This window comes from Schistocerca americana, chromosome 8 (genome assembly GCF_021461395.2).
Source record: "Schistocerca americana isolate TAMUIC-IGC-003095 chromosome 8, iqSchAmer2.1, whole genome shotgun sequence".
Taxonomy (NCBI): domain Eukaryota; kingdom Metazoa; phylum Arthropoda; class Insecta; order Orthoptera; family Acrididae; genus Schistocerca; species Schistocerca americana.
The window spans coordinates 482023790-482095878 of NC_060126.1; positions in this window are offsets into that span (position 1 = coordinate 482023790).

The window sequence follows — 72089 nt, forward strand, 5'->3', positions numbered from 1 at the left end:
TACGACCTAGCAAGATATTAATTTAACATTCACTCCAAGTGCAGCCGAACGCGGTAAACCACGTGGGTCAACTGGAAAGATGCCCAGGCGCCGAACAAAGACCGGGGAAACCGGGGGTGAGTGGGCGGGACTTCTTCCGGGTGAAATCCTAGCGCTAACGATTCCTCGACTCTCGTCACCTCACTGTACTGCGAGAAGACTGGCGCCGGTAGATACGGTCCGCATTCCCCGTGGGAACAACTTGACGGTGAATGGCCAGTCCAGTGGCCGCCTCTCGGCCTGCGCCACAGCGCACCCAGCTCTGACCCTCGGCGGTGGGGGGCGTGCCTGGGATGAAGACAATTGAGCGCGCGGGTGACTGCCAGTGCGGGGTGCGCGGCTGGAGGGATGGACGCGGGGGCAGGCGCCCGGCCGGCTGGCTGGATGGATGGCTAATTTGCGTGCAGGTGCGGCGTGGGCGGGCTCCCACGGACCATCCCACCTGACGCCAGCTGGGCCGTCCCGGTCACCCCGGGCGCTCGCGCCCCTTTTGTTCCCGCGACGTGCGTGCTCCGCTCGCTGACATGTGAGCCCAGAGGCCGATGTCCGCCGTGCTTAATCGCATCCGGTCGCTCGTTTACGTTCTGTACTCCCGCGGCGGCCGTGCGCTCGCCGGATAATTTCCTGCACCCCGGGCTCTCAACACTTGTACACACTCAGCGCGTAAGCCCGACAGGCGAAACATTAGTCACCTTCGACCTGACGGCGTGCGACACCCCGACAGCGACGGACTGGACAAAATTCACCCACAGCAGGCACCGGTGTCCAAACTAGTGGGGCGCCTTGAAGGTGCGAGAGTCATTCCGAACTTAATATCTCCAGTTTCTTTCTACTGGTTTGAGTCTGCATGGGAGATTACGGGGTGTGATAAAAAAGAAACGGGAATGTTTGTTTTTCTTAAAGGGCGTAGGACGTCAAACGGGCCGGCTTGGAGCAGGAGAGGCATCACAGGACATTTTATTTTCTACTGTCTATACTTTTACAAATGAACTCATAAAACTTTGTCAGCATGAGCAGGAAGGATTCAGGATTCACACTCATAGCAGTGGAAGTGCAAAAACATAACAAAATAATTTTTTTCTAGATATGAAATTGCATCATTTTTTCACTTATTGTTGGCTGCATTTGTTGCTGTAGGTACATTTTTCTTCACAATTAAGAGAGATTCTTTGATGAATTTTGCACAGCATACAAACCATACCTACAGATGTATGAAACTCTACAATTTTCCATATCTATTAAAAACTGTGGTAAAAATTGAGATAATTAACTACAAAATTAGATTTTTTCTAAACATAAAATTTAAAACGTAACAGCTCATTCATTTTTTCATAAATTAAATAGATTATAGAGTTTCATACACCTGTAAGTATTGTTTGTATGCTGTGCAAAATTCATCGAACAGTCTTTCTTACTTATGAAGAAAAGTGTACCTATAGCAACAAATGCAGCCAATAGTAAGTGAAAAAATGATGAAATTTCACATTAAAAAAAAATTATTTTATGTTTTTGAATTTCCGCTGCTACGAGAGTGCATCCTGAATCCTTCCTGGTCATGCTGACAAAGTTTTATGAATTTACTTGTAAAAGTATAGACAGTGGAAATTAAAATGTTCTGTGGTGCCTCTCCTGCTCCAGGTCGGCCCGTTTGACGTCCTACCCCCCTTAAAGTATCTTTATTTATTGATCAACGTCAACTTCAGAGTAGCCCCATCAGCTATAATACACTTGTGCCAGCGTTTTCTCCAATACTGGAAGCACTTCTGGAACTCAGTTTTAGTTATGATGTTCAGCTCCTTCAGCGAATCTGTTTTTAACTGATCAGTGCTGGCTAAACGATGTCCTTCCATGGTTCTATTCAGCACCGGGAATAGAAAGTAGTCTCAGGGGACCATGACCGACGAATACGGTGGCTGAAGCAATGTAACGGATTTGTTTCTTGCCAAAAAATCACGAACAAGCATTGAGGCGTGAGCGGTTGCATTGTCGTGATGTAGTTTCCACGAGTGTTTTTGCCATAATTCTGGTCGTTTTCTTCGGATTGCTTCGCAGAAATGGCGCATAACTTTCTGTTTATGTTCCTTATTGACCGTACGACCATAAGTCAGGAGCTCATGATGCACTATACCATTGTAATCGAAAGGAAACAGTGAGACGAAGCTTCACATGTGATCGAACTTGCCGAATTTTTTTCGGTCTTGGTTCTTCAGGCAGTTTTTATTGGGGCGCTTGGGCCTTGGGTTCGACGTCATGCACATATACCCATGTTTCGTCAACTGATATAACCTTCTTTACAAGTTCTGGATCATTGTCGGCTTCATTCAGCAATTCAAAAAATGGTTCAAATGGCTCTGAGCACTATGGGACTTAACATCTGAGATCACCAGTCCCCTAGAACTTATAACTACTTAAACCTAAGGACATCACACACATCCATGCCCGAGCCAGGATTCGAACCTGCGACCGTAGCGGTCGCGCGGTTCCAGACTGAAGCGCCTGGAACCGCTCGGCCACAACGGCCGGCTCATTCAGTAATTCCTGAGTGATGTCTATGTGATGTCGTTTTTGGTCGAAATTCTATAATTCCGGAACAAACTTTGCTGTTACACGTTTGATGCCCAAAATATCCGGAAAAATTATTTGAGCTAAAGGATATGCTGACATCATCAGCAACCTCTCGGCGATTTGTCACAACCATTTTTTTACTTCTCCCACATTGCCGTCAGTAACTGATGTGCTACGGCCTCCAGATCGGTCGTCGTCTTCAACTATCCCTCCATCCTCTTTCAAACGTTTATACTACTCGTAAACTCTCCTATTACTCCTAGTACATTCACCAAAAGCCAAAGTCGACTTTTCGAATGCGATGCTGGACTTTATTTCATTTTTCAAGTAAAATTTAGTGCAAATTCTTTGATCCACCTTTTTCGTTAGTAAAAATTCGCCGAGAAGTCGAAAACACGTATAACGTTCTCGACTATCAACACTAAACTACCATAAATATTCAAACCAGCTGAAATTGCAAACATACGTCAGGAACATGTATACCAACAAAACAAAAAAAAAAGATTTTTGAAATCGGATGAATAAAGCCCGAGAAATTAAAACATTCCCTTTACTTTTTCATGACACCTCGTATGTTGGTGCGATGCTATTCTTTTAATCTTTCTCCTAATTTCCTGTTGGTTTTGTTCCCCTGCGACAGACAGCAGCAACGGGGGAACGTTTCGAAACAGTGTCTCATCTCGAGCTGCATATAGAATTCCTCACTGCTGAACACATGACGCCGACTGAAACCCGCCGACGCTTTCTACAGGTGTACAGACACCATACATTAAACGTGAGTAATGTGAACCGGCCGCTGTGACCGAGCGGTCCTAGGCGCTTCAGTGCGGAACCGCGCTGCTGCTACGGTCGCAGGTTCGAATCCCACCTCGGGCATGGATGTGTGTGATGTTCTTAGGTTGGTTAGTTTTAAGTAGTTGTAAGTCTAGGGGACTGATGACCTCAGATGTTAAGTCACATAGAGCTTGGAGGCATTTGAATTTGAGTAATGTGAGACGGTGGGTACTGCTGTGGCTCAGGAAACGATGGAAGTTGAAAGTGGATGGCGTTTTCTGGGTGTAAATTCATAATAAGCTTTACATATATTTATTAACAATAGTACCGACCCGAAAGTCGCCACTGTTGCGATGCATCCGAACTCTAGTGCGCGCGCCGGCGGTCTGGGCTGTGCGACTATGGCGCCTCTGAAACGAAGCTGCCTGCTGTCTGTTGAGCGAAAACACGAATTCTCTTCTACCACCAACTGGGAACCTGTAAATACCATCGACGGAGCCCAGCCAGCCGGAGGATTCTGTCTCCACGACCTGGACGTGCTTGTTTTCCGAGCTCTGTTTCGTCAACAGCGCCGGATACTGTCAAGTGATACAACGTGTTGAGTTTGTCTGCTCGGGGTTGTGAACCATGCTGTACCTCGTTGCAAGTGACGGAAGTGGTGGGTGGCTTGATTATTATCCAGGAAAGCTTTGGTCATGATGCAAGAAAACCGTTAGTTGATTGTCTCAAAAGTTTATAAGTGTGGTGGCTCCAGTCTTGCCGGTGCATTATTTAATCAAAGCTCAGTCATGGAGGACGACCGGAGTAATATTGTATGGAAACCATTCAATAGCCAAGATCGCATAAAATATTTTTTTTATTTGAGACGACCGGTTTCAACAGATTTCAAGTCTTAAAATCTTCTGTTGTAAAACATGTTCATTTTACGCTGACCTCAAGCAAAAGATATCAAGTGGATTAAAATTGCACATTATAAAAGGTTTGTCATCGCTAAAATATTTAAAAACATAAAGTACCTTCTGCAACAGTCTACCTCCGTACATATTGCTCACAGTTGCGTGTACCATCATACAAACATGGTACACAATAGCACTGGACATATTCTAAGCTTTTATGCAGCCGAGGTGGCTATGCATACATTCTGTAATTAAATATTCTAAACAGTGCGAATCCGGTTGTGTTCGTAAATGTGGATGGTTGTTTGTCTAAAAAGTATTTTTTGCTATATTGACAATTAACGCTATTCGTGTCACAGCAGTATCTTCCGTGCTTGAATAATGGGAGTCTTATAAATTACTGGTTTAACGCGTATTGTTTTGTTATTGTACGTTTTCATAAACTGATATAATCGCATTTTGTAACTACTGAGGAATTTGTGGAGTACGAAAACAATAAATAAACTAAAACTTAAAGAGAAATAACGAATAAGAGTCACGTTATTAAAATTAGAGGTTGAAGTGGTGGAAACGTGTAGAGACTGTCGCAGAACAACTACAGAAACATGTGTGCCATTCGCTAACAGAGTGGGCAGGTGGGGGCAGGGGAGACAAAATTTAAATAATGAATACCCGTTAAGCATTTCGCGTCGTCTATCTTCTGTGCGTCTCAGTCGAACAATAAATGAAGCAATGCAGTTAAAAAAGGAAAAAAAAAAAGGTTGGAGAGAATCCCAGTGCGCCACAAGTCTTTCACGCACGTCAACACATACCCTGCACGCATGATTCCCAATTTATAGCGTATGTGTTATGTTCTTGATTTTCACTTCGGATAAGACGACATTTAACACACATTTATTATGCTTGAGATCACTACAAATCATCTGCAACACTTCATTTATAAGAACAACTCAAAATATTAATCTTTGAGAAGACCTCGTACGTATGTTAATGCCGTTGTACAGTATAAATAAGCCGTTCATTCCAGAGGCGACTGATTTCGTTACATCTAACAAAGAGAAACTTAAGAGTTGAAATTAATGGCGAGTACTTACAATTAGCCGTGCTGCGATATTTATCAGCCTTAACGCGATGTCCCGGGCTCCTCCACTGCTTGACGAACGCGCTGGCTCAGTTGTGCAGAATGCAATTAGGATGACCTAATTGACGTCGTGATGCGCGGCGCCAGATACAGTCGGCTTGTTCGCTAGCCTCGAGATCTCAGACTGGCCGCAGAAAGCGTTTTCCACAGGTAAGGCTAGTTACATGCTGGATTAGATGGGGAGCACCGAAATTAGTTCCTCATTCCCGCCAGAAATAAGTTGTTACGTAATGCCAAGGCGATGACCGTTTTAAGTACGTCCCGACTAGAAACGTGAATATCTGTAGATCTGCTGGCATTTCAGGGAGGGCGATGTAATTCTCCCCTACAGCACTGCAGGAGAATGGAAAGACGGACTTTCACTCGAAGCCATTTGAGTAAGCATCGACTGACTTTCATCAGCCAATTTAGAGCAACATGCTGGTGACAGAAATGTTTAAGTGAACACAATTATACCGAGTTGTATCCAGATACTTTATTCAATGAGTCAGGTCTTCGCTTTGACTCATTTCAGAAAACAGATGCTGCAGATAGCTTTCCTAAGAGCTGCATTAAATTCCTGCACTGCTTTGACTTTCAGATGAAAAGCCAGACAAGTTCTCATTAAGAAAAGGGCTTCTCTGTACATTAACTTTAGTTTCTTCATGAATGGGTCCATGACCTGTATAAAATGTTTAAAGGACGTCATGTTACGCTCATGGTTGTCTACGTATTATTATGTTTATTGACCTTCTAATAATCTAAAAATGCACAAATTTATAGGAAGAATGACATCTTTACCACCAGGCTGTTGGTTTAAATGCGTACTTTATTCAGCCTTCTATACAGCTTCGAGTACGTACTGATTATCAAGTGCACAAAGAATATGGACATCTCATCATCGCAAAGATTCTGACGGAAATGGGAACTGCCGAACCCTGAGAATGGTGTGAATACATAAAAAATATTGGATATGGAACATTTCGGACATGTGGAGAAACTTTTAAATTATACACTGAAGCAAAGGCACAAGTGGAGCAGCCTTCAGCTGCTATATAATATCGACTGAAGATAACCCCAATTCTTCAGCATTAGTGTGGGAAACTTCACCTACTATCCAAGGACTATGGTCGATTAATGGTAGTCACAGGAATTTTACTCAGTAACGTCACTTCGCCAGCATAAGCGAGGGAAAACTGCCTTATATAAGAGAACGCGACACTGGTTTTGGACAGTATACAGTTAACCGTGGACACCACAAGATCCTGAAGAAAATCCAAACAGAGGGGTCGACATGTCGATTGCATGGAAGAAATATGATGGGCCTAACAACCCAGAAGATTAAAACTTCAGTGGCAAAGGCCGTGAACGCCTGTAAACTTACATATATAATATTACATGTTACGGAGTTGTCCACTTAGCTTGTTTTCTAAACAAATAAGGAGGTTCTTACAAACCTATCTCCCCTGTTGCATTCTGGTCGTGGTAGCGGATGGATGTTCTGTCTCTTACTACTGCTAGGCGACGTATTATTGTTGTGAGGAAGCATATTTAGCCCTTAAAATAAACAAGGTGATTGCATAAAATTGAATTCTTTATTACTAACATGGCGAATCACTAACTATATGAAATTCTGTAGTCCTATCACGATCGCCAAATTGTCATTTCACTTGTTGTTGGGAGCTCAGGAACTACAGTGGAAACTAATGTTTTGTCTCTTCTATCGTTGTCGGTTTCATCTTGGCAGGAAACATTCGATAACATTCTGCCCTTTGTTGGTGCAAAAACTTTGGGACTACATAATTTCGTGTAGTTCGTGATTTGTCATCTTACTGAGTAATAAATAAAACAGTTTTATGTAATCACCTGGTTCATTTGAAGTTCTTAGGCGCTTCTTAACAACAATAACACGTCGGCTATTGCTAGTAAACACATATACGTCTGTCTGCTACCAAAACCAGAACGCAGTAAAAAGATAAGTTTGTAAGGCTTTCCATTTGTAAACGTAGGCTTCCACGGCCGTTGTCACAGTCAATAAAATTTTTCTGGGTTTGAGGCCGCACTTTTTTTCCGCACTATGGGACTTAACATCTGAGGTCATCAGTCCCCTAGACTTAGAATTACTTAAACCTAACTAACCTAAGGACGTCACACACATCCATGCCCGAGGCAGGATTCGAATCTGCGACTGTAGCAGCGCCTAGAACCGCTCGGTCACAGCGGCTGGCTGAGGCCGCATTGTCAACTATAAAATTCCGCCGTTTCGGCGACTGTTACAAGGCGCCTCCTCAGGGTGTATTTCAGTTTGTTAGTAAAACAACCTAAGTGGGAAATTCTGTAACATACAGGATGGTCAGAAACAGTTTGAAAAGCTTGGAAGGGTGCTGCATGGTAGATTGTGCTGAGAAATAACTATTATGAGAGAACTTCAATATACTGCGCCGTTTACGAGTTAGTTGGCACTGAAGGTAGCCAATCAGACTGTTGCTCGCCCAGATTCAAAGGGCTCGCTAGAGACGGTGTCGCCAAATGTGTTCTTCCTTTTGTTTCTTGAAACCGAACAAGAGAGCGACAAAAAAATTGGACATGGAACGGTGGTAAGTATCCAACCCGAGCCAAAGACTGAGAAATCTCGTGTACTGTCAGAAAAACTGAAACTAATTGTATCTGGCGGTCCACTTGAATTTGCGCAACGGCCTGACTGGTTAACTTCAGTGCTAATTAACTGCTTCTGGTACATGGTACCAAATTATTTCTTAAAAATTATTTCTCAGCACGACCTACCCTGCAACACCCTTACAAGCTTTTCAGACAGAGAAATTGCAGCTGAAGTATTGGCATCACTGTACAGTTAAAAAGCTTAGAGATCGCAACACAGCATGCAAAAAGAACGTTCACGTACAGATTTTAGCCATCTTTCTGAAATGTAAAATCATTGACATAAGGGCATGAGAGCCTCATAGCAACAGATCGTGAGACAGTTGGCTATAGTGCATTGACGGCAGAACAAGTGTTGGCGAGATGGATTCACGACGACAGTATGGCAAAAATATTAGCCGACAGTCCTCCCAAAATGACTGCAATGCAAGGTGATCGTAGCACTGTTCGACTGGCTCTCACGAACAGACAGATAACAACAACTGAAGTTCAAAAATGTGTGTGAAATCTTATGGAACTTAACTGCTAAGGTCATCCGTCCCTAAGCTTACACATTACTTAACCTAAATCATCCTAAGGACACACACGCACATCAATGCCCGAGGGAGGACTCGAACCTCCGCCGGGACCAGCCGCACAGTCCATGACTGCAGCGCCCTAGACCTCTCGGTTAATTCCGCGCGGTACAACTGAAGTGCAGGTAGAGTATTATCACGAACCATCGGGAATTTATTATCGGAAAATGGACTGAGATTTTCGACTTTCCAGGCGTCGTTTACCACTGGTACCATACCACGGACGAGACTTGCATGCTGTAGAGCTTGAGCCAGCTGAGACAGTGACTGGTATTCTGTGGTGTACAGCAATGAGTGTCGCTTCTATTTTTGGTGGTCAGATCGACGCTCAAGTGTCCGTAGACAACGTGCTGATGGTTCAAATGTCTCTGAGGACTATGGGACAACATCTGAGGTCATCAGTCCCCTAGACTGAGAACTACTTAAACCTGACTAACCTAAGGACAGCACACACATCCATGCCCGAGGCAGGATTCGAACCTGAGACCGTGCAAGCAGCGCGGTTCCGGAGTGAAGCACCTAGAACCGCTCGGCCACAACGGCCGGCTTTCAATGTGCTGAAATATGATATTGCAGCGACTGTGTTATTCCGACTTACGATGCAAATTTCGTTAGGACATGCGATTGCAGCCGTCATGAAATAAATGAAATGTATTCGCATTTGCAAATATGGACAACGTCGGCTGTACAATGGAATGACGACAATGAGAATTTGTGCTGGACTGGGACACGAACCTGGATTTCTCACTTATCGCGAGTGGTCGCCTTACTGTTAGGCTACCCGAGCATGACTCACGACCGGACACATGGTTGACGACATATGGAAATTTGGGTCTGACCTTGAGTCGTACTGGGATAGCCGAAAGGTAAGCCGACCGCTCGGGAAATCCCAGTCCGGTTCAAATTTTCATTGTCGTTGAGCCGTGCGCACTCGTGTTCGTGCCGTTTATTACTTGACACCTTGTCATCGTGGTAATGCCGTCCCGTTCCTTACTCGATTTACTTGGGTCACTAAGTTGCTGGCCTGCCTGCCCGTGAGTGGCAGCAGCAGCGAAATCGATAAGAGTGACCGCTAGTATTTCTGGTCGTGGTGTGCATGGAGTTCAGTCGGGATGGAGCTTGAGTGAGGTCTGAAAAGCCAGTACTCGCCCGATCGCTGGCGACACACATGCACTGCCCGACGGAGGAAGAACTGAGCGGGGACGACTGCTGGTTGGTCGTTTGGTCGGTCGTCTCATCGGGTGACGTGTATTTGGTCTTTTGACCGTTTCTGCGCCTCGTCAGTTGGTCATCTTGCCGGACGTGGGTCGGTACCTTCCCTGTGCAGAGATGTCGGGTGGCCAATGGGCAAGAGTTACCTCTGCATGGTTGGGTCCGAGCCAGTGTGCCCGGTCGCCGTGTCTCCGAGTTCCGAACGGACATGGAGTTGAGTCGGGATGGAGCTGGAGTGAGGTCCGGTCAGCCAAGACTCGCCCGACTGTTGCTGACACACGCGACTTGAGTGGGGACGACCTTGGTTGGTCGTTCGGTCGGTTGTCTCATCGGACGACGTGTATTTGGTCGCCGGCCGACCGCTTCGGGTTCTCTGTGTGTGTCGACTTGTCATTCGTCCTGGTTGTTCCACACTGATTGCTTTTACGGTTGTTCGAGTTCTTGTGGAAGTGTTTTCGTGGAACTGTGTCTAGCTTGTGTAATTTCGCCTGAGCACTCATGTTAATACTACCCGCGTACTGGAGTAGACAGTCGGTCGGTTGGGACAGTGCAGCGAGGAAGTCTCCGTGGCGAGGGCATTAGCGCAGTGTTCCGCAGTGTGTTTTTCCTCGCCGTGTTGATGCTGTCCGTACCGCGTGTAGTTTGACAGCCTTTGGTGTTGTTCATATTTTTGAGTGGTTATTGTGCCTTGGCTGTTTTCAGACGCCAATTTTAAGACGTAGTGTGCTGCTGGTATCTTCGTCCTCGGCTGATATTTTCCGTTGTCGTGCCGTTCGTCGACGCAGCAGGAACTGATTAGGTTGTTGGTCGGTCCTTCAGCCGTCCCTGGGTGGGGTTGCCATCTGATTACTTAATCTTATTCTTGGCTGAAAATCTCGCCTAACCTTACGTTAGAGTTACCTCCTCCGGCCGACCCTTGGAACACTTCTGAGAACCATTGTTCTGTTGTTTTTAGATTGTGATTTTTGTCTCAAGTACGGTGCGAGGCCTTCAGCCGCCTATTAATTTAGTTTATTTTAATTTTAAAATAAGGTCTTCCGCCCTCTTAAGTAAAAACTTTGAAAATTCTTGCTTGAACTAAATTTTCTTTTTTAAAAAAGGGGATTTTGCCCATTGCAAACCCTTATTACTATCCAGGCCTTAAGACTTGCGTTATTCTATGTTCAGTATGTAGCCTTCAGCCGAACTTTACGTGAAATATTTTAAGATAAGGCCTTCAGCCGTTTTAAATTAAAATTTGAAAAATCAGTTGTTTAAAACTTTGAAAATATTTGTCTCCATCTGAAATTCTTGTTATCCAGGCTAAGGCCCTCAGTTCTTCTATCTCCAGTGTCTGGCCTTCAGCCGAGTTTTTATGTAAAATTTTGTAACTAAGGCCTTCAGCCGCGTGTATTCCTCAAGGCAATTTTAATAACTTGTATTCGGGTCTAAAGCCGTATTGTTTTTGAATGATTTTAACGGCATGTGTGATTGTTTTAGGAAAATAAAGTTGTATGTCTTGTGCAACTGACAGAAACTGATTTTGGCCCGTTTTCCCAACTATAACCTGCTTTGTCCTGCGAACCAAGATTTCAGTCGTCATTCCATTATACAGCTGGTATTTGTCCATATTCGCAACTAGGAATACAATTCCTGTATGACATCCTGAGAGGTCACTCAAGCAGCGATTGTCGAGATCGATATCTGTCCAACTCCTGAAATCCCTGTGTGTTGTTGGATACGACAACACGTCTGATTTGGTAATTGTTGAAAGGAAGCTGAATGTTCGCCAGTATGTGACAAGAGTGGTAAAACCTTAGGCAGTGCCCTTCATGGCCACGGTAGCAATTGGCAAATTCCAGCACGACAATGCAAGGCTCCATTCTAGAGTGACCCCTCAGACGAGGAGCATGTCTGTGATATGATGGAAAGACACACAGTCTCAAACAAGCCTCCAGCTATAATTCTTCACGAACCAACACAACATGTGTTTGAGAAATGACAAGGAATTCCTCAAGGTGAGATTCGGAGGCTGTGTACTGCCATACCACAAGGAACAGAAGGGTGTATTCGAGCCAGTTGGGATCACATCTCGTACTGTTGTTTATGGCGAACACAGGATCGAGAGGGAATGAAAGCTTAATGCGATATCCGTTATATGATGAAGGTCGAAGAAGTTTAATGAATGTAGAACTCCATGGTTTAACACTTTCCATTTCTGCCAGTGAACTGTGGGCCAGAATCTTAAAAATCTGGCCAAAATTTCAATATTGCTGCAATATGGGGGTAATGGGTATTGTGATTATTCTGATAACGATTTTATACCAAAACCTAAAAACCCAAAATGGCCAATCCAATAGCGCCAAAATAATCTGGAAAAAATGAATGAAGTGGACAAAAAATGTTTTCTGTGAGCATTTATAGATTTTACGGCAAATATTGTTACAAAACTGCCTGTATTACTGTCTTTATTACAGAAAATATATATTAGTAACAAAAATTGAAAGTTTCAAAAATGTTCTTAATCTTCTTCCTCTTGTGATTCTTGTTCTTCAGCTTATATTCCTTCTTCAACTTCTTCCTCACCAGAATTTGTATCCTCATCATAACTCGTAGCAACTGATTCCTCGTAATCCCCTGCAACAGGTACCAAGAGGGCAACAGCTTCCGAAGACAAAGTTTTCACTTCCCTCGTAGATGGTTTCTGCTAAGAAGAAATATAAGGATCGTTTGTTGCCAGAAGTCTCCAGCACACATCTTCCATAGTTTTGACGCGAGAAGACTTTCAGTCAAGTCTTAAGCGACATTTCCGTATTAACTTGTTTGTTGATACCTGCGCCTCTTCCTACGGATGACCCACTAGTAAAATCAAATGAAAATATATTGTTGCATACCTCAATCAGCGACGAATACAAATTAAATTTATTAGCATTTATTCGAGGGTAAAAATCGTAGAGGGAGACCAAGAGATGAATACACTAAGCAGATTCAGAAGGATGTAGGTTGCAGTAGGTACTGGGAGATGAAGAAGCTTGCACATGATAGAGTAGGATGTAGAGCTGCATCAAACCAGTCTCAGGACTGAAGTCCACAACAACAACAGCAACAACAACAGCAACAACAACAACAGGCCAGCGGCGATGGAGCGGCGCCAGGCGACGAATAACGTTACGTGACCAGCTGGACGCTGTAGCCGAATGCGTAACAGGGATCAAAGTAGCTTTCTCAAATCACATGATGATAGAAATATACCAAGTACGTGGTCAGCCTCCAGGGAGAAGGTATAGAACATTCTAGAAGCTTTCTGTGACGCATGAAGGTAGTATAAATTGGGGGTCAGGAGGACCCTATAGGCAGTAGAGATTTGCTGAGAATAGCGACTCAAGCTCCGTGTCGTTCTACGGCAGAAGTGTGAACTTTGTACTATTCGCTAGCCTCGGCTCCGCAACAACGAAGGAGATAGATTCCAGAGTAAGTGATTGAATTGGCAGAAAGTAGTGCAAGATAGTGCCAGTAGGGATTCTCATTTATCAAACTATAAGGGCTCTTATGAATTCTACCCTGCAGCAGTAATCACTCCTCGCCGGGTTCCGTGTTCTGCACCTTAGCATTAGCTTGCTCCTTCTAGCTGCCGGAGCTGCAGAAGCTGCCCGCGCCTACTTCTACTCTTCGAGAAGATCGATTGAGTTAAGTCCCCTGAATCCAATTCGTGTCAATCTCACTCCCTCTCGGGACCCGACAGTATGGTTCCAGAGACCTTTTCAAGGCTCAGATGTCTATGATGCATACAGGTAGACCGAAGCGACGAATGGATGGCTGGTAAAAGTGTAGAAGCAATTACGTCCGGCCCGTGGATCAACAGTCTATGGACTGCTGGTGGCATATTGTAGGATGAGTACTCTTCGACATAACGCTTCGCAGTTGCAATGGCGTAGCTTCGAAGCTTTTCGACCTCAGTTTCTGAATGTAAATAACGGCATTTTGCAACTATTGCTTAAAAAAATGGCTCGAAGCCGGACTTGCGGCTAGAAGCTGTATTTTAAGGCTAATTGGCAAAGATAACAGTACACACTTAAGATCACCATGAAAAAGAATGCGGACTGTCGTGAATCTAAAACTTATCCATTTTTATCGCTAGTGTTTTACAATTTTCTTGCTTGCCTGTATTGCGGTAACAAGTTAAATAATTAAAACCAGTTGTTAATTAATAATGAAATAATGAAATAAGTGTTTGTGTTTAAATACAAGCCTCCTGAAACAAACAAACTTCCGTCTGATTTCGCTGAACAACAATATTTCACCAGAAAGACGCAGTACTTTTCCAGTCTGCCTAGCTCGGCACACACAAATGAATGCAACGATGGACCTGGAATTGAACCTTCTGGCCACTTCTAGGACCGAGATTCAATAGTCCCAACGTTAGTGTAGCCAACTTTTTAAACGAAACTTCTTAACCCCGAGCCAGCCGCCTGATGACCTCATGTGTTAAGTCTATAGTGCTCAGAACCATTTGAACCATATTAACCGGACTTCATTATCCGCGACTATAGATCGCTGATCTCCCCGCGAGGAAGCAAGTGTGTGAGCACAACCTCACACAAAAGATGTAACCGTAGCGTAACAAGACAATCGAGTGCGAACGACATGAACGCCATCGATTCTACTGGTCGAGTGTCTAAGCTAGTAGGGAAGGAATATTTATTTCGTCGAGCAGAGGCTGCACTCTACGACGTCATTCATATTGACTGAATCGGTCCTGCTCTTCTCGAGTTGTCAGCGGTCTTCAGTTCCAATGTATTTACTTAACGAATGCAATGTCTTTACTGACTGGTCAAACTCCTGCTAGGCGATGTTCTGACCTACCTAGTTTCCCTTACATTACGTTACGACAGTAACGAAGGTATGTAAAACATTCTCGGTTTTCTTGCCGCGTCAGCTCTGGATAAAACCTCAAGCTTTCGACGATTACCTCTATCGTCATCGTCAGGAGATGACTGTCTTCACTGCTGCTGTGGTAGCCTTTTCTATAGCCCGTGGACGGCTTCTGATTGGTCGGCTAATGACTGGTCGGCGATTACGTACAGCTGTCGCAGACGGTGTCAATGTGTGCGCCGGTGGCGCCACCGCTTCCGTTGGAACGTAAACCTTGGAAGGAACGTCTCTGCTGCTTCTCTGCATCAAGCGCTCGTTTCCATGCACAGCTCAGATGGTATCCGCTATCGCGGTTAAAGTTATTTTGGCTCATTCTTACTTCAAAAGTCTCCTTAATAACAGAATCCCAGTACGTGGAGGCATGGGACAGAATTTTTGTTTCATCGAACAATATTTTATGTTTGTTCATGAGGCTGTGCTCTGCAATTGCCGATTTCTCCAGTTCTCTATTTCTAATGTGGCGTTGGTGTTCTGCAAAGCGGTCGGAAACGTTACGAATCGTCTGACCTGTATAATTGCTTCCACACTCACAGGGTGATATTATAAATCAATTATTCAAAAACAGTCTTGATCGCATTTATTATTATTACACGCCAACCGGTTTCAACCCGACGTAGGGGTCATCTTCTGGGCGTTTACACCATTGGTCGACTGCTGGTGGTGTCACTCCTGTCTAGATGACGGCAGGAAACTGCCATGAATTGTTCTAGAGCTTCTGCGCCGTGTGGCCAGATCATTAACATGAACAGCATACATTCGAAGACCCAGTTCACTGTCGAGATGGAGAAGGAAGGGAGACTGCCTTTCTTAGACCTTTTAGTACAACGACAGGCGGACGGGCGTCTTGGCCGCTCTGTATAACGTAAGCCGACGCATACCGATTTATACCTGAATGCACAGAGTTTCCATCATCCTGCTCAGAAGAGAGCCGTTTTGAACACGTTGGTATATAGAGCCAAAACTATTTCTGACGAGGACCACTTAAGGTCCGAGATTAATCATCTGAAGTACGTGTTCCGAAAGAATGGCTATGGCGCACACGATATAAAGGCAGCGTTCTCCAAAAAAAAGGAAACGTGAAAATGCTGCACACTCACAGGAAGAAACACCGATGGTGGTTCTTCGTTTCTGTGGCGCGATTTCCAGCAAAATAGGAAGAGCCCTGCGTAGACGAGGTATAAGACCGATTTTTCGTCCTCCTAAGAAAATTAAGGAGATGATGCGCCCTGATAAGGACAAACTCGGTCTCAGGATCCCTGGAGTTTATAATATCCCCTGTCAGTGTGGAAGCAATTATATAGGTCAGACGATTCGTAACGTTTCCGAATGCTGTGCAGAACACCAAAGCCATATCAAAAATAGAGAACTCGAGAAATCGGCAATTGCGGAGCACAGCCTCATGAACAAACACAAAATATTGTTCGATGAAACAAAAATTCTGTCCCATGCCTCCACGTACTGGGATTCTGTTATTAAGGAGGCTGTTGAAATAAGAATGAACCAAAAGAAATTTAACCGCGATAGCGGATACCATCTGAGCTGTGTGTGGAAACGAGCGCTTGATGCAGAGAAGGAACAGAGACATTCCTTCCGAGGTTTACGTTCCAACGGAAGCGGTGGCGCCACCGGCGCACACATTGACACCACCTGCGACATCAGTACGTAATCGCCGACCAATCATAAGCCGACCAATCAGAAGCCGTCTACGGGCTATAAAAAGGCTACCACAGCAGCAGTGAAGACAGTCAGTTGCTCCTGACGATGACGATTTGGCTCCTCCGTCTCAACCCCTCCAAAACCCAGGCAATCACCATAGGCCGCACCACTCGCTCCTTTCGCCTCCATGATTTCTATCTCACCCTTTATGGTCGTCCTATCCAACTCACCCCCACCCTGAAATACCTTGGCCTCACCCTTGACCGACACCTCACCTGGACCCCTCATCTCCTGACCATCCAGCAGAAAGCCCGTTCCCACCTCCGCCTGCTGAAACTCCTGTCCAGCCGGACATGGGGATTGCATCCTTCTACCATCCTCCACACCTACAAATCCCTCATCCGTCCTATGCTCTGTTATGCCAGCGTCGCCTGGATCTCTGCCCCCACCCGCTTTTACAAGGCCCTCCAAATCCTTGAACGCCATGCGCTCCGCCTTGCCTTCCATATCCGCCTTCCTTCCCCCACACGGCTCCTGTATGAACTGATCCCCTTCCCCCACCTCCTCTTGTTCCTCCAACATCTCCACATCCTTTACATTGTTCGCAGGGTTGATCCCCCCCACCCACTGGTTTCCTCCTTCCTCTCCACCCCCCGCCCGTTGCCGCGCCTCTATCGCTGTATCCCTCCCTCTCTCCACCTCCACACCCTCCATCTCCTTCATCAGGGCAATTTCCAACGCCTCCCCCTCCCGGATGACGAACTTCGCCGTGACATATACCCTTCCTTCCAACTATAACCCGGCCTTGTTCCCCCCCCCCCTCCCCAGGGCCCCCTTCTCCTCTTTCCTCCTTCTCCCAGAGCGGATTTTCCTCCATCCTCCCCTCCCCTGAGACCCTGCACCCCATACTTGCCTCTCTCCTTCCCACATCCCTCCCTACCTGGCCCTCTTCCGCGCGCCCCCCCGTTCCCCTCCCCCATCTCTTCCCCTCCCTCCCTTCTTCAGGTCTCCCTCATCTCCTTGAACCTGGCAGATCCTCTGTATTGATCATCATCAGTGTGCCACATCAGTGTTGTGTTTAGTGCTGTTTCTCGTGTGCGTCAAGAGGTGTGATTTTAATTGTGTACTGCCTTGAGGTTCGCCGTCAGTGTTACGTTATGTGCTATGCCATCCGTCAACACCTTTATGCTCCAGTCATACTGTGCCTTGTGTTCTTTTAATCGTCGCAGTGTGTGGCTTTTTGTGTGTGCTACTTTTAAACAGTTTTTTATCTCCATTTTACAGTCACCCCGTTTTTTTCTTTGTCTATTGCCTTCCATGATGTTCTCCCTTTTTATATCTATGTTCGCCTTCTTCTCTCCTTTGCTGTTTTTAAATGTCTTCTATTGTTTTGTTCTATGTCTTTCGGCTGAAGAGCAGCGCATATGCTGCTGCCAGCCCAACCCGATGGGGAATTGAAATACAATAAAGAAAAAAAAAAAAAAAAACGATGACGATGGAGGGAATCGTCGAAAGCTTGCGGTTTTATCCAGAACTGACGCAGCAAGGAAACCGAGAATGTTTTATGTTTTACATATAAGTGCCGTCGGGAAAAACTTCGTTCCCAGTAACTAAAGTAACTTGGATCTGTGATCTTCTAATAATTTTCTGTGTCGAGTTTGCTATCTTCCTGACCGAATAACGGTGTTGAAATGTATACGCCTCCCGTCTGGCAGCTGTTGATACTTCCGCGTGCCTGACAAGAAATCACATGAGAGCAAGGTCGCAAAAGGCCAGTGATGTTCACGGCATTCGACCGTATTATCTACCACGTAATCACAATATTGGGTTCTAATGGTAACAGGGGCGGGACCGGATGTATCCAATAGTGAGCACAGCATGAGGCTATGGAGCGTAGTCGAAGTGCTTAGTCGACGAGCAACTCACAAGAGTGGTACAGCACTAGTGGTGTTGATACAAAGCAGAGCAATGGCAACGATAAACAAAGCAAAAGTCGCATTATATCTACAACCACATTTGTCGAAGTTGATATTTTTTCAGGAATTTCGCAAGGTGAGAAAGAAGTGGCAGATGAAACATTAGTGTTTCTGAAAGACGGGTCAGTGGAGTGTGTGGTGTCGTATACGCTCGACTGTGCGGATAACATACATTAGCAATACAATCATGACGATTCGTGGTTGTGAAACTGATGCTGAAACAGGTGTCGAGTCATACACTTCACCGTGCTAGTCGGACAGGAAGCCACATACCCCGCCCCCAGTATACCGTAGTGTAGGACAATCGTTGAGCAAGGAGCAGGTGCTGAACATAATTACGTACATGGAAGATCATCCGCAGCATAGTAAAAAAACAATTAAGAACAGATTTCGAATAAGTCTGCAGCAATATGACCGTGTATTGGATAAGAAAAACATCGGATATTCAAGGGAGAGCAAGTCATAGTTGTTACAAAAAGTGGTGTTTCTACGTTTCAAGGATGCTCGACACAATTTACAGGATGTGCATAATGGTGAACTAGTACGTTACGAACATCAAATTGCACGTAACATAGATTACAGTGATTTCAAGACAAGTGGGGGACGGTTGCAAAACTTCAAACTGCCGGCCTATCTGACCGTTCGGTTCTAGACGCTTCAGTCCGGAACCGCGCTGCTGCTACGGTCGCAGGTTCGAATTCTGCCTCGGGCATCGATGTGTGTGATGTCCTTAGGCTAGTTAGGTTTAAGTAGTTCTAAGTCTAGGGAACTCATGACCTCAGATGTTAAGTCCCATAGTGCTTAGAGCCATTATGAACTTCAAACTGTGCTACAGAATTGGAAGGCGTAAGGTAACGAAATTTCATACAAAGCGTCAACTTGACGATACACAGTAAACTGCGGTATCGGCGCCAAAAATTTGTAGATGAGGTAATCAAACTTGTCCCCTCGTTAAGTAAGGAATTTGTTTTCAACTCCGACCAATTGGGATTTGAAGAGGAAATGCATACGAAGAGACCCTGTAAGTTAGAGGCACCGAGAGATTTGTATTAAGATCAACTAACATCAGTGCCTAAACGCATTCGTATACTGTTAGCCTGCATGGTAAAATGGCTGGAAAGTTACTTATCATACTGCGAGAAGTTGGAGCCGCTTTGTCCCCTGCTATTCTTTTTCCTCTTGAAAGGGCAGTAGGGGAAATTTACGTCACAGCAAGCAAGAAAATGGGCGTAAGAGAACTGCACCTATGGTATGAGTACTGCGTTTGGCCAATAGCTGGTCAAAATAACTTGGTTTTGCTTGATTCCTGGTCTGCGTATAAAAATCATACTCCTTTAGAGCAAACTGTCCCTCCTGAAAAGTGTGTGACGAATTATACCACCTGGAATCACCGGAGAAATTCATCCTCTGGATGTCTGTTTTCTCCATGCCTATAAAACATATCATTGCACTATCTGCAGGTACGCCTTAAAGGATAGCCAGTTCCACGGCAAACTTCACAATAGACTGTTTCGCATTCGGCCGCATGCCTTCGCATTCCATCAGTTTTCATCACCCCATTACACCAGTATGACTCCATATGCATTCGTTAAGAGTGAATACCTAGTTGAACGTCGTGCACGGTTTGTGACTCCCTGGGAGTTCGCCTTCGATGTCGATGGTGAGAACCTTTGTGATCACTGCGGTGCGATGCGGTGCGGTGTTTTTCATTCTGTGTTCATGATGTTAATGGTTTGTCTTGAACATTTCTTGAATATCGACGATGTCCGTTTTGAGAAGTATAGTACATACATACCATAAAAGATTAATATCTTCATCTCCCGGACATTCATTTCTGTCGCCCTCCTGATGCACATGGAGAGGCATTAGCACCTAATATTTTTCCTTTCATAATTGTTAACACAACACTTCCAAATGAGCCATACTAAAGACTGAACTTCGGACGTCGCAGTCGAAGGGTTTCTTGTGAATAACGCCGGCTGTCGGACTGAGATTTTACTAACGTGTCGCGTAACAGCGCCTAAGGTCCCTTCCATCAACTGCTAGTTGGGTTGGGTTGATTTTGGGGGAAGAAACCAGACAGAGACGACATCGGTCTCGCCGGATAAGGGAGGATGTGGAAGGGAGTCGGCCGTGCCCTGTCAAAGGAGCCATCCCGGCATTTGCCTGAAGCGATACAGGGAAATCACGGAAAGCCTAAATCAGGATGGCCGGACGCGGGGTTGAACCGTCGTCCTCCCGAATGCGAGTCCAGTGTGCTAGCCACTGCGCCACCTCGCTAGGTCAAGTGTTAGTGAAGTGCAATACGTGAAGTGTAGTTTTTTAGCTTTCTCATTATCACTGATTTTAAATATCAGACAACGTTTCCCTACGTTCTATTTCAAATATCACCAATGAAAATCGTCTTTTAATATACTTTAAAAACTACAGTACACAGTTCGTTCTATTGAAATTATGATCACGTCTGTATATGTTTTAAGCTCTTTTGGCTGAAGACTGGAGCACTGTTCCTTTCCCAGCCCAGCCCCGCTCCTTTGGGACAAGAGAATGAAACGAGGAAACAGGAAAAAAACCTGAAGATGTAGCAAGATTCGTAGATGAAAATTCTTCCAAAACCAACGATTCAGGCCAAAAGAAGAACCGAAAGAATTTATCTTACGTTTTGTTTTGGAAAATCTCCGATTACACATAAAATGGTGCCCAAAATTAAAGCAACAAACAGAAATTTTGCAAGGTAGCGTTTATTTTGTCACGAAACAGTACAAACAGGTGATAGTAAAGTAGAAACAATGTAAAGAATACAAAACGTAAACAACTGCAACATGCATAACGGTAGACAAAAATATCCTTTGTTTTTTTTTCTAGCTTAACGGATTTTCACACACTTTCCGACAACAGGTTAATGTGGTCAGCATGGTGTGTGGCCACCTCTGGCAGCAATACATGCCTGACAACGACGGGGCGTGCTGTGAGTGATGTCATCAGTCTCACGTTGAGGCAATAATGTCCATTCTGTCTGCAGTGTTGCTCGCAGTCTGGGAGAGTGTTTGGTGGGTGCTGACGAGATGCAAGCCGTCTCCCCAGGGCATCCCGGACGTGCTCTATGGGATTCAAATCGGGAGAGCGAGCAGCCCACGCCACGCGTGCAGTATCTTCCGTCAAATAACTTCCGGGAATTCAGCCAGGTAACACTTTCAGCGACCGCCGATATTTCGGCGGGAGAACACCCCGCCATTTTCAAGGTAAACTGCAACGGACAGGCGGCGTACATGCAAATTTAAAATCTCGGTTCTCGAACGGATGCAGGAAAGATAACACACACACTGAACACTATTGTCACCAAAGATGACCAAAGTCGGAGATATCGATAGTGAGACTACGAACTCGCTGGTGAGGTAGCATTGACTCTGTCCCTCTGTTTTTTGACAAGGGAGAGAGCCGGATTCCAAACAGAGTTTAAACAAAAACCTCCATCCCTGTTAACGAAGTTGCTCGCCAATTTAATCTCAATTGCCTCCTTAATAACACTGTCCCAATAGCTGGACGTGCAGCCAATGTCTCGGTGTTATTATATAACATGGGGTGACCAGTATCCAAGCAATGTTCGGCAATAGCAGATCTACTTGGCTGCTGTAATCGTGTGTGCCGTTTATGTTCAGTACATCGGTCCTCCACGGTCCTGATAGTTTGACCAATATATGGCATGCCGCAGCTACAAGGAATGCGATATACACCCGTCTTAAGCAGACCAAGATTATCCGTAACAGAACTCAAACGCACTCTAATTTTAGATGGAGGTCGGAAAACACATTTCACATCGTATTTCCGTAAAATACGACCGATCTTGTTGGAAGTGTTTCCTACGTAAGGCAAAAAGGCAGTGGACTTAGGTGTCGACTCAGAATTATCACCACTGACCCGATGTACAGTTGGTCGATAGTGCAACGCACGTTCAATCTGTTTATCACTACAACCATTTTGATGAAACGTAAGTTCAAGATGGGAGAGCTCAGCTGGCAAAGTCTCAGCATCAGAAACGACATGTGCCCTGTGTACCAAGGTACGAAGTACCCCTTCACGCTGAACCGGATAGTGACAACTATTAGCCTGTAAGTAGAAGTGGGTGTGAGTACGTTTCCTGTAGACTGCAGTGCCATGATGTGTTTGTCCGTTGACCGGAATGCCACCTTCCGTGCACAACACGATCGTACGGACAGTTTGTTTATCATTACATCGTGAATTAGACACAGGACGGGGAAACAGCGGTTTTCTGCTTTAATTTTCGACACCAGTGTATATTCTCAAAATTAGTAGAAACTATTGCAGTTGGAAAGTACACAGAACACCATTTTTGCCTTTGCCACTTTCATTAGCTGCACGAACTAGAAATGTGGTACGAGAGTTGTGATGAAGACAACAGACAGCTGAAAAACTGGAAGCTATAAATCCTTCCACGTTCTGAAAAGGTCAAAAACATTTAGCGTAGTCATATCTAAACGTGCCTGTTTAGCATGACTACCACTCATCCACCGGCCTGGGGGATACATCTGAGCGCAAACATGCAACAGACCACGTTTCGACCGCACCCGCCCATCCTCGAGCACAACTATACAGCCCGAGCGCGAAGCAAATCAGGGGAGTCTCAACTGCCTTCAATTCTGTGACGTTATCCGCGTCCCGATACATGCGAGACTCCAGTTGCCATCACGAAACATGGCCGGCGGAAATAAACGGATAAGGCACGCTTATCGGGAAATTGGTTTCGAAGGCTGCACGCCGCATTATTACGACGCTGGCTCGGCGACCGCGGGTGTCCTCGCCGCGCACGCCACGATCGATCTCTCGAAACGGAGCGACGCGCTTATCGTGTCGACCATCGGTCCGTCTGCGACAGAGGACCGGCGCGGGCGACAGCGAGCGCGATAAGGCGTAACCACTAAAAACGAAAATAAACGCGGGCACGTACGGCCGGAATGGGCGATAAAGAGTGAGTAGAGTTTTGTGGTGGTGAGGGGGGGGGGGGGCAGAATATGCTGGAGGGGGACGCGGGAGGGGGGGGGGCGGAAGGCAAGCTGAGGATCACGCACACCCAGGGGGGGGGGGGGGGGGCGTCGCGTGATGCCATCTGACGGCCGGTGGATGGAAACAATTTTCCGCGGGATGACAACGGGTTGAAGGATGTGTCGTTCCGCGCGCGCCGTCCGAATAAGATTCAGTGCCGAGCGGACTCGGCCAGCGGCCTGCATTCCCACTCGCGCTCGCCCACGCTGCATTTAGCTCCTGGCGGAACGCTAAGACAGATAACGCGAGCGCGGAAACAAAACACCATTACTCATCCCTCTGCGTTCGCCTCGCACATCTTGTCTTATCTGGTGAGAATAGGACGGGATGTATGTCAATATGACATACAGGGATACAAGCATCTCAAATGGCACCATAAAAATATACGTGTCACCGGCTGTCAGAATATTTGAAGGTCACAAAATTTATTTTGTGCAAGCTTTCTGGGAGACAATAAGTATACTCATACATCACCCCTAGTTGTAGTGTGTGATGACGCTTCCTCAAGGGCTGGTAATAAGAAAGTTATATCCTACAATTACGTGGTTCAAAATGGTTCAAATGGCTCTGAGCACTATAGGATTTAACATCGGAGGTCATCAGTCCCCTAGAACTTAGAACTACCTAAACCTAACTAACCTAAGGACATCACACACACCCATGCCCGAGGCAGGACTCGAACCTGTGACCGTAGCAGTCGCGCGGTTCCGGATTGAAGCCCCTAGAAGCGCTCGGCCACCCCGGGGGGCTACAATTACGTAGATGTAAGTTATAAATACCATTAAGGTAAAATTAATGAGAAAATTTTACTAATTAATGGATGTAAAAATCTGAAAATTAATTTTGTGCGTTTCGAGGGCGACAGGAAAGTAATAATAATAATAATCATCATCATCATCATATTGATAACAATAATAACAACAATAATAATAATGTTAATACAGGGTAGGCAAAATGAAACTGAAGCGGAAAATATACCAACCACCTTAAGATCGCAATCCAACTAACATTTTCCGCACCAGGTGCAAATGATGTAAGTTTGGTTGTCTATAGCCGGCCGAAGTGGCCGCGCGGTTCTGGCGCTGCAGTCTGGAACCGCGAGACCGCTACGGTCGCAGGTTCGAATCCTGCCTCGGGCATGGATGTGTGTGCTGTCCTTAGGTTAGTTAGGTTTAACTAGTTCTAAGTTCTAGGGGACTAATGACCTCAGCAGTTGAGTCCCATAGTGCTCAGAGCCATTTGAACCATTTTTTTGGTTGTCTATATTGAGGTGCATGAAAAGAACCCCGACGCATCACGAAGGAATTAACCCAATGGGGCAGAAATCAGCAGATGTGATGTATATGTACTGACAAACAAATGATTAGAATTTCAGAAAAATCTGATGTTTTATTCAAGAGAAAGAGCTTCACAAATTGAGAAAGTCAATAATGCGTTGGACCAACTCTGGACTTCATGCAAGCAGTTATTCAGCTTGGCACCGATCGACAGGGTTCTCCAGTGCCCTCTTGAGGAATATCGTGCCAAATACTGTCCAACCGGCACGTTAGATAGTCAAAGTCCCTAGGTAGCTGGAGGCCCCGCCCATAATGTTCCGAGCGTTATCATTTGGGGAGAGATCCACAGACGTTTCAGGCCAAGGTAGGGTTTGGCAAGTACGAGACAAGCAGCAGAAACTTGTGTGCGGGCGGGCATTATCAAATATAAACGAAGGACAGCTTGCCTTTAAGGGTAACAAAAGGAGGCACAGAATATCGTCTACGTACCACTGTGTTATAAAGGTGCCGTGTGTGACAACCAAAGGGGTTTTAACACCATAGCTTACACACTACATACCTTTTTTTAAAAATTTATTTAGCTTTCTCTTTTGTTCAACGTCCCATCGTTGAACTTCTGTAATTAGTGTATGATTAACTCGATACTGTAATGGAGTGTAATCTCTGTAATATGAGCAAATGATATGTTTTGTCTTTCTCATATAATCTCTTTGGTTATCAATAAAATTGAATTATTTTATTTAAATAAATTTTTTGTAGGAATGTCAATACGTGCAAATGTTCTGTTTTATTTAATATGTTTGGTTGCTGTTATGTAAACTGCTGACCTCCACGTAGGGTTCTTTGTTATTTTGTATGTGAAACGTGTTACGGTTCCCCTCGGGAACAGAAGCATCCAGCGCGCGCAAAATATGGTTGGCATGGATAGAAAGGTGGAACAAAGAGCCAGTCGCGGATGAGCTACTGAACCACCAACAGCTCACGAAAGGATTGTGAATTGTGCTGGTCCCGAGAGAGGCTTTTCGTGCCGCTTTCCAATGCCTCGGGTGGATGGATAAAGAGCTGGAACTATTTTGGAATTGGTGTCTCTCATCACCACCAAGAAACGACAGAGCCCAGCAGTTCAACTTGCAAATCCACCTACCAACATGCACTCGCCACCACATTGCGCAGTCACTATAATGGAACAGAAGAACTATAGTAATGTACAGTGAAGGATCAGCTCATAGGATGTCATAGTGTACTCAAATATAAGGTAAATTTTAACTGAACTCTTGTACCTACCGTGATTTATCCTCAGTCGCATATCCGCTTAGGGTCCCTCCCGCACTAGAGTGTTTACCGAGTGTCCTTTATTGAAAGCATATTAAAATTAATATGGCAATAGTGTGTGCTAAAATTAATATTGTTTGTTGAAAGGATCTTACAAATACCTCAATTTTGTGTTTCACTGCAGTAAAAGTTGAGAGCTGCAACTGTTGAGAGTTATACGTTCATGCTTGCTAAGTGCTCGTTTCACTAATCTAATGAAAGTGCGTCTATTTGACTATTTTGCTTTACTACAGTGGTGAAGATTATGTCCCCCCCCCCCCCCCCATTGAAAGTAGTTAAAATGCTCAAAGTTACTTAATTATAGAAAGTTTCAATTACTCTTGCTACTACTGTCAAGTTCTGTACAATATTGGATTCCTCCTGTGTATTAAAAGTGCATATTAATGGTGTAACAGGATCCATAGTTGTCTGTTGTGCTCATGATAGATAACGATTAATAGAAAGACCACTATCTATGAAAACAGTAACTTCTTTATTCACAAGACAGTGAGAAGTAATTTGTTAGTGAACTCCATTTAATTTTCATTCTAAGTGGAAAGGTGTTTAGTAGTGGGAGACTTAATCTATGCACAATAACTAATTTTGGTGTAGACCATATACATATGTCATGTCAGATAGGAATATGTTTGAAAAGTAATATTGAACCTATGTGCAATTTATGATTCTACAGTAAATATTAATAGTAATGTTATTGAGACCATTCAGTTTGACTAAGTCCTGAAGGTAATAGTGTGTATCGTTATCTGTCATATTTATGCAAACAGTTTGTTCTGCTCTGTCGGCCTCAACCTTAAGTGAACACATGCAGTTGCCAGAGTTCATTGCACTCTCGTGTGACAAAGTACAGGCTGTGTTTGCCCATTGAAGTCACTTATTTTCAGTTTCTTGAACAAGAATGTTATTCATTCTTATGCCTAATTACGCTGGCGACCGTTTTTATTATAATTTGGACACTGTGGATAGGTACAATATTGTTTGTTACTGTTTAAATATTTACGTAATTCTGACTTTCACTTCCGATAAGCCACCTCCGTTAAGCCCGTCTCACACGGAGCAAGATTCGCTGTAAGTTTCCTTGCTGGCTCGTGCGGGGGCTACCTTGCGGGCTCCGTCGTCTGCTAGCGGGCTACCTTGCTGGGAACCTTGTAAGATTTCCAGGGTAGTTCCAGTGCTATTTTTCTTGCAAGGTTCCCTGCGTGCTACCTGCGTTGGCCAATCATGAGGCGTTTCGTTTGTGACGTCAGACGCGGAAAGCTTGGGCGGGAAGCCTTTGTTGATAGTTGCTTTTCTGCTGTTATGAGGTGCCGTAGGAAGTTCTTATAATTATTAAATAATGGCACCGCAGTGGTCCAAGGAAGCGATTGAAACATTGATATGTACTTATAGGGAAGAACAGTGTCTGTACGTCGTGAAAAGCGCAAACTATTATAATAAACACTTGCGTGCAGAGACACTCGATAGAGTTGCAAATACTAATACATCCATTCGTATGAAATTTGCAAAGGATGTACGATCTTCTATCCTATAAAATAAAGTCGTATATAACAGTCATTATTGGTATATTTATAAAATCAAACAGTAATGAAATGGTGATACTTTTCAAACAAAAGTAGGTGTTATGCGAATTAACCTCAACTCTTTATGAAGCATGGGGAGCACACCTTTTTCCAGCGTTTCTCCTCTTAATACAGTTTTTCGTCCATTCTTTCTTTCTTCTTCTCTCATTAGCATGCATTTCTGCATCGTTTAGCAGCAGAACAGCTAATAACGCCAGTTTGCTCTGATCATCTGTACCTGAAGCAGCCATCTTCGTCCGATACAACATGCAGCCGATCACAACACAACTAGCTGCCGATCTCGCACAGTGGGAAGATAGCCTGCTCCTTCCCTGCAAGCCGGAAGGCATGCACGCCATCTCGCCAACTTGCGGCGAACCTTGCTCCGTGTGAGACGGGCTTTACGTACATCACAGTCAACACAACTAAATTTGCACTGTTGCTCTACACCATAATTACTTTAACAAGATAGTGTCATTATACGACCTGCCTCCGACTTTAAGGTTATGGTATGGTAGTAGCGGACGGTAGTGTTATAGGGTCATCCATTCAGATAGAATGTGTTTTACAATGTTAAAACAATGAAGTTCCCCTTGTTTCAACATGCCTGTATTCTCAGCTGCCCATCCGTCAGCTATAAGATTCAACCGATGCCGTCACTAGAACCTCACGTGGAATGGCAACAGGCGGACTCTGACAACGTAAGTCCTCACTTCTGGAGTTTCAGAAGACTGCACGTTAACAAAAAGATACAGAGGCAACTGTCATATCAGTGGGTAGTGTATCTCTTCACGTTTCAATCTGTAATACGCGCCGTGGCGCAGTTGCACTAGGGATCACAGTTCAGCGCATGAAGCAAATCATCCCTTCCGCAACGTCGCATCGAATTAGTTCACACCTGCAGATGCGCAACCCAAAGAACAGATTTCCAAAGCAGGCTGCTTTCGCGACATCGCGGACAATTCGTGTCAATGAATTACACACAGATATTGACATTTGCTGTGTCACGAACGGTGCCCAGTTGAGCACCTGCAACATGAGAACATGAGTAAAAACTTCAAGAGGTGCTCTGTCCACTGGTTTGTGTCTTTTTTTCTTTTTCTAAGACTTTCCCGGCGATTTGTTGTCGTCTCGTAGAATCGGCTGTGCTGCCGATGGTCCGAGTCTACCCAACACGATGTTTCGACGTCGTTCAAATGGTTCAAATGGCTCTGAGCACTATGGGACTTACCTTCTGAGGTCACCAGTCCCCTAGAACTTAGAACTACTAAAACCTAACTAAGCTAAGGACATCACACACATCCATGCCCGAGGCAGGATTCGAACCTGCGACCGTAGCGGTCGCGCGGTTCCATACTGTAGCGCCTAGAACCGCTCGGCCACCTCGGCCGGCTTCGACGTCGTAACTCGGCGAATTCATCAGGTGTTCCCTGAGACAGTCATAGGGAACACCTGATGAAGACGCCGAGTTACGACGTCGAAATATCGTGTTGGGAAGACGCGGACCACCGGCAGTACACCCGATTCTACGAGATAGTTTGTGTCTGTTTGCGGTACGTATTGTAGTTTTCCCGAAGTTGTCTTCTGAAACCCGGGATGTACGTACGAATAACGCTGTACCTAATCGATGTAAAGAATGGGATTAACTAAGCCTGGTAATACGATAAATAGAAGCCTAGGCCATAGTTACGATACGGAGCTATCAGGCAGGCTCCCAGTTTAGCAGGACCCGACAGTACAAGGAAGAGAATACTGGTGTCAAGTTGCCATAACGAGCCACGATATTTTATATGTACATGCTTCTTTAATTCAAAAACCTGCAAGCCACAGAACACACCAGTAGTGATCGTATAGACAGTGTTTTTGAGCCATTTACGTTAATAGCTGTACAGATCGTTGATTATTCTACTTTGAGATAAGGAGCCAATGGTCGTAAAGCAGAAGGTACAGTGACTCCAATCAGCAATGAGTGCATGAAAGCGTTTTTAAACTACTTTTATGTCGCATTAAACAGCTGCCAGTCACATCGACATCGGTGCCGCTACCTTGAATAACAGAAGAAAATTGTTTTTAATTTGCCAGGGTCCAGATTACCACTGTTTACACTTCATGACTGGTAGTCAAAGACGGACCATTACTCATATCAGGTTTCATGTAGCGTCTGGGAAGCTATAAAAATGGGTTGCCATCAGTTCCACATAAGGTGTCATCCTGACTGGAAAAATGCAGTATTGTGGATAAAATACACATGTACTACATTGCTCAAGGTTCTTGACAAAGAAGTATTCGTTCAGTAGAACCTGATGAGAAGACGATGTATCGCATTGGAGCAGATTCATAATTAATCAGCCGACAACTTACCCGGGAAACGCAGAATACATTGTGCGGAGCATTGGTGGAGCAGCAGTTAGACTTGTCCCACAATTAGAAAACATGTGGAAGCAGAGGAGCCAAATGGTTGTGAACCCCGAGTTGAGTTCTGTGTATGCATTATGATTTAATGCATGCATTAAGACTGGCGGTTCTCCGTTTAGACAAGTTTGAACAGTTTTTAAGAAGTTGTTGCGATAATGGGTTTAAGTTTTTTACATCAATAAAAAATGCGATAGTGAGTTCAAGTTTTTTACATCAATAAAAAACAAATAATCATTTCCAAGTTTTAATTTATTGTTCCAAAGAACTCACCAACTGCTTCCTGTTGACGCAAAAAAATTGTGACATCTTGTAGCTGTGTATATGGCCGCTGCAGTGAATGTAACAGTTACACGAGAAATGTCCAGAATGAGTGCTGAGCAAAGCTCATATCGGACTCACTGCTATCAGTTCAAGAATAACGATTCTGTGTTTTTGGGTCCTCGTTAACTGTGCCGGCAGGAAGACGTCGAAAAGCTATCGAGATCAGATAACAAGCTCATATTGATGAAAAAATCGCAATATATGTCTAGGAAGAGGAGATGGAGAGTATGAGATGATTAGAGAGAGATGGGGAGGAAAACTGTAGAGGCAGACGGAGAGGAGGAGATGAACAGATAGAAGTGGATGGATAGGATGGACAGAGAGAGGGGAGGAAAGAGTTGATGGGCAGAGAGGGATGAACGTTGAGGGGAGGAGGAGACCGTCAGAGTGAGGAGGAGGAGAAAGAGATGGTCAGAGAAAGAGAGAGGGGGGGGGGGAGAGAAGAGTATGGGACAGGTGGAAGATAGAGAGGTGGAGTTGGCAGGTGGAAAAAGAAGAAGGGGAAGAAGGAGATGGGCAAAGAGGGGGGGAGGGAGGTGGATGAGATGGTCAGAGAGAGGGTCGAGAGTCGGAGATAGAGAGTTGGGGGGTGGAGATGGACGGAGGAGAAAGCGATGGATAGAGAGGAGAGAGGAAGAGATGGACAGGGATAGTGAAAGGGGGAGATGGACAGAGAGAAGGAGAAAAGGTGGACAGGAGGAGGAGGAGGAGGAGATGGAAAGAGAGTGGGGAGCCCACTAATAGAGAGATGGGTGAAGAATCAGTTGGAATGAGAGAGGAAGGAGGAGATTTATGCATACCCTCTTATGTGCTGTTTGCGTCCGCGGGCGAAGCCGCGGTTAAAAGGCTAGCTAATTCCTTCTAGACAGCTTAAATTAAAAGGAAGGTCAGCGTTGGCCGTAATATTGATGGTTTATTCATAGCAAAATCTATTTTCAATCATATAGTGATTATCTTCAGTGCTGTGATGTATAAATTTAACTCATAGGTTAAACTCATAGGCACTGTTATCAAGTTATCAGTAACCAAAACTGAGAAACGATCACAGTAACTCCATGGAGTCGCCAATCAATTGTAGATAGTTTCCTAATTACTTGGATATTGTTTGTATCTAGCATTCCATACTAAGAACTTATACAACTTAAGAGAACCCTAACAACTATATGCAAATGAAAACTCATAAACGTATATAGAACGAACAGTAGTGTCAACCAGTATTTAAATCCTCGAGCCCAAATCTCGTGATTAATTATACAGGGTTATTTTTTCCGCCGTCTACAAACTCTAGGGACTGATCGATGGGAGGATACGGAACAAAAAAGATCTAATGAACTTATGTGCGGAATGCTAGAGACCATTTATTCGGTTATACATTCTTACAGAGACTTCGGTCTAATACGCACTGTACCATGCAGCCAAAGGTGCTGAAAATGGTTTCCATGTGCCTCAGTGCATGTGAGTACGCGCCCTAGAATCTTCTGTCTCATACGTTCACATCGGCCAAGCTGCATCCGAACAGTGTGAAAGGCAGAATGAATACGCTGCACCAGTGTCTCCGCATCTGGAACGAGCTCTGCATACACGAGACTTCTGAGATGCCGCAACAACCAGAAATCGCACGGGTTGAGATTCGGCGCACGAGCAGGCCATGCAAATGGACCCCTTCGGCCGATCCATCGACCAGTGAAGACACGATTGAGATGTGTCCGGACGTAGATGGCGAAGTGGGCTGTAGCATCCTCATGTAGCAGTCACATAATCCTTACAATAATCAGTGGCACTGATTCCAGCAGGGGAGGCAAAGTCAGCCGCAATAAACGCCTATAGTTCCGGCCTGTTAGGCGAGATGGAGGGAAGAATGGTCCCAATATACGGTGGCCAATTGAGTCGCCCCAGACATTCCGGCTGCACCGATGCTGATGATTCGCTGTCACCATATCATGACTGTTACGAAAGTTGAAGATACCACTCTGCGTAAAGGTGGCCTCATCTGTGAATAGCATGGATGACACAAATCCCGAAATCGTGGTTCAAATGGTTCAAATGGCTCTGAGCACTATGGGACTTAACATCTTAGGTCATCAGTCCCCTAGAACTTAGAACTACTTAAACCTAACTAACCTAAGGACATCACACACACCCATGCCCACGGCAGGATTCGAACCTGCGACCGTAGCAGTCCCGCGGTTCCGGACTGCAGCGCGTAGAACCGCACGGCCACCGCGGCCGGCCCGAAATCGTGGATTCCTGGTGAAGAAACCAGTGAAAAACCTGTTCCCGATGCAGAAAGCTTGTCAATAGTAAGCCTTGCACACGTTGTAAGTGATAAGAGTAGCAATAATTGTCATGGAGAATGTTCCACACGGTCGCCTGCTTTACCCTGTACTGGCGGGCCAACTGCCCCGTACTGACACGGTGGTCGCCTTCCAAATTGTTAATCACATTTTCCTCCAAGTGTGGCATCCGTACATTTCGGGTACGTCCTACAGTATTTCCTGCTTCCTGAGACGACTCTGTCTCAGACAAACGGCGAAAGAAACCAAACATTGAATGCTGAGGTGGTTGTCGGCGGGGATAGGTCTCCTGATACAACCTTGCTGGCCACCGCCTCTTGCCATTTGCCTTTCCGTAAGTAAACACCATGTCGGCAAGCTCTCGATTCGAATACGGAATCAATGTGTATAACGCTGTATCACATCCACTACAAAGTGAGTCAGCAAGAGAAGTGAACAGAACACAACATTACCAGTTATTATGGAAGGAGAGGGCTCTAGAGCACGACGTATGAAGAACAGTACCACCCTATAGGAGGAAACCATGCATACCGTAATTGTGGCTGCATGGTACAGCAGGTAGAAGTGTGTGATTGTTAAATGGTCTGTTGCAAGGAAACTTGCATTTCAGGACATATGTTCATTAGAGTTTTTTTCGTTCCATATCCACTCGTCGATCAATCCTTAGAGTTCGTAGACGGTGGAAAAAATCACCCTGTAGAATCAGTTGCAGATACGGTATTATTTTACTATGTTTTTGTATATCTTGGAATTTTATACTTGCTGCCTGAAGTATGCCAACGATCTGTTAAAGACTTTTGCACTGGAACATAAAATTCCATTCTGAATAACATATAAGTACGCTGTGTCTGACATATTTCTTGTTTCTACGATTATGTTTGCCAGCTTCACAGTTCCTCTAAACTTCGGACTAATTATTAGACACATAACACCATGACGGACTACGTGTATTGTTTCCACCGAAACCGGTAGAGTAATAAAGTTTTATTAGTGCATTATTTCAAGTAAATGTGTTGTCATGTGAGTGTAAGAATCCAAGAGGCACTGAAGATGCTTCTGCAATGTGTTCGGTTTTAACTGTACGTGATACTCCTGCTGCGCGCTTCTGTAGAATAAATACCTTCTTACCTTAGCTGTATTTCGCCAGAAGAATACAAAAATGGATAGCACTGAAAGATAGTATGCTCACAATCCAGTCTACAGTAAACACAATGTGAGGAATTTCTAAGCACAAAGCAGGAGGAGTTGAGCGTTTCGGCCACCTTATCCACGTCCTAGAACCATCTCAGTTTTGTATCCATCTTTGCGTCTAGGAATTTCACACACAGAATTTAATTTCCCATCGATCTCAATTTGTGAAACCTGTAAGTCTTCTCGATTTGTGTGAAACAGCATTATGAATTTCTGTAAGATTATTTGACCGTTTCTGTTTCCCGCATAATCTGACGCGTCAGCATGTGCCCGTCAATTCAGATGAGTGCATCCATAACTGACATGTTGTCACCGGTTATGGTGGTTGACGGGCCACCTAAACATGGCTGGTTCTGTATGATGCAGTTACCATGACCAAAGTCCTAGAAGCCATTGAAACACCTCATTGTGGTTCAATATGTTGACTCAAAGGACTGTCGAAAACTTACTGCGAATTGATGGTGTAGAGTTATCCCCGGGACTGAAGAAGGATTCGATAATTGCACGCCGGGGTAGCAGAAGAGAATGTTGATCATCCAAGATGGCTTACCTGAAACAACAGGAACAAAAAATTAGTTATAGTTTAGGGTTTAGAGGAACAATACTTCTACCTAGAAAATTTAATGTATCTATTGATTACTGTTACTAAGCTACAGAGAAATGTACGTTATTTTTTGGTCACCTTTTATATAAGACAAGGCTCATTTAAGGTTACCTCCGAAGGGGATTAGTTTGTGTCAACCGAAATGAGTATAAAGCTAAAAGTTTCCCCAAAAACACGAGGGCTTTCCTTTTCCTTACAGTCTTCCGACTTGCTGCCGAGATTTAAATGTGGGTTAGCATGAGAAAGGTGTACACACTACCTGATCAAAAGTGCCCAGACATCCCTATGTAATGCGGAATTGACCACTAGATGTCACAAGAAGCGAGCCTGCCAGTACGAAAGGAGGCGGGGAGTGGTGTGTTGTCAGTGGGGAAGCAGTAACAGAACGCGCTGGACAGGTGAGCTCAGTGGAGTCGAACGTAGACCAGTCACTGGATGTCACCCGGGTAACAAATCCATCAGCGGAATTTCAACCCTCTTCCAAGCTGTTCAAGTAGACTGTTGCTGATGTGACTGTCAAATGGAAACGTGAAGGAATTACCACAGCTGAATACAGACAAGGCAGACATGTACTGACGAATACAGACCGTCGATCACTGCGGAGGTTGGTCGTAAAAATCGCATAAGATCAGCGGAAGGAATCATTCGTGAGTTCCAAAGTGCCACCAGCAGTTCAGTTAATACCATGACTGTTCGTAGGGAGTTAAATAGAACTGACAAGGGAACCTCCCCATCGCACCCCCCCTCAGATTTAGTTGTAAGTTGGCACAATGGATAGGCCTTGATAAACTGAACACAGATCAATTGAGAAGACAGGAAGAAGTTGTGTGGAATTGTGAAAAAATAAGCAAAATATACAAACTGAGTACTCCATGGGCCACATAGGCAACATCATGGACAATGTGACTTCTAGAGCGCTATGGTCCCGTGGTAGCGTGAGGAGTTGCAGAACGAGAGGTCTTTGGTTCAAGTCTTCCCTCGAGTGAAAATTTTACTGTCTTTATTTTTGCATAGTTATTGTCTGTCCGTTCGTTCATTGACGTCTCTGTTCACAGTAATAAGTTTAGTATCTGTGTTTTGCGACCGCATCGCCAAACCGTGCGATTAGTAGACGAAAGGACGTGCCTCTCCAATGGGAACCGAAAACATTTGATCGCAAGGTCATAGGTCAACCGATTCCTCCACAGGAAAACACATCTGATATATTCTATACGACACTGGTGACGGCATGTGCGTCACATGACAGGAATATGTTGTCGACCCACCTAACTTGTACACTTGGTGAATGGGTTAAAAGATTCTTCTACCTTGCCCGATTTAGGTTTTCTTGTGGATGTGATAATCACTCCCAAAAAAGTGATGAAAACATAAGAATTTGTCACATAAACTGAAAATAAAAACATTAAATTTTTCACTCAATGGAATATTTGAACCAAGGACCTTTCGCTCCACAGCTGCTCACGTGACCACCAGACCACGGCACTCCTGCATTCCCAGTCTCCTTGATGTTGCCTATCTTCCCGTGAACTACTCAGTTTGTATATTTTGCTTATTTTTTCACAGTTCCACACAACTTCTTCCTGTTTTCTCAATTGATCTGTGTTCAGTTTTTCAAGGCCTATCCACTGTGCCAACTTATAACTAAATCTGAGGGGGTGCGATGGGGAGGTTCCCTTGTGAGTACAATGGTCGAGCAACTCCTCATACTCAACATCCAATGCTCAGCGACGCTTGAGGTGGTCTGACGCTACTGGGCAGTAGATTGGTGGAAACAAGTAATTTGGAGTGATGAATCACGCTATAAGCTGTGGCAGTCCGATGGAAGGTTCTGGCGAATGGCTGGGCAATGTTACCTGCATCCATGTTTTGTGACAACAGTGAAGTACAGAGGAAGTGGTGTAGGGTATGAACTGAATGAAAGACAGCAAGCAAATCGAAAGACCATTTGTGAAATGCTGCTCGCCAGATACAGAATAAAGTCGTTCCTCCATTCAATAGTCACAGGTGATGAAAAATGGGTATACAGTATTTTGAGAACTAAGCGTCGTAAGTCATGGGTGAATCCAGGCAAACCATCGACATCCACTGCAAGACGAAATTACTTTGGAAAGAAGACAATGCTCTCTGTTTCGTGGGATCATAAGGATGTCATCTATTATGAACTGCTAAAACGTTGCGAAATCGTTAACACTGATCGTTACCAACTGCATATGATCGATTTAAATCTAGTATTATGTGAAAAACGACCAGAATATGGAAAAAGGCAACACAAAGTCATATTGGTCCATGATAACGTCCCATGACACACAGCAAAACGGGTCAGGGAAACGATCGAGGCATTCAATTGTGATATACTAGGGCACGCGGCTAATTCTCCAGACTTGGCTCCGTCAGATTATCATCTGTTTGCATCACTGGGACACACGCTCGCTGAACAACGCTTCAATTCGTATGAAAATGTACGAAAATGGCTCTCTGACTGGTTCGCTTCAAAAGAAGAACTGTTTCGTTGGCGTGGCATTCATAGCCTGCCAGAGAGGTGGCAGAAATGTACAAATGGCAATGGAGATTATTTTAATAAAATATTGTTTATCAGTTTCAAACAATAGACGTGTGATTATTGCAACCAAATTCCAGCTTCATACATCTACACCTGGTAAAGAGAGCACACACGGCGACCTGCGAGAGCAGGGAGGAAGACAGCTGTGAGCGAATGGTCAGCAGCAGATCGCTCCACGTGGGCTTGTCAGTTTCGAACTGCTGGCGGTCACGTGACGTCACGAAGGTTTACCTCGTTCCAGTACACGGCTTTAAGACAATGCTATATCCACTGTTGCGCTACTTAAATCTAACTAACCTAAGGACATCACACACACCCATGCCCGAGGCAGGATTCGAATCTGCGACCGTAGCGGTCACGCGGTTCCAGACTCAAGCGCCTAGAACCGTACGGCCACACCGGCCGGCCGGCCGGCTTCATACATCTACACCTGGTAAAGAGAGCACACACGGCGACCTGCGAGAGTAGGGAGGAAGACAACTGTGAGCGAATGGTCAGCGGCAGATCGCTCCACGTGGGCTTGTCAGTTCCGAACTGCTGGCGGTCACGTGACGTCACGAAGGTTTACCTCGTTCCAGTACACGGCTTTAAGACAATGCTATATCCACTGTTGCGCTACTTAAACCTAAATAACCTAAGGACATCACACACACCCATGCCCGAGGCAGGATTCGAATCTGCGACCGTAGCGGTCACGCGGTTCCAGACTCATGCGCCTAGAACCGTACGGCCACACCGGCCGGCTTTCAGGTTTCAAACGATGCTTAGTTTCAGATGCAGTCAGACTAATTCCACCACTTTTAGGTGATTGATTCTGAAACAGTGCCACTCGTTTTAACTGTAATTAAATCAGTGTGGCCTTCGAATATATTTTGGCATCCGACACTTGGGATTTCGCGCTAATGTCAAGTGAACTTTAGATCATCGGGATAAATCGGTTTTAGCGAACTGATGGATATGCTAAATCGATGTTCTTCAGCATTCAACAACTTTTATTAAAATTCATAGCGTTTTCAGTATCGCTATTGGGGCCAGAGCAATAATTAAAACGGCATGTAGCTTGTAACACCCTAATGAAGTCCAAAACCCAATTAGGAAAGATCATCACGATGTAAAGTAGGGAAAAGTTATCCTGACAGGTACGACAACTTTGCCGATGATATGACACCAGAAAGTCTTGATAAACACCAACATTAAGCATTACAGAGTGTTTTTTGGTAGAAAGGAAGAAGAAAAAAGGTCATCTTTAGTTATTTGCCAAACATCTAAGTAATAATTGCAAATTAATAACGTGAAAGTTAAGTCCAAAGAAATGTCGGTCAGAGATAACTTTTATGTCGAAGACAGTGGTAAACGCAACGAAGAAATTCAGTGCGTCTACAATACTCATTCACGAAAAAAGTAAGTCGCTTGCTAGCTATCGTGCTATCAAGTGATACGAGAGCAGCTCTTGCCATAGTTGAGCGAATGGAGCGCGACGAGATTGTTTTACTTTCAAGAGTCGTTGTTGCGTGACGTAGACGCACGGATTTTGTGCACTGATATTCAGACTAGAGACTTGAACCGAGATAATATGCTGACTGTGTATACCGAGTAGTTGGACTTTATTAACGGAAGTAGGCAATATTGGACTCAACATTCATATAAGTGAACTTATAGAAAGGAATGGACAAAGTTTCAAAAGACTATAATACACGTTTAGTCTCGAGTAGGAGACACTGACACGAATACATGAAGAAGATACAACTACACCGAGGGTTAAAGTTGTCGTAACTCTCACGATACTTGAAACTAACAGAACTGCCAGTGCTAATTAACCGTGTGTGTGTGTGTGTGTGGCGTGATGTTTGGAACAATAAAATTGTTCATCAAAAGTGGAAATTCAACATGTCGCCTCCATCATTCTACGAATATTTGGTAATTGCCCATCAAAAGTTAATGAACAGTCACTATTTAACTTGGAAGTAAATTCGTGGATTGTTAGTTGTGACAAGGAAGGTTTTGACATACATAATATTACGACGCAAGATAATTAAGACATTGTTAAAGAGTATCTGTGGATCCTGCGTCAAAGAGAACGAACAATTTTACTTAGCAACGAACAAACAACGACCAATACGATCTGAAATTGAAGTTTTTCCTCGCTTTTGGTGATGTGGAAGATGCACATGAGGGAAGATTAATCAATTACTGCACTAAAGTGTTAACCGGGCACATAATAATTCAACTTCAAATCATAAGAGACAATCAGAGTGCGCAGTCCGCATTAATAAGGAAACTGTGCGGACTCGCAATCAAACTTTAATCATTACGCGAGGAACGATTTCTTAAGAGCTTTTTCTGATCTTGTCTCTCGTTAACCGACGGAGACATCTATCATCCCGCATCGCGTCTCGACTCCACAGACCGAGCTGTAGCAGTAACAGCTCCACGGCGTCGACAACACCAGCACGCGGCGAAAAGGGGACGTCACAAGCTGTTTGGAAGATACCACCAGTGAATTGTATTTAGTTGTGAATAGAAACTTGTAATTTTACACAACTTAACACACGCATTCGATTCGTCATTTGACTTTGGCCCCCTACCCTGGTTAACATTTGTACTTGTCGTTCAGCAGCATCGAGAGTATTTTACTTATGCACTTTAACAGGCGTTAAACGGACGTGTTGTTAGCTCCCAACAGTTTATTTACCGTAACCTCGCAATAAAAATGTGACTAACCTCTCAAAAAATTGTAACTCATATATAATCTTTCAATAATTAAGTGACTGTGAACCTAAACTGGTAAATCTGGACGTCAGCAATGCTGCGTCATGGCCCTGAAAAGTCATTCTGAATGACCTCAATTTAGTCGTATATATCTGCTCCTATAAGAAATTTTTCTGGCACAGCCCAGTGCAGTTCTGGCCACTAGATTTTGTTATGTATGAACAACCATTGATTTTATTTACGATAAGTGGCATGACTATGGATAGGAGAAATTAGTAAAAACTTTAAATTCAGATGAATGACTGTCAAAAGTTATCTTTATAAGAAAGATTATTATTGAAAAATTATTTAAAATTATTTACATGTGACTTTGATATAACAATAGTACAAAATGAGTTGTTGCAAATTACATATGCGCACGGCAATAAATGTTAATAATTTGCCTTTACCTCATACTACATCGCTCAGGCACCGCCATCGCTCTCCACGACCGGCCCGGGTAATTCCGTACAGGACACGAGTGCTCTCTGTGAGCTATACAACTAGACAACTGCTCTCTACGAGCGAACTGACTCAACCGCCCGACTGCGAGCTACTACTACTACTGCTGCTGCCGACTGTGCTCTCTGGTCTGCGATTCTATTGTAGCTTACATATCGCAGGCAGAGCGTGAGCAATCCATCGAAGTTACATCTGCTCGAGTGCGCTAGCAATAAATTCCTTAGTCATGGACCTCTTACATAGCCCTCCACTGGGGGGTAAAAATTTGGCAGCGATGGTGGGTCAGTTGGACTTGCCATGAGAAACAAATTTTTCTATAACCTATGTAGTTTACTGAGTCTACAGTAACATAGTATATATATATATATATATATATATATATATATATATATATATATATATAACATTACTGATAAATAATATAAATACAGAACATATTAAGAAATGAAATAGAGTGCACACGCACTTTATAAGTTTTTAGCATTTTTACAAGAACTGAACACATCAAGAAACGAAATAAAGTGCACACACACTGTAAAAGTCTTTAGCATGTTTAGGAGAACTGATCATGTTAACAAATGAAATGAAGTGCACACGCACTTTATAAGTTTTTAATATTTTTACGAGAATTAAACATATTAAGAAATGAAATAAAGTGCACACGCACTGTAAAAGTCTTTAGCCTCTTTACATGAACTGAACACATTAAGAGATGAAATAAAGTGCATACGCACTGTATAAGTCTTTAGCATGTTTAGGAGAACTGATCATATTAACAAATGAAATGAAGTGCACACGCACTGTAAAAGTCTTTAGCATTTTTGCAAGAACTAAACATATTGGGGAATGAAATAATGTGCACACGCAATGTATAAGTCTTTAGCATTTTTACAAGAACTAGGAAAGGAATGGGAAGGATAGCAATATGGTTGTAGCACAGTAGATTGCACATAGCTGCACTAAAAGTCCATATCTTTCTACAGAAGCACAACACCAAGTGAGACAATCTGAAGTTCTCTTCCCTGAAGTATTTATCAGTGTAGCGAAGACACTGAAATGTTGTATTAATATTGTATGTTATTATTTTGGTAGTACATTAAGTACACCAAACAGTAGGTCCATAATAACAGCTCTGTCGTTCAAGGTGGTGGACAGCTTGATGTCAACACCACATTCTTGTAGACTCCATACTCTTACATCAATGTAGAATTTGTGCAAAAACCAAATAGAGTGCTCCATGATCATGAGGATGGACAGGACATATGGATATCGCAGTAATTGGTGGTAATTAAGTGATAACGTGAAGGATACATTAAGTCTTACGCTAGTCATCATTCAGAACTACATTAGTGTATCATCCGATTTGAATAAATATTGGCAGTCATTGGCCATTTACAAAGTATGTATGGAGTATGACAAAACATTATTCAGAAGTCATCTCATTGCAGTAATTATTGGCACTCGTTGGCTAGTTACAAAACATGTATGTATTATTACAAAACATTATTCAGAAGTCATCTCATTGCAGTAATTATTGGCATAGCATTTATGGAGTATTACAAAACATTATTCATAAGTCATCTCATTACAGAAATTATTGGCATATCATTTATGGAGTATTACAAAACATTATTCATAAGTCATCTCATTACAGAAATTATTGGCATAGCATGTATAGAGTATTACAAAACATTATTCATAAGTCATCTCATTACAGAAATTATTGGCATATCATTTATGGAGTATTACAAAACATTATTCATAAGTCATCTCATTACAGAAATTATTGGCATATCATTTATGGAGTATTACAAAACATTATTCATAAGTCATCTCATTACATTAATTATTGGCATAGCATTTATGGAGTATTACACAAAATTATTCATAAGTCATCTCATTACAGAAATTATTGTCACTCGTTGGCCAGTTACAAAACATTTATTATGCATTATTCAGAAGTCATAATTCAAAACAGGAGTTATAGCGTGTAGCAACGAGCTACTAGTGACTATATTTGATATCATGCAAGTGACATAAGACATATTTAAAATATAAGACATTGGAACTAGTACCCAAGGTGTTTAGTCCAATAATACATAGACGTAATGGAGTTAATACATCAGAAAAATATGCATTATATTTAGGACTAGAATTATATCTTAAACTGGTAGCATTATTTAGATGTCTACCGGTAGTATGTTGGGACTAGTAATAATTTTTTTGTGCTAGCAATGCATTGCATTGGGATCAATAGTCAATTACAGGTGCATGAAAATATTTGCTTTTGACTGATTTCGTCATGAGTCTGCTGTGGCAAGGTTATCAAACAAGTAGAGTATATGTGATTACATCCATGAATGATAGAGACAACTGGGTAAAAAACTTGCAAGTACTAGAACAGGTTTAATAACTAAGCGCCTGTAGCATATAACATAAGGATATATTTTAGAAATGATGTTAATATCATGAAAAGCTTCTCCTGGAAAAGAGCTGAAAGAAGAAATGTATTCATATTATGCTGAAAAGTAGTAAACTTCAAATAAACAGGTAATCCGACTCTGAATTTGGTGATCAGTCAATGGCACAGGACATATTTCCTCAAAGACTTAAGAATTCTGTAGTGACACTCGTATATAAAACTGGAGATAAGTAAGCCACCTCTAATTACAGGCTAACTTCACTCCTCCCAGTGTTTTTAAAAGTTTTTAAGAGAATAGTGTACGATAGATTACCGTGCCATTTTTCTGAACACTACTTATTAAGTGCATCTCAGTTTAGCTTTCCTAAAATATTCTCCATAGAAAAAGTCATACAAAACCTTGGAAATTAAGTCATGGTACAGCTGTACAAGAAAAATTATTATATTAGCACTCTCTGGCACATGTTAAAAGGACGACGAACGGGCACAGAATAGTTTTTGTTCCAACTAGCGGCAGTTGGAGAAGCTCGTAGGCGATGTTGGAGGAATAGACTTTGAGCAAAAACGTTAAACACTTTTTAACGTTCATAACTTAGTCGCAAGCAGACATTACGTTGTCGAAGTAGGGTGTTTCCACATTTAACTTAAGTGAGTTGTGCTGAGGGCAGGCACGTGTAAGTAATTCGTGCCTTTGGAAACCCGACTTTATGGGGAGGACCATCAAACTGCAGTGCTTGGAGCTACGAGTGACGCGTTGTGTATCATACAGAGATTTACTGCTAACATTACAAAAGCGTACGTGGCAGGAAGAGTCGGGAAACTTATTATTTCCTCCCACAAACGCCTCGCAAAATACCCACGGCGAGAAAATTAGAGACATTAGAGCTCATACTGAGAAATGGAGATAGTTACACCCAAGATCTGTAGAACCGCAGTAATAATAATAATAAAACGTATGCCCAGTAAGCGTTCTGTGCTGCTATTGGCTGATACTGTGACGTCAGAAAGGAAAAGCGTCTACCTCGGACAAAGCGCTATAAGATATGTGTCACGCATTTATGTAGTGTATTTGTGATATGTTTTAGTCTCTACTGATATACTGAAATGTAAATAATTGCTATTCGGCTATTGTGAGAATATTACTGCTACAGTTTCTAACTTTTAAGAAACACTATTGAGTCGAAAAATGCAAAAAAAGGGCAAATATAGGTTTTTTTGCAGTTTTCTGTCAGTGTAAATGGTCGAAACGAGTATGCAGTTTTGAAGCTGGCTCTGACAAACTTCAACTAATACATCGACACTATCGTTTTCACTCATGAAATTATAGAAGTGGCCTGTTGAAGAAAGCATTTGAATTAGCTAATCTAAATAAAACATAAATATTCAATTTAGATACACATGTAGCTTTTATTGAGTTCGAAAAAGCTTTTGGCAGTGTGAACAGAAATGATTAAAGCTGGATATAATAGACATCTCATTGACGCTATAAAAAGCTTATACGTGGACACAATAATAATAATAATAATAATAATAATAATAATAATAAAAGTTTATGATTATAAAACTAAAGACATCACTACTAATAATGGTCTTTAACAAGGCTGTAGCCTGTCACCAAGCTCATTTGATGTATACATAAATAACCTCTTAAAAACTGGAGACGGGAAGTAAATTTGAGTATATAGATTAATAGAAATAAATATACTAACATCCTTACGTGCGGGGACACCCCCTCCCCTCCCCCTATGAACCATGGACCTTGCCGTTGGTGGGGAGGCTTGCGAGCCTCAGCAATACAGATAGCTGTAACGTAGGTGCAACCACAATGGAGAGGTATCTGTTGAGAGGCCAGACAAACGTGCGGTTCCTGAAGAGGGGCAGCAGCCTTTTCAGTAGTTGCAGGGGCAACAGCGTGGATGATTCACTGATCTGGCCTTGTAACACTAACCAAAACGGCCTTGCTGTGCTGGTACTGCGAACGGCTGAAAGCAAGGGGAAACTACAGCCTTAATTTTCCCCGAGGGCATACAGCTTGACTGTATGATTAAATGATGATGGCGTCTTCTTGGGTAAAATATTCCAGAGGTAAAATAGTCCCCCATTCGGATCTCCGGGCGGGGACTACTCAAGAAGACGACGTTATCAGGAGAAATAAAACTGGCGTTCTACGGAGCGGAGCGTGGAATGACAGATCCTTTAATCGGGCAGGTAGGTTAGAAAATTTGAAAAGGGAAATGGATAGCTTAAATTTAGATATAGTGGGAGTTAGTGAAGTTCAGTGGCAGGAGGAACAAGACTTTTGGTCAGGTGAATACATAGTTATAAATACAAAATCAAATAGGGGTAATGAAGGAGTAGGTTTAATAATGAATAAAAAAATAGGAGAGTGGGTAACTACTACAAACAGCATATTGAACGCATTATTGCGGCCAAGATAGACACGAAGCCCACGCCTACCACAGTAGTACAAGTTTATATGCCAACTAGCTCCGCAGCTGACGAAGAGATTGATGAAATGTATGATGAGATAAAAGAAATTATTCAGATAGGGAGACGAAAATTTAATAGTCTTAGGCGAGTGGAATTCGATAGTAGGAAAAGGGAGAGAAGGAAACGTAGTAGGTGAATATGGATTGGGGGTAAGAAATAAAAGATGAAGCCACCTGTTAGAATTTTGCACAGAGCATAACTTAATCATAGCTAGCACTTGGTTCAACAATCATGAAAGAACTTTGTATACATGGAAGAAGTCTGGAGATATTAGGAAGTATGAGATAGATTACATAATGGTAAGACAGAGATTTAGGATCAGGTTTTAAATTGCAAGACATTTCCAGGGGCAGATGTGGACTTTGACCACAATCTATTGGTTACGAACTGTAGATTAAAATTGAAGAAACTGCAGAAAAGTGGGAATTTAAGGAGATGGGATCTGGATAAACTGACTAAACCAGAGGTTGAACAGAGTTTCAGGGAGAGCATAAGGGAACAATTGACAGGAATGGGGGAAAGAAATACAGTAGAAGAAGAATGGGTAGCTTTGTGAGATGAAGTAGTGAAGGCAGCAGAGGATTAAGTAGGTAAAAAGACGAGGGCTAGTAGAAATCCTTGGGTAACAGAAGAGATATTGAATTTAATAGATGAAAGGAGAAAATATAAAATTGCAGTAAATGATGCAGGCAAAAAGGAATACAAACGTCTCAAAAATGAGATCGACAAGAAGTGCAAAATGGCTAAGCAGGGACGGCTAGAGGACACATGTAAGGATGTAGAGGCTTATCTCATTAGGGGTAAGATAGATAGTGCCTACAGGAAAATTAAAGGGACCTTTGGAGAAAAGAGAACCACTTGTATGAATATCAAGAGCTCCGATGGAAACATAATCCTAAGCAATGAAGAGAGAGCAGAAAGGGGAAGGAGTATGTAGAGGGTCTATACAAGGTCGATGTACTTGAGGACAATATTATGGAAATGGTAGAGGAGGTAGATGAAGATGAAATGGGAGATATGATAATGGGTGAAGAGTTTGACAGAGCACTGAAAGACCTGAGTCGAAACAAGGCCCCGGGAGTAGAACACATTCCATTAGAAGTACTGACAGCCTTGGGAGAGCCAGTCCTGACGAAACTCTACCATCTGGTGAGCAAGATGTACGAGACAGGCGAAATACCCTCAGACTTAAAGAAGAATATAATAACTCCAATCCCAAAGAAAGCAGGTGTTGACAACTGTGAAAATTACCGAACTATCAGTTTAATAAGTCACGGCTGCAAAATACTTACGCGAATTCTTTACAGACGTATGGAAAAACTGGTAGAAGCCGATCTCGGGGAAGATGAGTTTGGATTCCGTAGAAATATTAGAACACGTGAGCCAATACTGACACTACGTCTTATTTTAGAAGAAAGATTGAAAGGGAAGCAGTGATTGGAAAGGGAGTGAGACAGGGTTGTAGCCTCTCCCTGACGTTATTCAATCTGTATATTGAGCAAGCAGTAAAGGAAACAAAAGAAAAATTCGGAGTAGGTATTAAAATCCATGGAGAAGAAATAAAAACTTTGAGGTTCGCCGATGACATTGTAATTCTGTCAGAGACAGCAAAGGACTTGGAAGAGCAATTGAACGGAATGGACAGTGTCTTGAAAGGAGGATGTAAGATGAATATCAACCAAAGAAATACGAGGATAATGGAATATAATGGAATGTAGCGAATTAGATCGGGTGATGCTGCGGGAAATGAGACACTTAAAGTAGTAAAGGAGTTTTGCTATTTGGGGAGCAAAATAACTGATGATGGTCGAAGTAGAGAGGATATAAAATGTAGACTGGCAATGGCAAGGAAAGCGTTTCTGAAGAAGAGAAATGTGTTAACATCGAGTATTGATTTAAGTGTCAGGAAGTCGTTTCTGAAAGTATTTGTATGGAGTGTAGCCATGTATGGAAGTGAAACATGGACGATAAATAGTTTGGACAAGAAGAGAATGGAAGCTTTCGAAATGTGGTGCTAGAGAAAAATCCTGAAGATGCGATGGGTAGATCGCATAACTAATGAGGAGGTATTGAACAGAATTGGGGAGAAGAGGAGTTTGTGGCACAACTTGACTAGAAGAAGGGATCGGTTGGTAGGACATGTCATGAGGCAACAATGGATGACCAGTTTAGTATTGGAGGGCAGCGTGGAGGCTAAAAATTGTAGATGGAGACCAAGAGATGAATACAGTAAGCAGATTCAGAAGGATATAGGTTGCAGTAGGTACTGGGAGATGAAGAAGCTTGCACGGGATGGAGTAGCATGGAGAGCAGCATCAAACCAGTCTCAGGACTGAAGACCATAACAACAACAACAACATGTGCGGAGATGATGTTACCATTTTGGATGAACGTGAGGCTAGGCTAGAAACAAGAGTTACATCAATTAGGGAAAAGAGAATACACCCATAGAATACCAACAAAGAAAACTAAAATCATAGCTCATCACGGAAAATACACCCCCCCCCCCATGCTCAAAACTAGTAATAAATGACACTCCACTTGAGCAGGTCTCCAACTTTATTTTGTTAAGAATCGATGTAACATATGACATGGACAAGGACATAGAAAATAAGAGTAACAAATATCAATCAATATGTGGAATGATGAATTAAACATTTTAGAACAAAATATGGAAAGAAACAAAATTAAAATTTTATACAACCATGGTTACACCCGTATTGCTATATGGAAGTGAGTCCTGGATGTCTAAAAATCTTGATAAGCAGCAGAAATGAGATTTCTTACGAAAGTGAGAGGTGTTACCAGGATAACTGTAAATGAAACGAAGATATTAAGAATGAACTAGACATCTATAATATTAATGAAAAGATTGAACAAAATAAAATATTACGGGAACATCACCTACGAAGAATGAGTGCAGAGAGAATCCCACGTCTGGCCAAGAGAGAGTAGGGACGTAGGAAGATCCAGAATGAGGTGGCAGTGAAAAGTTGAGAGGGAACAGGCACAAGTGGCTAAGCCTTGAGGAACAGAGGTAGGAGACACATACATACCTGGGCGGCAACTGAAACTGCAGTTTATTCAACAAAGCAAGGTTGGCACTGCAGGTAAAGGCAATCCGAATTCCTCCCTTAGAAAACTGTAACTTTTCTGCAAAACGGTGCGCAAAGTAATCGGAAAGATTACCCGTCGAACCCGCTTCTGACCCCTGAAACAAACTTCTGATCTGACTGGGAGAAAAGATTTTGCCCAGTACTCGATTAATTTAAAGAGACGCGAGAGTATATTAATTGCTTTCTTCATCGTCCATCCATCGTTTCTTTGATGACAACTGACTTCGAAGATATTTATAGCGTGCTCGTAATTTCATGTAAATGTTTCTTAGATGAGCATTACATCTCTGTCATGGCGCTACGGAGTTCTATAAACTGGCTTTATCTGAATCATTACAAACAAACTCGTCCGTAAATGTACATTTAGCGGCACTCTTCTCCCGTGCTGATAGCTTTCTAATGTCTATATGCTGCTTCAATGTACACTATTGGCCATTAAAATTGCTACACCACGAAGATGACGTGCTATAGATGCGAAATTTAACCGACAGGAAGAAGATGCTGTGATATGCAAATGATTAGCTTTTCAGAGTATTCACACAAGGTTGGCGCCGGTGGCGACACCTACAACGTGTTGACATGAGATAAATTTCCAACCGATTTCTCATACACAAACAACAGTTGACCGGCGGTGCCTGGTGAAACGTTGTTGTGATTCCTCGTGTAAGGAGGAGAAATGCATACCATCACGTTTCCGACTTTGATAAAGGTCGGATTGTAGCCTATAGCGATTGCGGTTTATCGTATCGCAACATTGCTGCTCGCGTTGGTCGAGATCGAATGACTGTTAGCTGAATATGGAATCGGTGGGTTCAGGAGGGTAATACGGAACGCCGTGCTGGATGCCAACGGCCTCGTATCGCTACATCTACATCTACATCCATACTCCGCAAGCCACCTGACGGTGTTTGGCGGAGGGTACCCTGAGTACCTCTATCGGTTCTCCCTTCTATTCCAGTCTCGTATTGTTCGTGGAAAGAAGGATTGTCGGTATGCTTCTGTGTGGGCTCTAATTTCTCTGATTTTATCCTCATGGTCTCTTCGCGAGATATACGTAGGCGGGAGCAATATACTGCTTGACTCTTCGGTGAAGGTATGTTCTCGAAACTTTAACAAAAGCCCGTACCTAGCTATTGAGCGTCTCTCCTGCAGAGTCTTCTACTGGAGTTTATCTATCATCTCCGCAACGCTTTCGCGATTACTAAATGATCCTGTAACGTAGCGCGCTGCTCTCCGTTGGATCTTCTATCAACCCTATCTGGTACGGATCCCACAATGCTGAGCAGTATTCAAGCAGTGGGCGAACAAGCGTACTGTAACCAACTTCCTTTGTTTTCGGATTGCATTTCCTTACGATTCTTCCAATGAATCTCAGTCTGGCATCTGCTTTACTGACGATCAACTTTACATGATCATTCCATTTTAAATCACTCCTAATGCGTACTCTCAGATAATTTATGGAATTAACTGCTTCCAGTTGCTGACCTGCTATATTAAAGCTAAATGATAAGGGATCTATCTTTCTATGTATTCGCAGCACATTACACTTGTCTACATTGAGATTCAATTGCCATTCCCTGCACCATGCGTTAATTCGCTGCAGATCCTCCTGCATTTCAGTACAATTTTCCATTGTTACAACCTCTCGATACACCACAGCATCATCTGCAAAAAGCCTCAGTGAACATCCGATGTCATCCACTTGGATTTCAGACAAGGGATACAAATAATTTTTTCCACCTTTAGAAGTGAAAATTACGGAACTATCAGTTTAATAAGTCACAGCCGCAAAATACTAACGCGAATTCTTTACGGACGAATGGAAAAACTGGTAGAAGCCGACCTCGGGGAAGATCAGTTTCGATTCCTTAGAAATGTTGGAACACGTGAGGCAATACTGACCCTACGACTTATCTTAGACGAAAGATTAAGGAAAGGCAAACCTACGTTTCTAGCGCTTATAGATTAGAGAAAGCTTTTGACAATGTTGACTGGAATACTCTCTTTCAAATTCTGAAGGTGGCAGGGGTAAAATACAGGGAGCGAAAGGCTATTTACAATTTGTACAGAAACCAGATGGCAGTTATAAGAGTCGAGGAGCACGAAAGGGAAGCAGTGGTTGGGGAGACGTAGTTGTAGCCTCTCCCCGATGTTATTCAATCTGTATATCGAGCAAGCAGTAAAGGAAACAAAAGAAAAATTCGGAATAGGTATTAAAATCCATGGAGAAGAAATAAAAACGTTGAGGTTCGCCGATGACATTGTAATTCTGTCAGAGACAGCAAAGGACTTGCAAGAGCAGTTGAACGGAATGGACAGTGTCTTGAAAGGAGGATACAAGATGGCAATGGCAAGGAAAGCGTTTCTGAAGAAGAGAAATTTGTTAACATCGAGTATACATTTAAGTGTCAGGAAGTCGTTTCTGAAAGTATTTGTATGGACTGTAGTCATGTATGGAAGTGAAACATGGACGACAAATAGTTTGGACAAGAAGAGAATAGAAGCTTTCGAAATGTGGTGTTACAGAAGAATGCTCAAGATTAGATGGGTAGATCACATAACTAATGAGGAGGTATTGAACAGAATTGGGGAGAAGTGGAGTTCGTGGCACAACTTGACTAGAAGAGGGGATCGGTTGGTAGGACACGTTCTGAGGCATCAAGGGATCACCAATTTAGTATTGGAGGGCAGCGTGGAGGGTAAAAATCGTAGAAGGACACCAAGAGACGAATGCACTAAGCAGATTCAGAAGGATGTAGGTTGCAGTAGGTACTGGGAGATGAAGAAGCTTGCACAGGATAGAGTAGCATGGAGAGCTGCATCAAACCAGTCTCAGGACTGAAGACTAGAACAACAACAAAGCTATCGGAGTTGCAATACGTAATTGTGCACCCACTTGATACAATTATCGACCGAGATGGCGCAGTGGTAGACTCATTGGAGTCGTATTGAGGGGAGTAAGATTCAATGGCCAATGGGAGCATCACGGGTTTCTGGTAAGTTACTTAGCTACCTTTCACGTAGGTCGAAGAGGCCAGCGGGGAACAGGTGGATACCGTCAGACACAACAGAGCGCAGCGACAGTAAAGTTGTACGAGAGTCTTGCCAGCTGCTATCGCAGCCCTCGTAAAGCGCCGATGCTAGCTTTTACTGGCCGTACGCACTGTTTCTGCAGCGGCGATGGACGCCGGTGAGTGTTTACCGAGCACAGGCTGCCTTCCGTAGGTACCGTTACGAGTCGCGCAATGCTATGAGCAGCAGAGCCTTCCCGTAACTTAACTCCTCTTCAGCAACCTCCCACTCGACTCATCCACACCTCGTGTCACTTTTACTGGCATCAAGGTGTAACACTTTTGTCCAGTATCGACTGTACCTGTATCATATACACTACCGCCCATTAAAGTTGCTACACCAAGAAGAAATGCAGATGATAAACGGGTATTCATTGGACAAATATATTATACTAGAACTGACATGTGATTACATTTTCACGCAACTTGGGTGCATAGATCCTGAGAAATCAGTACGCAGAACAACCACCCCTGGCCGTAATAACGGCCTTGATACGCCTGGGCATTGAGTCACACAGAGCTTGGATGGCGTGTACAAGAACAGCTGCCCATGCAGCTTCAACACGATACCACAGATCATCAAGAGTAGTGACTGGCGTATTGTGACGAGCCAGTTGCTCGGCCACCACTAATTGGTGAGAGATCTGGAGAATGTACTGGCCAGGGCAGCAGTGGAACATTTTCTGTATCCAGAATGGGCCATACAGGATCTGCAACATGCGGTCGTGCATTTTCCTGCTCAAATGTAGGCTTTCGCAGGGATATAATGAAGGGTAGAGCCATGGGTCGTAACACATTTGAAATGCAACGTCCACAGTTCAAAGTGCCGTCAATGCGAACAAGAGACGACCGAGGCGTGTAACCAATGGCACCCCATACTATTACGCCGGGTGATACGCCAGTATGGCGATGACGAATACACACTTCCAATATGCGTTCACCGCGATGTCGCCAAACACGGATGCGACCATCATGATGCTGTAAACAGAACCTGGATACATCCGAAAAAATGACGTTTTGCCATTCGTCCACCCAGGTTCGTCGTTGAGTACACCATCGCAGGCGCTCCTGTCTGTGATGCAGCGTCAAGGGTAACCGCAGCCGTGGTCTCCGAGCTGATAGTCCATGCTGATGCAAATGTCGTCGAAGTGTTCGCGCAAATGGTTATTGTCTTGCAAACGTCCCCATCTGTTGACTCAGGGATCGAGACGTGGCTACACGATCCGTTACAGCCATGCGGATAAGATGCCTTTCATCTCGACTGCTAGTGATACGAGGCCGTTGGGATCCAGCACGGCGTTTCTGAACCCAGCGATTCCATATTCTGCTAACAGTCATTGGATCTCGACCAACGCTAGCAGAAATGTCGCGATACGATAAACCGCAATCGCGATAGGCTACAATCCGACCTTTATCAAAGTCGGAAACGTGATGGTACGCATTTCTCCTCCTTACACGAGGCATCACAACAACGTTTCACCAGGCAACGCCGGTCAACTGTTGTTTGTGTACGAGAAATCGGTTGGAAACTTTCCTCATGTCAGCACGTTATAGGTGTCGCCACCGGCGCCAACCTTGTGTGAATGCTCTGAAAAGCTAATCATTTTCGTATCACAGCATCTTCTTCCTGACGGTTAAATTTCGCGTCCGTAGCACGTCATCTTCGTGGTGTAGCAATTGTATTGGCCAGTAGTGTAATTTGTCTTCTTATGCTTAATGTGACATCCGTATCATCATGTTATTTGGTTAAGCATCTATGTAAATGTGTATTCATATATCCTGTCAATTTGTATCATTATAATTACTTTGTGTATGAAATTTTCAAATCAATGTTCTGTTTAAATGCTGTTACATTAAAATAGTACCTGAGAACTGGTTTATATCTAGGGCACGTAGGTTTGTAATTATGTAAAACCTGGAGGGATGCCCCTCCGCTAAGAAAACCTGCATGGCAGAAATAGAAAATGTGGATATGGCGGTAGAATCGCAAGAAGTGTTTGTGGCACAGTCAGTCGGTGGCTGGCATGCAAATTCTTCGCGGCTTGTCTGTTGAAGAAGGCAAGGAGAGCTGCCAGACCGGGTAATAATGCCTCGGACGTGGAAGTGGCATTTTTTGGTTGGCTCCGAATTACAAAAATTCGGAGCCAAGAAGATGATTTTCAGAACCTCTATACAAGAGCCGTGAATATATTTGCCGCCTTTACTTTACCCATAGCAGATAACCACCGCCGCTATCATCACCATCTCAAGTAATACTTTTGAATTGTATTTACTCACAGAAATAAGTTATCTGCTTCATTATCGAATGATAATCAGATTCACTTCAAGTTTATATTGAGAATCTTGAATCAACCCTTAGTCATTAGCTAGACAGTGATACAACATATCCGAGTGTCCTGTTTTAGTGATTTGCAAAGTATTTATTACTTCAGTCGTGCTCATTAACTTATGTGGAGTAGTAAATTCCTTATGTGTTCAGTTACTTTTATTTCTGAACTATTCCGCGTAAATTTTCATAAGTGAAGAGCTAAAGTTTTGCAAAGAAAAGAACTAATTACGTTACTTCTAAAATCGCTATTCAGTATTAAAAATAACTTAATAACACAGTGATCATAATGAATGTTACTGGCCATTGCAGTTTAAGGGCCAACTTAATGAACATCTGCTTTACGTGCAGGAAAAGTGCTCATATACAAGTATGTGTGTTTAAAAGTGTTTCCGCACTGTGTCTTGACAGAAGTATTTGGTCCTGATCTTAGTCAAATGATAGAACGGCTTCTGAGTCCCCTTGCTAAACCTCGAGCCAGATTACAATTACTGTAACAGTAAAAGTACTGGTGAAGTGCAGAAATCATTTTAATAGCTTTTGTCTTCTTTAAAGATTAACTGAGAACAATTGTTCAGGCTATAACGGATTCGGTGACTCCATGTTTCATGAGCCACTTAGGACAAAGAAGCAAATGCTACCAAAGAAAACGTACAGTAACAATACTAGCTGAATAATCATTTCAAGATCTATACTATGTCAGTGTCTTCCATTAGTTAATTATCAAAACTCCTCATGGCTGTATTATTGGTGTTCCTTCACTTATAACTGATTTCTTATAATGACTATTAGCTTTCTTTATTGGATACAGACAGTGAGTGACTGTGAGAACCAAAACTATTTTGAGATTCCATCTGTGTTGCTCGTAACAAACTTCTGTTCGAATACTTGCTAGAGTGTGCTGCTATTTCAGATCCTGTTTCTAAAACAGATTTTAGTACCGAGTTACCATTACCATTACTATTACCAAAGAAATCTGGCGGTGCTATAAACAGTTTGAAGAAAAAGGGTACCTCTGTAAAGGCAAAAGTCTTGGCCGGCCACGCGTTCCTGAACAGTGGAACAAATGCGACGAGCATTTGAGCGGAGCCCCCGCCAGTCTTCGCGTCGTGCTAGCCGAGAACTTGCGTTACCGCGCATGACGGTGTGACGTGTGCTACGGCGTCGTTTAGCCCTCAAACCATACCGATTACAACTGGTACAAGCTCTTCGAGATGCTGACAAAGTGAAGCGAGTGGACTTTAGCAATGCTATTCTAGAGGACATGTAAGATGACACTTTTATGTCACGGTTGATATTCAGCGATGAGGCAACTTTCCATATTAGCGGTAAGGTTCACCGTCATAATATGCGTATATAGGGGCTCGAAAATCCTCGTGAAACAATTGAACACGAACGTGATTCACCAAAAGTGAATATTTTTTGTGCTGTTTCACAGAGCAAGGTTTATGGACCCTACTTTTTGAGGAACAAACCGTAACAGGGCAATCATATCTTATAATGCTACGGAACTGGTTATTCCCACAACTTGACTCTTGACAATTTCATCTATCAGCTCTACCGCACTGGCACAGCAACGTGTGCAGTTTCCTCAATGCCAACGTGCCTCAATGTTGGATAGGGCGTACGGGACCGCGAGACCAGGCTTTGCACTCTTGACCTGCTAGATCCCATGACTTGACACCATGTGATTTCTTCCTGTGGGGGATATGTTAAACAATGTGTTTACGTTCCTCCCTTACCTCATGACACTGATGAACTAAAAACCAGAATATCAGCTGCTGCAGCTTCAGTCACAGAAGACACTTTACGCCCAGTTTGGGATGAATTCGGCTATAGGCTAGATGTCGTCCGTGCAGCCAGTGAAGGAAATATTGAACATTTATGATGGATTTTTATAAACTTCTGTCTCGTCACAGTAATTTAGTATGCAATTTGTTCTTGTTAAGCCCTTCTTCAAATGGTTCATATGGCTCTGAGCACTATGGGACTTAACATCTGTGGTCATCAGTCCCCTAGAACTTAGAACTACTTAAACATAACTAACCTAAGGACATCACACACATCCATGCCCGAGGCAGGATTCGAACCTGCGACCGTAGCAGTCGCGCGGTTCCGGACTGAGCGCCTAGAACCGCATGACCACCGCGGCCGGCAGGCCTTCTTTCTAATAAATAATTCTATTTAAAATCGGGTCATTCTTTTTGGGACACCCTGTATATTCCATAAAGCGGTTTTCGGACAGCTTAAGGCTCATTTTCAGATGGTGCACTGGAGGTTACGTTAAGCTTTGAAATAGTCCTGTAACCATCTGAGCGCCATCTGAAGTTGAGCCTGAAAAGGTTCGAACAGCGGTTTATGGAATAAATAACTATTTCTAAAAAGTGGCTGGTCAAAGTTTTCTGCATTTATACTAAAGTAGCTGTTACCCGTAGCTGCGCTCGCATATCAGTTGTTTTGTTATGAAGAGTGATGGTGAATACGAAAAAGCTGTTGTACATGCAATAACATGCCTTCACGTGTCTGCCTGTAACCCGCGGCTGCGCTCGCATATCACAATCAAAAGCAACCTCACTAAAGGCCTCCCACGAGAACGTAAAGGGATGGTGTCTCTGTCTGACGTGCAGCTTTAAATGGCGCCGTCGTCGTGAGTATTCAAGCGTCTCAGCAGCTATAAGAGACGCATGATGCTCAGCAGGCAGTATGGGACGGGCCTGTGACTGATATTAGTTTGGAAATATGGATTAAAAACGTTGAGCATTGTATGAGCTTTGTAATCATTACGTTGAATCGCATTATGTAGGACATATCAAACAACGAAAACATTTTCGCGAATGTGATTAAGTTCAAGAGTCAAGGAGTATATAGCTTTTTCAAAAAGTAGTTATTGTTCCATGTTTCGCGTTACATTCTTCGAATCAATAAATATATTTTACTAGAAACTTCCTAAAGTAGCATATGTTCTTTCCCGGCTTCTAAGCTGGCACCACAGCTAACTCCATCAATATCGGTTCAGTGGTTTAGTCATAAAAGCGTACCAGCAGAGTTACTTTCGCATTTATAACATTAGTATCCATTACTAAGGGTTCTGTAGACATCCATTAAATTTCGGGCATGCAGCCGCGCAAATAAAATTTCCTCTATTGATATTTCGGCCGCGTATCCTCCGGCACTTCTCTGCAGTTTAATTACCCCAAGAGCCGGATTCCGTGATTTGTCCAAATTAAAACCATTTTCTCTATTTATAAAATTATTAGCTACTCTAATCTCTATAGCTTCCTTAAAAACAGATTCCCAAAAAGAAGAGGTTGATTTTAAAATCTTCACATCACTGTAATTCATGGAATGCCCTGTATCAATGCAATGTTCGGCCACAGCTGACTTGTCAGGCTGTGATAACCGTGTGTATCTTCGATGCTCCACACACCTCTCCTGAACGGTGCGTGTTGTTTGACCTACGACTTTTCACAATATCTTCAAGGAATCCGATACACACATGCTTTACGAAGGTGTAAATCGTCCTTCACAGAGCCGCCGACCAGCATCTGTGACCCGCATGCGCAGTATCGCTGCGGTGCAACATATAAGGCCGCGCTTGGCATCTTGTCGTCTTAATTCCCGTCGCTCCGCTATCTTCCTCTCCCTTGACCTCGAACGCGCCTATGACCGTGTGTGGCATTGCGGTCTCCTCTTCAAGCTCCAAACCTTCGCCCTTACTATTAACTACGTCCGTCTGATCGGGTTCTTTCTTTCCCACCGTCCTTCCTATGTCACCATCCACAACACGGATTCCTACACCTTCTTCCCCTCCGCCGGTGTGCCCCAAGGCTCCGTCCTCTCCCCCCTTCTGTACCTTTTATATACGGCGGACATGCCGCCGCCGTCACCCCCCGTCCACCTTCTCCAGTTTGCCGATGACACCGCCTTCCTTGCCCTCGCCCCCACCCTGCAGCGCTCCCAACATCTTCTCCAGTCCCATCTTGACCGATTCATCACTTCGTACAAACAGTGGTTGCTTAAGGTCAATCCTTCCAAAACCCAGGCGATCATTGTAGGCAAAACCACCCCTTCCTTCCGCCTCCTCGATTTCTATGTCACCGTCTATGGCCGCCCTATCACCCTCACCCCCACCCTTAAGTACCTTGGCTTCACCCTTGACCGTCGTCTCTCCTGGATCTCCCACCTCCGGACAATCCGAGCCAAGGCACGCTCCCGACTCTGTCTCCTCAAGCTCCTTTCTGGCCGTACATGGGGTCTGGACCCCCTCACCATCCTCCACGCCTATAAATCCCTCATCCGCCCTATCCTCTGCTACACCCACACTGCCTGGATCTCAGCTCCTCCTACCTTTTACAAATCCCTTCGGATCCTTGCACGCCATGCTCTTCGCCTCACCTATTGATCCGTCTGCCACGCGGATCCTATACGACCTCATTCCATTCCCCCACCTCCTCCTTTTCCTCGAACGGATACGGATCCTCTACACCTCCCATAAACTCGATCCTCCTCACCCGCTTGTCTCTCCCATCCTCTCCCGCCCCTGTCCGCTGCCGCGCCTGTACTTCCACGTCCCACCTGCTCATCATCCCTCCACTCTCCACACCCTCTCCCAAGGTGGCTTCCGCCAGCTCCCCCTCCCAGATGATGCCCTCCTCCCCTCCATCTACCCCTCCTACCAACTTTGATACTCCCCTCCCTCTATCTGTGTTTGTTCCCATGGGCACCCTCTCTCCCTTCTCTCCCCCTTCCCTCCCTCCTCCCTTTTCCCCCCTCCTCCCCTGGGCTTCCCCTACCCCCATTCCTCCTCCCATCTCCTTTGCTCTTGGCATCTCTGCTCTCCCCTCTCCCTCCCCCATCACCTTCTTCCCCTCTTGGCAGGTCCCCGAACTCGTACACGTTAAGTGGACATTCGCGCGCCAGAGATCATCGCCATCAGTTTCTCGTGTGTGTGCCGTCGTGTTTGTGATTTAGTGTTTTTCGCCGCCGCGCTACTTCGTTCACTTGTACCGTCTAAGTCATCAGTGTTTGTGCACAGTTTTTCGTGTTTTTTCGTCGAGTGTCAACGGCTTCGTGTTTTTCATTTTTATATCTACTGTTTTTTAACCACCAATCTGTTACCCGTTCTGTTTTCATTGTCCCTTTTATTGTCATGCTTGTGGCTGAAGAGCGGAGTAGATTTATCCACTGCCAGCCTACCTTTGTATGAGGTGAAAAATAACAGTGAAGAAAAAAAAAAAAGAAACATCTTGTCATCAGTCTTGTGACGCACTCTGAGGATGGCCGGACGATACGCGGCCGAAATATCAGTGGAGGAAATTTTATTTGCGCGGCTGCATGACCGAAATTTAAGGGATTATTCATTACGCCGCGAGAAGTTGAAAATGCACATTCTGTAGACATGTTTGTGAGAAAAAAGTTATTAATAGGGGCACAGACTTTGATCCAGTTAAAGCCTGGGTCTTGCATCGTATTTCCTAGAAAGTCTTTGGCCTCCGTAAAACATAACCCCATAAAATATTCCCTCAAAAAGTGGTCAGTTTTTTCAGTTATATCCCGTCTGGTTTAAGGAATCATCCGCATGTAAATCGTATGGACTTTGTTCTTTGCATCTGAACCTTTTCTACGGTGCGTTTTTGAATCAGAGAATTGGTATCACCTCCCTAGACAAGTGAGAGAAACCGCCTAATACCACACTAATGATGGCCGACATAGCAAACGTAACGGTCGTTAACTGTTGCACGGATCCTATTCCGGTCGACGCATTTCCCCTTCTCAGTCCAAACTGCGTTAAGCTATAAGCGCAAGTCAAGTATCTGCACGTCTCACTAATATAGTATGGAACAGTGGTAAAAAATGACCGACTTCTTAAGCGTGATACATAATTATCCCTTGTACGGAACCCTCGGAGCGCGACTCCTGCCCGCACCTAGACAATTTCTCTTGTATTTATGCTACGTGAACTCAAATACTATTCAGCAAAAGCAGTGTGATGCAACTCCGAAAAATTCTCGACAGATCGAGTGGTTGTATCGCAGAATGCTCGCCTGTTCTGAGTGCGGCACAGGTTAGATTCCCAGCCCTGCCAAAATTTTAAACGAATGTGCATGTTCCATGAACATTTACATGAAGCGTAAAATACATAAGGATGAAAAAGAATTTAATGCGCATTTTTTTTAACTTAAACGATCTTTTATAAAATATCAGTAACTAAGAATGCATATTTGTAATGAAAACTGGATTGTTTTGTGCGATATGTAATTAGAAATAAAAAAAGACGTGCTGTTTTCGTAAACACAGCAAGTGGACACGTATTAGTTAGCATATATTTGATGAATTTTATACTTAAATGACCAAGATATTACAACTGAACAAAAACAAACAAAAAAAAACAACAACAAAAAGCCGAAACGAGACTCGAACTAGCGATTACGAGTCACGAGCGCTACTGATTTTTTTCCATCTTTCAATCTTCACCGCTGCACGGAATAGCTAGAAGGACAGGCATCTCTGCTTAAAAATTTGCATCAGCCTGGTATGTAACCTAAGACTTCTACGTGGCAGGTGAGTGTTCTACCACAGCCACATGGCGTCTCGAGAAAAATCGACCTTCCTTTAAGCATATTAAATACCATTTCAATCTGTAGATTCTGACTTAGTTCTGTTTGATTCTGATTTTGTGATTTTTCCTCTGTTTTCGTTTGGTAGTTACTCTGTTTTCCATTTTGTTTTTATACGATTCTCTCCGTCCCCTTTTTGTAAATTCATCTGGAACTTCATGTTACATCAATCACCTTCAGTGGCGACCGATTGTTATCATTTTTTTAAAAAAAATCAATCCAATGTCAAGTGTGTTTTCAGTTATCATTTCTCTTGGATTAACGGTAGTAAATTACATTTTTTACCAGATCAACTTACATCATTTAGCAGCTATAAGTTTCATCTTCGCAAATATTGGTGACGAGTCATCTCAGCTACAAAGTGATGTGTTATGGCCACAGTAAATGATTTAGGTGTGTTAGCCAATGCACAAACAGTATTCAATAACACAGTAATCATCAGATTCTCGGGGATGCCCTGTTTCACTACATGTTGGCTGGCAGAGATTAGCATTTGTTACCTTGTCCATCCGCGAGATACCTCGCAGGGAAGCTACCGTGTGGTAGGTCTCCGCCAGCAGTGGACAGAGTTCACATCGTTCTTTCACATACAAAAGAAACGGCGTTTCGCAAGGAATGAAAAGGAAATTCACAGGAAAATATGTGAGAGTGGGTAAATTTCCAGGAACGGATTGTGAAGCGTGCTTGGAAACACCGTATATATAATTAAACAACTTTATTATTTTACAGTTATTTCACTTGCTGGGATGATATTAATGGTAAAATGGGAAAAACAATAATTTTGTCGGCTTCTTGCACACGTTATAAACGCGGCATTTTTACAATTACATGTCTGTTTAAAAGTTACTAAAGAAGAACAAACTTGGTTTAAATTCATAAAAGGTTCTCTCTCACACCACCCTTTGGCGAGGATAGCTAATGATGTACAGTGGACTCTCTCTTGATGTAGACTTCTCGGGATGTGATTTTTGTTTCTTTCTCTATGACATAAGAGTAATTAGAAAGCTTTTTGGCTAATTCTTTACTGTATCATAAAAGTAGACATCGCAAAGTTACACTAGCAGAGTGAGTTTGGGGCGAATCACTTTAATATTGCCGGCGCAACCCTTCTTCATAATGAAAAACCTCGCCGTATAGCTGTGGATTTGTTTGTCCTTCCACGTGCCAGTTAACAGCAGAAATTTGTTCTCCTCCATCTAGGGCTTCATCACATCAATTTTTGTGTAAGGTTATTGTAAGTTTCCCACATTTTTATGAAGTAATGACGACACTGCTATATTTTGCCGCCTACTAATGCAGGGTTTTTTTTGAACCCTCACCCCGAAAGAATCATACGTAGACTTTGGCAATAATGTTCCACAAAAGGCAGTGCTGTATACAAGTGCGTTACTTTGTTCACGTTCTGTCGTTTCACGAGAATTACTTTTGCCCCTCGATGTCCATTGTTGCTGGCGACCTAGAAAGAGAAGCTACGAATAGAAATATTTTATTATACGAGAAGTTAAAAAGGCTGTTCAGATTGATGTCTTACAGTGTGTTCTTGAAAAATTATTTGCAGAGTCCTCGTGGACGCTGTAAATACACACATAAAAAAAAAATTTTGCATCACCCCGGTTCCCAGAACTCCTGAAGACAGACGCTGACTGTGGATATTCTATCACAGACACAGTCCCTCTGATGTTACTAAACCGGCCCAAATATGTAAACAACTATTCATGAGCAGCGCCTATTAGACGGAGGAGGTCCGACAGCCGATCAGTTCCAGTCATTCTACCAGGAAGGAGGTACATGGCTCGTGTTGTCTGTACTTCAACCATGCCTAGACGGTCAATACTGCGATTCGGTCGCGTCCGCATTGTTACTTTGTGCCAGGAAGGGCTCTCAACAAGGGAAGTGTCCAGGCGTCTCGGAGTGAACCAAAGCGATGTTGTTCGGACAAGGGTGCCAACGGCTACTACTGCAGTGGATGACCGCTACCTACGGTTTATGGCTTGGAGGAACCCTGACAGCAACGCCACCATGTTGAATAATGTTTTTTGTGCAGCCACAGGACGTCGTGTTACAACTCAAACTGTGCGCAATAGGCTGCATGATGCGCAACTTCACTCCCGACGTCTATGGCGAGGTCCATCTATGCAACCACGACACCATGCAGCGCGGTACAGATGGGCTCAACAACATGCCGAATGGACCGCTCAGGATTCACATCACGTTCTCTTCACCGATGAGTGTCGCATATGTCTTCAACCAGACAATCGTCGGAGATGTGTTTGGAGGCAATCCTGTCAGCCTGAACACCTCAGACACACTGTCCAGCGAGTGCAGCAAGGTGGAGGTTCCCTGCTGTTTCCGGGTGGCATTATTTGGGGCCGCTGGCGGTCAAGGAAGGCGCCGTAACGGCTGTACGATACGTGAGTGCCACCCTCCGACCGATAGTGCAGACATACCGGCAGCATATTGGCGATGCATTCGTCTTCATGGACGACGATTCCATGGTGCACTTCTTATGAATGACTTACTGCAGGATAACGACATCGCTGGACTAGAGTGGCCAGCATGTTCTCCAAACATGAACGTGCCTGGGATGGATTGAAAAGGGCTGTTTATGGACGACGTGACCCACCAACCACTGAAGGAACTACGCCGAATCGCCGTTAAGGAGTGGCACAACTGGACCAAGAATGCCTTGATGAACTTGTGGATAATATTCCACGACGAATACACGCATGCATCAATGCAAGGGGATGTGCTGCTGTGTATTAGAGGTACCGGTGTGTACAACATTCGGTACCACCACCTCTGAAGGTGGTACCTGTGTATGGTGGTACAACATGCAATGTGTGTTTTTCGTGACCAATAAAGAGGACGGAAATGACGTTTACGCTAATCTCTATTCCAATTTTGTGTACCGGTTCCGGAACTCTCGGAACCGAGTTGATGCAATTTTTTTTTAATGTGTGTACAATTCTTTCTTGGAAATTTATTTGCAATCCATAATTTTCCTTGGCTTTCCTTTTCATGCTTATTATGAAAATATTAACAAAAGTAGTATACTGAGCACTGTTTCGGTTTAACTGCAGTGAAAGAAATCTAAAGTTAGATAAAAGGTTTCCTCAGGAGGACTCGACTCGACGACTCTCGCTTTACCGTTCTGCACTCGTTCTGTTGTGCCAAGCGCTGCCTGGAAACTACGCTACCACAATAGCTTATGCCTCGTCTACTAGCTGGCAACTCAATGAAAAAAAAAAAAAAAGGACGCTGAAGGCCAGGCCATCTAGGCACGGGTCCCTTGAAAGCTGCCTGCTTCAGTATCGCAGCGACCATGTTTTCCACACGTGTAAATGGCCGCACTGGGCGACCATAAAAGATTGACGAAAGGACGTCACGTCAAGTCCATAGAGCCATACGGAATCACCAATGGTCTAATGTGAGTCAAATCGACGCTGATTTTAATTTAGGGTATTAGGAACATACACTACTGGTCATTAAAACCGCTACACCACGAAGATCACGTGCTGCAGACGCGAAATTTAACCGACAGGAAGGAGGTGCTGTGATATGCAAATGATCAGCTTTCCAGAGCATTCACACAAGATTGGCGCCGGTGGCGACACCTTCAACGTGCTGACATAAGGAAAGTTTCCAACCGATTTCTCATACAAAAACAGCAGTTGACCGGCGTTCCTGGTGAAACGTTGTTGTGATGCCTCGTGTAAGGAGGAGAAATGCATACCATCATGTTTCCGACTTTGATAAAGGTCGGATTGTAGCCTATCGTGATTGCGGTTTATCGTATCGCGACACTGCTGCTCGCGTTGGTCGAGATCCAATGACTGCTAACAGAATATGGAATCGATGGGTTCAGGAGGGAAGTACGGAACGCCGTGCTGGATCCCAACGGCCTCGTATCACTAGCAGTCGAGATGACAGGCTTCTTACAGCATGACTGTAACGGATCGTGCAGCCTCGTCTCGATCCCAGAGTCAACAGACTGGGACGTTTGCAAGACAACAACCATCTGCACGCACAGTTCGACGACGTTTGCAGCAGCATGGACTATCAGCTCGGAGACCGTGGCTGCGGTTACCTTTGACGCTGCATCACAGACAGGAGCGCCTGCGATGGTGTACTCGACGACGAACCTGGGTGCATGAATGGCAAAACGTCATTTTTTCGGATGAATTCAGGTTCTGTTTACAGCATTATGATGGTCGCATCCGTGTTTGGCGACATCGCGGTGAACGCACATTGGAAGCGTGTATTCGTCATCGCCATACTGTCGTATCAGCCGGCGTGATGGTATGGGGTGTCATTGGTTAAACGTCTCGGTGACCTCTTGTTCGCATTGACGGCACTTTGAACCGTGGACGTTACATTTCAGATGTGTTACGACCTATGGCTCTACCCTCCATTCGATCCCTGCGAAACCCTACATTTCAACAGGATAATGCAAGACCGCATGTTGCAGGTCCTGTACGGGCCTTTCTGGATACAGAAAATGTTCGACTGCATCCCTGGCCAGCACATTATCCAGATCTCTCACCAATAGAAAACGTCTGGTCAATGGTGGCCGAGCAACTGGCTCGTCACAATACGCCAGTCACTACTCTTGATGAACTATGGTATCGTGTTGAAGCTGCATGGGTAGCTGTACCTGTACACGCCATCCAAGCTCTGTTTGACTCAATGCCGAGGCGTATGAAGGCCGTTATTGCGGCCAGAGGTGGTTGTTCTGGGTGCTGATTTCTCAGGATCTACACTCCTGGAGATGGAAAAAAGAACACATTGACACCGGTGTGTCAGACCCACCATACTTGCTCCGGACACTGCGAGAGGGCTGTACAAGCAATGATCACACGCACGGCACAGCGGACACACCAGGAACCGCGGTGTTGGCCGTCGAATGGCGCTAGCGGCGCAGCATTTGTGCACCGCCGCCGTCAGTGTCAGCCAGTTTGCCGTGGCATACGGAGCTCCATCGCAGTCTTTAAACTGGTAGCATGCCGCGACAGCGTGGACGTGAACCGTATGTGCAGTTGACGGACTTTGAGCGAGGGCGTATAGTGGGCATGCGGGAGGCCGGGTGGACGTACCGCCGAATTGCTCAACACGTGGGGCGTGAGGTCTCCACAGTACATCGATGTTGTCGCCAGTGGTCGGCGGAAGGTGCACGTGCCCGTCGACCTGGGACCGGACCGCAGCGACGCACGGATGCACGCCAAGACCGTAGGATCCTACGCAGTGCCGTAGGGGACCACACCGCCACTTCCCAGCAAATTAGGGACACTGTTGCTCCTGGGGTATCGGCGAGGACCATTCGCAACCGTCTCCATGAAGCTGGGCTACGGTCCCGCACACCGTTAGGCCGTCTTCCGCTCACGCCCCAACATCGTGCAGCTCGCCTCCAGTGGTGTCGCGACAGGCGTGAATGGAGGGACGAATGGAGACGTGTCGTCTTCAGCGATGAGAGTCGCTTCTGCCTTGGTGCCAATGATGGTCGTATGCGTGTTTGGCGCCGTGCAGGTGAGCGCCACAATCAGGACAGCATACGACCGAGGCACACAGGGCCAACACCCGGCATCATGGTGTGGGGAGCGATCTCCTACGCTGGCCGTACACCACTGGTGATCGTCGAGGGGACACTGAATAGTGCACGGTACATCCAAACCGTCATCGAACCCATCGTTCTACCATTCCTAGACCGGCAAAGGGAACTTGCTGTTCCAACAGGACAATGCACGTCCGCATGTATCCCGTGCCACCCAACGTGCTCTAGAAGGTGTAAGTCAACTACCCTGGCCAGCAAGATCTCCGGATCTGTCCCCCATTGAGCATGTTTGGGACTGGATGAAGCGTCGTCTCACGCGGTCTGCACGTCCAGCACGAACGCTGGTCCAACTGAGGCGCCAGGTGGAAATGGCATGGCAAGCCGTTCCACAGGACTACATCCAGCATCTCTACGATCGTCTCCATGGGAGAATAGCAGCCTGCATTGCTGCGAAAGGTGGATATACACTGTACTAGTGCCAACATTGTGCATGCTCTGTTGCCTGTGTCTATGTGCCTGTGGTTCTGTCAGTGTGATCATGTGATGTATCTGACCCCAGGAATGTGTCAATAAAGTTTCCCCTTCCTGGGACAATGAATTCACGGTGTTCTTATTTCAATTTCCAGGAGTGTATACACCCAAATTGCGTGAAAATGTAATCACATGTCGGTTCTAGTATAATATATTTGTCGAATGAATACCCGTTTATCATCTCCATTTCTTCTTGGTGTAGCAATTTTAATGGGCAGCAGCGCATTTCCACCAGGACTGCATGAATAACTGCACTGCACTGGCTTCAGCAGCGGAGGAACGCCTCCCTAAATCACCACATGCATGTACTTCCGAGACGTTTCGGCCACCTGCTCAGAATACGTTACCAGTCTGTTCCTATAGCGTATTACGTAATTGCGCGCATAAAATCTCGGGACTGGGGGAGTGGCTGGGAGGCGCTGGTTTCGGCGAAGCTCGCAGCGGGAGACGGAGCAGTTCGCCTTGGGGGCAGCCACTGTGCGGCAGAGTATTTTCCGCGGCTGGCTGAACACGCTCACCGCCGGCTGAAGTCGCCAGGCGAGACGAAGTGGTTGTTTTCCTCGGAGCGTGTCTCTGCGACAAGTAGCCAGCAGTCTGCGCTAACGTGTGGGCGTCGCCAGTCACCGTGATGTGCACACTGCGTGCCCCACGTCTCGTCGCATCAGCTCTAATGTACAGTCTCTGTAGCACAGTTCCTGTGCTGTCCCGTAGGCCACCACTACCCTAACGAATGAATGTTTTATAACACCAGAGTTCAATATTTTTGCTGTAGGACACTGAAACTGCAACGTCTGGAACTATAGGGAATAAAAGTTTAGTCAGTAGAACGAAAAACCAGTCCAAGTTGCATATTTATACTATTTATTCATTCGATGACTAGTTTCGGGCCGAGATTCATTTTCAGATCATCATAACAAAGTCGAAAATGGCATTTCCGAAGATGTCAAAAACGTACAATGAACATTTACAGTGCATAAAGATAATTGTAAATGTTCATTGCACGTTTTTGAAATCTTCAGAAATGCGATTTTCATGGGGCCCAATCAAGACATCACCAACGATGCCTGCCCAAACGTTCACAGAAAATCTGTGTTGATGACGTGATTGCACAATTGCGTGCGGATTCTCGTCAGCCCACACATGTTGATTGCGAAAATTTACAATTTGATCACGTCGGAATGAAGCCTCATCCATAAAGAGAACATTTGCAATGAAATGAGGATTGACACATTGTCGGATGAACCATTCGCAGAAGTGTATCCGTGGAGGCCAATCAGCTGCTGATAGTGCCTGCACACGCTGTACATAGTACGGAAACAACTGGTTCTCCCGTAGCGCTCTCCATACAGTGACGTGGTCAACTTTACCTTGTACAGCAGCAACTTCTCTGACGCTGACATTAGGGTTATCGTCAACTGCACGAAGAATTGCCTCGTCCATTGCAGGTGTCCTCGTCGTTCTAGGTCTTCCTCAGTCGCGAGTCATAGGCTGGAATGTTCCGTGCTCCCTAAGACGCCGATCAATTGCTTCCTGTCAGGACACCTTCGTTATGGAAATCTGTCTCGATACAAACGTACCGCGCCACGGCTATTACCCCGTGCTAATCCATACATCAAATGGGCATCTGCCAACTCCGCATTTGTAAACATTGCACTGACTGCAAAACCACGTTCGTGATGAACACTAACCTGTTGATGCTACGTACTGATGTGCTTGATGCTAGTACTGTAGAGCAATGAGTCGGATGTCAACACAAGCACCGGAGTCAACATTACCTTCCTTCATTTGGGCCAACTGGCGGTGAATCGAGGAAGTACAGTACATACTGACGAAACTAAAGTGAGCTCTAACATGGAAATTAAGCGTTTCCGGACACATGTCCACATAACATCTTTTGTTTATTTGTGCGTGAGGAATGTTTCCTGAAAGTTTGGCCGTACCTTTTTGTAACACCCTGTATAGACGATCGCCTCCTGCTGATGATGTCACTTCCTGCCCCAACCTCTTGATCTCAGAGTAGCATTTGCATCACACGTCCTCAGTTGTCTGCCGGATGTATGTCCATGCACCGCATTATTTGGCTGAAACAACTGTCTTCCAACAAACCAACCTCATGTTTGAGATTTTGCAGAAATTTTGGAAATTTGTGGTAAGGGGTTATTTGACCAAACTGCAGAGGTCATCGGTCCCTAAGCGTACACATTACGGAACCTAACTTAAACTAACTTACAGTAAAGACGACGCGCACACCCATGCCCGAGGGCGGACTCGAACCTCGGACGAGGGGAGACGCGAGGACCATGACAAGGCGCCTTAGACCGCGCGGCTGAGATTAAGCAGATCTCAACATAGGGCTAACTATCCAAACGCTTACAAACTCCTTTAGCGGCGTGCTACGGAGATTCAATGTGTACTAGAACTGCAGATTAAAATCTACAAATAAACAAAAAATTAAATAGTAACTACACTACTGGCCATTAAAATTGCTACACCAAGAAGAAATGCAGATGATAAACTGGAATTCATTGGACAAATATATTACACTGGAACTGACATGTGATTACATTTTCACGCAAGATGGGTGCATAGATCCTGAGAAATCAGTACCCACAACAAGCACCTCTGGCCATAACAACGGCCTTGATACGCCTGGGCATTGAGTCAAACAGGGTTTGGATGGGGTGCACAGGTACAGCTGCCCATGCAGCTTCAACACGATACCACAGTTCATCAAGAGTAGTGACTGGTGTATTGTGACGAGCCAGTTGCTCGGCCACCATTGACCAGACTTTTCAATTGGTGAGAGATCTGGAGACTGTGCTGGCCAGGGCAACAGTCGAACATTTTCAGTATCCAGAAAGACCCGTACAGGACCTACAACATGCGGTCGTGCATTATGCTGCTGAAATGTAGGGTTTCGCAGGGATCCAATGAAGGGTAGAGCCACGGGTCGTAACACATCTGAAATGTAACGTCCACGGTTCAAAGTGCCGTCAATGCGAACAAGAGGTGACATAGACGTGTAACCAATGGCACCCCATACCATCACGCCGGGTGATACGCCAGTATGGCGATGACGAATACACGCTTCAAATGTGCGTTCACCGCGATGTCGCCAAACACGGATGCGACCATCATGATGCTGTAAACAGAACCTGGATTCATCCGAAAAAATGACGTTTTACCATTCGCGCACCCAGGTACGTCGTTAAGTACACCATCGCTGGCGCTCCTGTCTGTGATGCAGCGTCGAGGGTAACCGCAGCCATGGTCTCCAATCTCATAGTCCATGCTGCTGCAAACGTCGTCGAACTGTTCGTGCAGATGGTTGTTGTCTTGCAGGGATCGAGACGTGGCTGCACGATCCGTTACAGCCATGCCGATAAGATGCCTGTCATCTCAACTACTAGTGATACGAGACCGTAGGGATCCAGCACGGCGTTCCGTATTACCCTCGTGATCCCACCGATTCCATATTCTGCTAACAGTCATTGGATCTCGACCAAAGCGAGCACAATTGTCGCGATACGATAAACCGCAATCGCGATAGGCTACAATCCGACCTTAATCAAAGTGGGAAACGTGATGGTACGCAGTTCTCCTCCTCACACAAGGCATCACAGCAACGTTTCACCAGTCAACACCGGTCAACTGCTGTTTGTGTATGAGAAATCGGTTGGAAATTTTCGTCATGTCAGCACGTTGTAGATGTCGCCACCGGCGCCAACCTTGTGTGAATACTCTGAAAAGCCAATCATTTGCATACCACAGCATCTTCTTCCTGTCGGTTAAATTTCGCATATGTAGCACGTCATCTTCGTGGTGTAGCAATTGTAATGGCCAGTAGTGTATTTTAATCAAAACTTTATGCCTACCTCTTGTATGTAGATGGTTTTGGAGGACCTGTGAGTGATAAAATTTAGGATCGCGGAGCCCGACACGCAGTCAGCACGTAAGTAACCGGTCGGCAGCGCCTCGCCGCGTGTCCTTGGCCTTGTGCAGGTGGTTGGTGAGACAACCCAGCGGCCGTCACGCGCCGCAGTCCGCATCTCCACGCGCGAGTGGCGACCGTGCAAGGACCGCCTGGTCACCGCCACAAGCGACGCACATTCGTAAACCACCTTTTGTCTCCCCACCCCGACTTTTTCCCTCGCGCCCGAAGGCGAGTTTCGCCAGCTGATCGCGATTATTAGACAAAGGCGGACTCGGCAGACACAATCTGCAGTCACCTCCTACCCAAATACTGTCCAAATTATGATCTGACTGCCAGTGACGCAATAGCGGGAGACGATTCTGTGAAAAAGAGAAATGTTTACTTCTGAATATAAACCTAAGTGTTAGAGAAAGTCTTTTCTGAAAGTATTTGTCTGGAGCAATACTTTATATGAGAGCTAGCGTGAGTGCAAACAGTGCACACAAAAAGAAAATAAATCTTGTGAAATATGCTGCTATAGAAGAATGCTGAATATTCGATGGGCAGATCAGACATCTCATGACGACATGTTAAATCGAATCGTGGATATTTATGGGACAACTTGATAAAAAATGGGACAGCCTGAAATGCCATATCTTGCAGCATCAAGCATCAAGGAACAGTTAATTTGGTATCAGAGGGCAGTTGTTTCCCGTGGGCGAGAGGGAAGGGGAAGGGGGAAGGTGCGTACAGATAGAGCATGGCTCGAAGACAGTACATAAGTTCAACTACACTAGTGCATCAGTTATAGTTACGCAGATATGAACAGACATGTACAGGATAGACAATTAACAGCTACAAATAAGATGTTTAAAAAAGATGTCGCTTTAGCTTCTGATGCTCTCATAATATTTCCGAAAGCCCCATGTAGAATTAGTTCTAATGCTCAACACAATACGAAGTACCGGACTTGGACACGTAAAACGGTGTCTCTTTTCCATACTCAATATGATACGGTTACAAATACGACTGACATCGTTTCGACCGATTGCGTACCTTCTCACGTGTACAAGAAGGGCAAGGACAAAATTTCTCAGCCTGGCAATTGTGGACTGAGCTTGTTTTTCCAAAATAAACATATTTTCCAATATTTTCCGATGTAGTTTACATTTAGGTAAATGTACTTTTCCTAATTTTATTCTACCTGGTAGGCTCCGTCCCTGTAGTGCGACTCTGCAATATATCAGTCTACAGCTGCCAAAACACAGTTCCACAAATTTTTTAAACGTTGAATGATTTTCTACATGTCTCTGCGATCACAGAATACTAAGAGGGCGCTTAAATTGATTGATTGCCTCTGAGCCTTCCTTTTTGGCCTGCCTCTCGCGGTATGTTGCAAGAGCGTCGTTTTTTACCATCCAGCAATAATCACTTGACACGTACTCCTTTTCCCTGTCTAGATTTGCTCCATCGGTGGAAAATCGTAGTGAAACCGCTCACGAAATTCATCGCCCACATCAGCATATTTTGACGGGTGAAATCGAAGCGCAGTTGGAAAAACTGTTATTTTTAGTGACATGTTACATTGCAGCTGTTCGTAAGTAGCACATTGGAGAGAAGTATGCATCTATGGAATTGGTGGCTCCTCATCTTAAGCTGAGGATACGTTAGAGCTAATATAACACTTTTTCTGGCTCGTTACAGAAATAGCGGTCATTAGGATTGTTACTGGCCGCCCTCTAAGATGTCCTTTCACATTCATTTAAGCATTGAGAGTGGACTAAAACATTGTAGAGCATAAGTGTGTTGCAAGTTTTTCGTCCTAATCCCTTATAAACAGCAAAATACAAAA